Source organism: Kogia breviceps, chromosome 7 (assembly GCF_026419965.1).
Source record: "Kogia breviceps isolate mKogBre1 chromosome 7, mKogBre1 haplotype 1, whole genome shotgun sequence".
In the NCBI taxonomy this organism is placed as follows: Eukaryota; Metazoa; Chordata; class Mammalia; order Artiodactyla; family Physeteridae; genus Kogia; species Kogia breviceps.
The window spans coordinates 10,538,856-10,589,848 of record NC_081316.1 but is presented as its reverse complement, the minus strand read 5'-3'; the positions used below and the strand labels follow the sequence as shown (position 1 = coordinate 10,589,848).

Here is a 50,993-nt window from a genome sequence, read left to right as displayed (position 1 = left end):
AGCTGGTGTAACAGTAGGTCAGATTGTCAGAGAAATCTCGAGTTTAAATATTCTGTCCTGATGTCTTCATACACGACACATATTATCAGTCATTCTGAATGACGATGACGGAGAACTAGACTGGGGTAAGTAGATTTGGATTCTTAGTCTTCAGCTCTGTTGCCAACTGAGACCCTGGGCCACTCGCCTTAGGGCCTCAGCTTTCCGATCTGCAAAAGGAGGTTGGAATAGACGAACCCAAACATGTCTTCCAGGTCTGGCCTCCTCTGATTTTGCAAGATGCACCCTAGGACTATATAACGGGGGCGGGGGGGCTGGCTTCTGCAATCCCAGGCTGATGTGATTTCAGATCAGTTCCGGCTCCATGGTGAATCTGACACCAGCACTTGAACTTGATACTGCCACTGGCCAGCCCTTTCCAGGCGACTCACAACTTGCAATTACTGATGTGAAGTTTTTGTATGCAGTGAACTCAATTCAAAAAGGATCCAATCCCATGTGACAGAGGAGGGCAGTACAGTCACAGAGACACCAACACCCGCATTCTCATAGAAGGCAGTGGGAGGGGTAATTTCTCTCCACAACTCATGAAATATTTTCCTTCTGGTCCCACAGATTCCTTTCTACTCCACGAAACGACTATTGTGCAGGAGAGAGAGGACACACATCATTCCAACACGTACACACGCATCTGTGGAAAGTCTGATAAAATACAACTACACAATTTCTCTTTAAAACCTAGTCATCCCCGGAAGTGTCTGTAATTTGTAAAGAGCCCGACGCGCTCCCACTTTCTAGTCGGATGCCAAGTGGGTGGGACTTCAGCGCACCCCTCTTCCCTCAGGTCCTCCAGCGCCGACGACGCTCTACGTGACCGCCGCTAGGGCGGGCCGGGCTCGCATCTCTCTAGCCAGCTCGTCTACTCTATGGTCTGTGCCGGGCTTCCGGTGGCGGGACGCTGGGCCGCGCACGCGGGAAAAGCCTCCCCAGCGTCCCCCCCCATCCCCCGCGTCCCCACCCCCGCTCCGCGTCCCCCAGCGCGCCCACTGCCCGCACCCGGGCCGTTGCGAGGCGACAGCTTGAGAAGGTGGGTGGGCGCGGGCCCTGCTCCCCCGCGGGATGCGCGGGATGGACCATTCCGCGTTGGAATCCGCGGGCAGCGGGCGAATCCATTTTAGGGGGAGGGGAGAACTGTGGGTCCGGGACCGCGTCGCGGCGGGGGCTCCGGGAGGGAAACCCTGCGCTCTGAGCTGGGTTGGGGCGCGGGCGAGGTGCGGCCTTCCGGGCAGGCCCTGGGGCTCCGCTGCTTGTTGCCATGGCGCCCGGTGGAGTGCCCAGAGCGGGTGTCTGGTTGGGATGTAAGCGCTACTTCAGGCAGGCCTGGTTCTTCAGCCCGGGCTGGGCCTGGCCCCTGGAGTTCGGCAGAGTCGGCCTGTAGGTTCCCAGACAGAGGAGATCTTGAGACATCCCAGGCACAGCAAGGGTTGCCACTTGGCTCCATCCGTGGGCAGAATGAGGTGTCGTCCTTTGTACTTATTTATCTCCCTCTCGAATTCAGATTCCCAATCTGCCGTGTATCTGCACACCTACCCAGGAGTTGGGGCCCAGCTCCCAGTTGAGGCCAGCATGGCAGAAACACTGGAGTTCAACGACGTGTATCAGGAGGTGAAAGGCTCCATGGTAAGAAGGGTTTGGGTTTTTAATACAGGTGGAGGGAGGGAGGCGGAGTAGACGTTTTGTTTACTAACAAACAAGAGCTTGTTTTGATGATGTAGCAATCTCATCAATGTAGCGACTTTGGAAAAGGAGTCAGGGTATGATATGTACACGGTGTCTCCTCAACAAGAAACAATACTGAGAGAGTACAAAAATCGTACAATGTTAGAATTGGAAGGGACCACACTTGCTGCTCAGACCTGAATCGGGGAAACTGAGGACCTGCAAAGGTTCTGGATGCCAGGGCCAGGATTACAATCCACATTTTCTGGCTACTTGTCTCTTACTGGCCCTAACCCCTTTAACTGTTGCTCCTGCATTGCTATCTGGCCAGCCCAGAAGGGGTGCTGAGTGGGACTGACCCTGGTCTGCACTGTGTGCTGTTCCCGTGCATTTGGACCTGTTTTTCCAACAGAATGATGGTCGGCTGAGGTTGAGTCGCCAGGGCATCATCTTCAAGAATAGTAAGACCGGCAAAGTGGACAACATCCAGGCTGGAGAGTTGACAGAAGGTATCTGGCGCCGAGTAGCCCTGGGCCACGGACTTAAACTGCTCACGAAGAACGGACATGTCTACAAGTACGACGGCTTCCGGGAGTCGGTGAGGTGTCCTGTTGCCATAGCCCCCTTTTTACTGTGCCGTCTTCTTGATTTTTAACCTTCTAGAGAGAAGTGGGGCTCCTTCTTCTGATAACCATGTAAATGTTAGTTTGGGCTCCTTAGTGCAGGACCATTGTAGCTATGAAGCAATCAGTGTTCAGCTTTGGGTGTCAGTCTTGGGAGTTCCTTTGTGCCTTGACTCCGGAAGTTTTTCTACTGTTTTGATTTTTTGGTGGTTTCTGCCCGTTGCCTCTATCCAGGTTCAGGGTCTTACCTGATGCTTTAGTTTGGGTTTTGTTTTTTCATTTTGAACTGCTTGAGTTAAAGACTTCACGTCATCCTCATTTCCACTTCGCTAAAGCAATACGTGTACAAAGTCAGAAAACCACGGTGAGGTGCATAGCCGGGAATGTCAGTCCTTTAGTCCTCCCCCAGCCTGAGAGCCGGTGTCCCCAGAAACAACCTTTTTCAAAAGCCTTTTAAACAGCTTTGTAGCTGAGACGTTAAGTCAGTATAGATTTCTGATGAAAGGTATATTGGGGCAGTTTCTCAGATACAGATAATCCCAGAACGTTCAAGTTTGTGTTGAGGCCACTGGGGTTTACTGGGCTTGTTCTCTCCCTTCTACTCACAGGAGTTTGAGAAACTCTCTGATTTCTTCAAAACTCACTATCGCCTGGAGCTCATGGAGAAGGACCTCTGTGTGAAGGGTTGGAACTGGGGAACAGTGAAGTTTGGTGGTGAGTCCTGCGGAAGATTGAGGTCTAGGGGGAGAAGGAAGGATGAAGGGTTTCAGCCTTCAGCTTGTTTTACTCTCTTACTGCCACTGTTTCTGATTTCCTGTCAGTTTGTAGTTTATCACGTACTTAAATCGAGGACCAACGGTGCACTGTGCCTAGTCCCCGGGATGCAGTATTAACAAGATAGCCTCAGTGCCCTGTCCTTAGGGAACCTGTAGTCCGGTGGGAACACAGTTCACGCAGAGCCAAGGGAAGAGCTTGTGGCTCGATGCGCCTTCTCCTCACAGGGCAGCTGCTTTCCTTCGACATTGGCGACCAGCCGGTCTTCGAGATACCTCTCAGCAACGTGTCCCAGTGCACCACAGGCAAGAATGAGGTGACACTGGAATTCCACCAGAATGACGATGCAGAGGTCTCTCTCATGGAGGTGCGCTTCTATGTGCCTCCCACCCAGGAGGATGGCGTGGACCCCGTTGAGGTGAGGCCTTCCCCGGTTGCCTCGGGAGCAGGTGGTGTGGAGCCAGGCCCCAGACAGCCCAGGGGTGGGGTCTGTGCTGCTTGATTCCCAGCGTGTGCCTTTGCAGGCCTTTGCCCAGAATGTGCTGTCGAAGGCGGATGTGATCCAGGCCACCGGAGACGCCATCTGCATCTTCCGGGAGCTGCAGTGCCTGACTCCCCGAGGCCGTTATGACATCCGTATCTACCCCACCTTTCTGCACCTGCACGGCAAGACCTTTGACTACAAGATCCCCTACACCACAGTGCTGCGTCTCTTTCTGCTGCCCCACAAGGACCAGCGCCAGATGTTTTTTGTGGTAAGCAGAAACCGCTGGGGGTGCCTCTCCCTGGGTTTTGCCCGAGTCTTCGGTAGACGTAGCTCACCAGTGCTCAGTTCATCAGCACGTTCTTGTGGAGCGTTGACTGGTGCTGAACTTGGTCGGCTCTTCTTCCCCAGATCAGCCTGGATCCCCCCATCAAGCAGGGCCAAACCCGCTACCACTTCCTGATCCTTCTCTTCTCGAAGGACGAGGACATCTCCTTGACTCTCAACATGAATGAGTGAGTGTGTCCCTGGCCCAGGCAGGAGACGGGTGTGCCAGCAGAAGGCAGCAGCGCCCGTGACCACGTCTTCCTGTTTGCAGGGAAGAGGTGGAGAAGCGCTTTGAGGGGCGGCTCACCAAGAACATGTCGGGATCCCTCTATGAGATGGTCAGCCGGGTCATGAAAGCCCTGGTGAACCGCAAGATCACAGTCCCAGGCAACTTCCAAGGGTGAGACTGCGGGCCTGGGCCCGTGGCCTGCTGGGGGCGGGCTGTGCCGTGTCTCCTCCGTGGTAAACCTGCCCCGGGATGGGAGTGCAGCTCTTTGGAGGCCTGGTCGGGTTGTAGCTGGATCGTGTCAGTTGCCTCCATCATAGCAGCTAAGTGAGGTTTACTCACTTGAGGGCCTGAGCGCACACTGTGCCCCCTGCTGCCGAGGCGGCGCTGACTGGGCTCCCTGCACCTTCCACCAGGCACTCGGGGGCCCAGTGCATCACCTGCTCCTACAAGGCCAGCTCGGGACTGCTGTACCCGCTGGAGCGGGGCTTCATCTACGTCCACAAGCCACCTGTGCACATCCGCTTCGATGAGATCTCCTTCGTCAACTTTGCCCGCGGTACCACCACCACTCGCTCCTTTGACTTTGAAATTGAGACCAAGCAGGGCACTCAGTACACCTTCAGTAGCATTGAGAGGTGAGAGTCTCTGCCGGTCACTTCCTGGGCATCCTGGTCCTGAGCCGGCCTCGACCGGGAAGGCTGGCATGGCCTGGGGTGCTCTCCAGGCTTGGGACTCTTCCCTGGCTCTTGAAGCCTTGAGCAGAATTTTTCTTTTGCTTCCGAGCATTTGGTCCCCCTTCCTTGGAGTGCTCAGGCTTTGGCAGCCTCTCCATTGCTTGCTTTCTGTACTTTGAAAAAAAAAGTCGTTCTCCGTATGACGAGAGCTCTACGTGTTTGGCACTAGCCCTTCTTCTCCTCCGCTCCCTCCGCGATGGAAGCGTTATCTCCCTCTTTCCTGGAGTGAGCTTTGTGCCCGAGAACACGGCAGCTGATGTTTATTGAGTGCCCGCCGTGGGCCAAACGTCTTACACGCATCTTCACACTTAACCCTCATAACAGCCCTGAGAAGTATGAGGTACAGACCAGTAAAAAGATGAACACATCCCCTCCGCCTGCATCCTCCCCTTGCTCTGTGCCTATTGGTAAATAGGCGCACCTCCCTCGCCACCTTTTATTTCCCAGAGCTCTTGAGACCGTGTAGGTTTCCTTCAAGGCTAGTGCCTGACTCCTCCTTCCTGCCCTCTTTCGGGAGTCTCTGAGCCGTTGGGTTGGATAGTGCGGTCAAGAGCCCCAAGCCCCGCAGTCTGTCCTGGCCCGTGGGTGTCAGGACGGCACGGGGTCCACCCCTGCGTTGGCCCTGCCCGTCTGGTAATGCGGTGCATCTCTCCTCACAGGGAGGAGTATGGAAAGCTGTTTGATTTTGTCAATGCAAAAAAACTCAACATCAAAAACCGAGGATTGAAAGAGGTAACTGTGTGTGTGTGGAAAGGATGAGCCTCTCTCCTGTTCTTTCTGCGGGGCAAAGGGGCAAAGGGTTTGTCTGGTTTCTTTTTCACTCTCTTTTCTCTTCTTACTCTTATAGAAAAAAGAGGTACGTGTGACCCTTTCCCCCTCCTGGTGCAGGTTTCCTCAGCATGACCTTAGAGCAGTCTCTGCAGCCCCTCAGGAGCCCCCAGTGGGGCTGGGAGAGGGAGGGGCTTGGACTAACCCCGTCAGCAGGAAGTCTGGGGCAGAGGCCCTGCACGTTGGCTGCGTGTGGACAAGCCAGCCCCAGGGTGTCCTGGGCGCTGCTCTGATCTACTCACAGGCATGGGGAGTGCTTTTCGGAGTCTGCAGGCGCCAGGGTGGGTTGGCCCTCACTCTCACCTCTGCCTGACTAGGGCATGAACCCCAGCTATGACGAATACGCCGACTCCGACGAAGACCAGCACGACGCCTACTTGGAACGGATGAAGGAGGAGGGCAAGATCCGGGAGGAGAATGCCAACGACAGCAGTGATGACTCCGGAGAAGAGACCGGTGGGCTCGCCTTGGCAGTGCTGTGCACGGGGGTGGGTGGGCTCGTACGTGGGGCGGGGGCTGGGCGTCTGGGATTTCCCTGGGGGCAGAGTTGATGCATCCTGTGCTCTTTTTCAGATGAGTCATTCAACCCAGGTGAAGAGGAGGAGGATGTGGCAGAGGAGTGAGTTCTGGGTCCCCCTCGTGGGGGTGAGGTGGCGGCCTGTAAACTGAGGGGACCAGAATATTTCTGGACGCTCCCATGTGTCAGCGTTACCTACTGACCGAGGGTGGAAAAGTGACCTCCCGTGAAGTGATGCATGGAAATGTTTTGGAGGTTGTCAAGATGCTTTGTAAGTGCAAGGCACATTGTGAAGCCAGAAAATGACGGTGGAGAGAGAATGGGAGTAAGCATCAGTGCTTGCCGGCTTCCCAGCTGGGGATCACTGGGTCAGGCGTTGCACCGCGGTGTCCTCACCGGTGAGATGGCAGTGTCCTCCCCGTGTCGTATCCATCAAGACTCTTGATCGCTGATGTCGGAAATACGACTCAGACTGACTTTAGCGTAAGAGGGAATTTTATAAGCTCACGTAACTGGAGAGTCTGGTGATAGCATTGGCTTCAGGCACTTGGACCCAGGTGCTTATAAGCTCTGGGGAATCTTTTTATTTCTTCGGATTTCCTTATTTTTAGATAGGTTTGCCCCATGCGGTGTTAAATGACCCTGAGAAGCTTTGGACAGGCTTAATCCTAACTGGTTTAACCCCCAGAAGTCCAGTTTTCTCAGAGCAGTGGTAAACAGTATGGTTACTGCCCCTTCCTGAGTCTGAGTTACTAGGATGTGCTCTGATGGGCCAGAACTAAGCCATTTACCCGCCCTTAGAGCCTGTGGTTGGGGTGAGCCCCTCCTGAATGGGGCAAGGTGGTTCCCAGCAGGAGATTATAAGTCTCTTAATCCAGAAGAATTGAGAATGAATGTTGGGCGGCAAAAAGAAAAAAAAAAAAAAATGCTAGAGTTCACTAGTTCTTCTTGCCACATACTTATGAGGTCGGTGAGCAAATGCTTGTGAAAATGCCTTGAACACGGCTCAGCACCATTCAGGTGTAAAGCAGCTCCACCTTCTGCGGAGTTCCAAGTGTAACAGGTAGGAGTATTTGTTGTTTGGGTGGGTACTGGGTTGGACTGAAGTTGGTTTTCCCCACTTTTTATATAGTAACTAATTATCTCTTCATCGGAAAAGAGTATAGGGCAGAGTGAAACGATTAGACCAAAGGAAGTGGTGAAATGGACTTGGGGCATGTTCTGGGTAAGACAAGACAGTGCTTTTGTCCCCAGAAATGTGGGGACGGTGTAGGACCTGGGTTAGGTAGGCCATGACCAAGGAGAGCCACTGAAGCGCATTGGTTTATTTGTTTCTCACTGATTGATTCGGCAAGTAACCCGTTGCCGTGGCTGGGTCTGGAGAGGATGTGGTTGAAGCCACCTCAGCACAGGGGAGGAAGCAGGGTTGGGGCCTGGTGGGGTGGGGGGCATGGTCCTCCTCCCTCTCTCCTTTCCGGGCAGGTATCTTTGGGCTCATTTTCCTCCTGTCCTGAGGTTGCAGGGTGCTGTCCTGTCTCCCCGAGTCTAAGCCCCACTCTCCTTGACAGGTTTGACAGCAACGCCTCCGCCAGCTCCTCCAGTAATGAGGGTGACAGTGACCGAGAAGAGAAGAAACGGAAGCAGCTTAAAAAGGCCAAGGTGGCCAAGGATCGCAAGAGTCGCAAGAAGCCGGTGGAGGTAGAGACTCTGCTAAGTGGGAGGGTGCTGGGGAAGCTGTTCTCTTTACCTTCTCCTGTCCTCCACCAGTAGGGTCTGCTGACTGGTCCTCCGGGGCTGATTTTTATAGTCAGTGATGACGGCCTTGAAGGATATCTTGGAAATTTTTCACTCTGGCCCTTGAGATAATCAGCTTCTGGGAGATTTGAATTGGGGGCAGGCTTCTCCTGTGCCAGGAGCCCAAGGAAAGGGGCCCCTAGTGAGCTGGACCCTGGGGTGCAGAGGGGAGGGAGACATGGTCTTTGCCCTTGAGGAGCTCTCAGTCTGGCCTGACGCTGCTTCGTCTCCTCTCCGTTTTATCCCCCTAAGGAACTGTCCAGATAAGTTCTTTGGGAGAACGGGGGGGTTTGGAAATAGACGGCCGAAGGCATTTGGGTTCTTACGTAGGTAAAGAAAGGCAGAGACCCTAACGCTCCCAAAAGGCCCATGTCTGCCTACATGCTGTGGCTCAACGCCAGCCGAGAGAAGATCAAGTCAGACCATCCTGGCATCAGTATCACGGATCTTTCCAAGAAGGCAGGCGAGATCTGGAAGGGGATGTCCAAAGAGAAGAAAGAGGTAAGTAGCAGCAGACATGAGGGGTTGGTGGGACTTTGCTGTATTGGTTTAGCCTATGTCAGGGAAGAGGCCTCATTTTTCCCTCTGTTTTTCGTGTGTGTGTGTGTGTGTGTGTGTGTGTGTGTGTGTGTGTGTGTGTGTGGAGACAGGAGTGGGATCGCAAGGCTGAGGATGCCAGGAGGGAGTATGAAAAAGCCATGAAAGAATATGAAGGGGGCCGGGGTGAGTCTTCTAAAAGGTGAGTATTGGGAACAAAGTGGCCCAGTAACTGCTTTCTTGGCAGATATTTTTGCAATTCCAGGTTGAGGATTGGAGTGTTAAAGATAACAGATGTGCTTCTGACCGTGGTGGGCGGTGCTTCTCAGATCTGGGTAGGCAGTTGCCCAAGGGTGGGTAATGTGCCAGAGAATTTCCGAAGTCACTTGGATAAATATGGCTCATTTTCCTAAGAGGGTCAATTTTATGTGAAGGTATGGGGAAATTAAAAATACTTAACTATTATGGAGCATAATTCACATGGATTGTTAACGGTAAAGTAAGAGGTTTTGAGTAACTTTTGCATATAGGGCTGCCTTAGGCTGTGGCCCCTGACTCCTCCTGTTACTCATTTATGATGTGCTCCCTTGGGGCACCTGGGGCTCGGGTGGCTGGCTGTGCACATTCAGAGTGGGCTGGGCAGTGTGGCTGGACTGGGAAAGGCCCTGGTAAAGCCAGGAGGGATTTGGCCTTGACCGTGGGTGGGAGCTTGAGGGCCCAGCCCCTTTCCCCTCTTGCTAATCTAGGGATAAGTCAAAGAAGAAGAAGAAGGTAAAGGTAAAGATGGAGAAGAAATCAACACCCTCTAGGGGCTCATCTTCCAAGTCTTCGTCAAGGCAGCTGAGTGAGAGCTTCAAGAGCAAAGAGTTTGTGTCTAGCGATGAGAGCTCTTCAGGAGAGAATAAGAGCAAAAAGAAGAGAAGGCGGAGTGAGGTGCAGCAGGGGTCGGGGGGCTGTGGAGCCTGGGAGGGTGGGGGGCATCTGAGTTGGCGGGGCAGGTGTTTCTGGACCAAGGGTTGTGGTGGGCCCTTAAGAGAAATGAGAGGTGGGATTCTGTGGTTCTGAAGGCTAGCGCTGGAGTCTAGGGAGGGGGTTGGGAATTGGGGACTCCTCACTGAAAAGTGGCCGGGGGGCGCACCTGGACTCTACACCTTTCCCGTTAAGAGACCTTTGGTTTTCAGGACTCTGAAGAGGAGGAACTAGCCAGTACTCCCCCCAGCTCCGAAGACTCGGCGTCAGGATCTGATGAGTAGAGAGGAGGAAATTTCTCTCTTCTTGGGCTTACCCTGTCACACCTCCAGTCTCCCCGCCCCGTGTTTTGGTACCAGTTTCTCCTCGTATGAAATGTAGTCCTTGGATGGAGTCTGTGCCATCTGAATAAGCTCTCCTGCTAGTGTGCACTTCCCTGGGGCAGCAGGGGAGGCGTCTTACTCTGCTGCTTCACAAGGATGGCTCTTCATAATTAGGGGAGAGATTGGGTGGGAGGCTGGGCAGTGCAGCCTCCAGATCCTTGTCCTGCTTTCCCTACCTTTGGGATATAGCTGCTGCTTGTCCTGGTCCAGTTGCTGCAAGCAGGGGTCATGTGAGGTCAGGTCTGTAGCTCCTAACCGGGGCCTATTTCTACTTTTATTTTGTATTTCTGGTCTGTGAAAAATCAACATTTAATAAAGGGAACTGACTTTGGAAACCATGTCCTTATGCCTTCTCTCTAGCCCTGTTGTATTGCTGCCACTTTTGTGTTTACTGCACTCTTCTGACCCTTCATCTGGGAAGCAAGTCTCCAGGTACATCCTGTTCTGTTCCCGGCTGGACAAGCACATCGTTTTTCACTATCTTCTGCTGGGATGGGCCACCTGAGGGTCTAGAAATGAGAGCTGATCTGATGAGGAAGTCTGTCTCACAGTTGCAGGGTTTTCCAAGTGTTTAGATAATGGAGGCAGGATTGACCAGCTTCCCTGCAGCAGGGGTAATGGAAACCTGAGCCCGGAGAATTGGGGAGGATGAGTGTGTGTGTGTGTGTGTGTGTGTGTGTGTGTGCGCGCGCGCGCGCCTGAGCCCGGAGAATTGGGGAGGATGAGTGTGTGTGTGTGTGCCTGAGCCCGGAGAATTGGGGAGGGTGTGTGTGTGTGCCTGAGCCCGGAGAATTGGGGAGGATGAGTGTGTGTGTGTGTGTGTGTGTGTGTGTGTGTGTGTGTGTGCCTGAGCCCGGAGAATTGGGGAGGATGAGTGTGTGTGTGTGTGTGTGTGTGTGTGTGTGTGTGTGTGTGTGGCGGTGGGGGGGGGTGTAAATCTGATGGAAATGCAGGAAAGGTGTGGAGTATGTGTGAAGCTTTTCTTATGGGAGGAAATGAGTATGCCACATTTTTAGGTTGGGAGGAATGGGAAGGGAGCATAACAGGAGATAAATGAGGATTAGCGAGGAAAACAGAGCTTCCGGTCATCCCCGCGGTGGCTCTAAACCTGAATTTATACACGTGGAGTGGCCACGTTGCGTAGGCCCTTAGGTGTTTGCACAGGAAGCCTCTCTAGTCGGCCAATGGTTACCTTTTCCCTAGCCGTGACTCTATGGTGCTGCAATCAGTACAGGCGGCTGGCCCTGAGAATTGGGCCGTCCTAGGGCGGTCTCCTCTCTAGGCAGTCGTCTCGGTGGCCATTTTGCCCAAGCGCTCTTTAGCGGCTAAGTTGCGTCAGTTTCGCCGGGGTCTGAGCCTGTGGCAGGCCCCTCATTTGTAAGACTCATTAATAATTGAGTACCTGGGCTGCGCCTGTTTGCGTACGACCCGGCAGATTCTGCACGGTCTATCCACTCCCGGTTTTCACCGGTTCATGGATATTCATGAGGCGCTTTGGGGGCGTGGACCTGGGCGGAGCTAGGGGCGGGGCCCCGCCACAGCTCGTACTGGCTTGGTCCCGCGGTGACGGCGGCGGTAGCGGCGGCGGTAGCGGCGGCGGAGACTGGCATCGGGGTGCCGAGCCCGAGCAGATAGGAGCCGGATCCTGGGGGAGCGCGTGAGTGTGCGGGGGCGGGCGGGCGGGCGGGAGGGCGAAGGAGGGGGCGGGGTCCGGCCTTGGGGGCGGGGGAGAGGCATGGAAGGAGTGGGAGCTTTTCAGTCGGGACCTCGGTTGAGATTGGAGGGTGGTGGGGGTCACCAGGAAAGTTTGCAGGGGCCAGGGGCGCGGGGTAGGCGGGGGACACAGGGGAGCTGCCGCGTGTGCGCGGGGGCGGTGGGTGCACGGTCTGGAGCTCGTGCTGACCGAGCCAGAAGAAAGGGGGGAGGGGGCGAGGGCTTGAGGAGGAGCCGGGGGCGGGCGGAGCTGCTGGAGGGACCCCCGCCTTTCCCTACCCCCGGGCCTGCGCTAGCCCCCTCCCCCGTCTCCCTCGGCACGCCCCCAAGCGCCCCAGTCCGCCCCCACCCGGTCCTTGTCCCCAGTGTCTCGTCTGTTCGCCGGCTGCTCCACATCCCGCGCACAGGTTCTCTGCTTCTGCCGCCGCCGCCCCCTCCTCCGCCTCTTCTACCCTGTTCTCCTCTCAGGCTGCTGCCGTCCCTCTGTGTCCAGAGCTCCCCACTGGGCCCCTCCAGACGGCCCCTCGCCCCGGGCTGTTCCGTCTTCCCGTTGGCCCTCCCTCCTCCAGCAGTTTACAGGCTGTCCCTTACGACCTCTCTGGCCCCAGATCCGGCCGGAGATCCCAGGTCCATAGGGCCGACCCCGCCTGCGGCGATGCTTCTCTTGGGCCTCTGCCCCCGGGGCTGGAGCTGCCTGGCCTCTCCCCTGCCCTTCTGGCGGCCTGTGCTCCCAGGGGTCAGCTAGTCTCCTCCTGACTCTTACGGATTGAGAATGTTCAGAGCCACTGAGATTTTTTACAGCTTTTGGCTCTGGCCTTGGTCACCTGGGTTTCCTGGCTGGGGCCTCTGAACTGCTGTGACCCCCTCCTCTTGGGGAAGGCGAGCTGCAGCTTCTTTGCTGTAGCTCCTCACACTGCTGAGGTGTCCACCAGGCCCCCAGGTGAAGGGTTTTTTGGTTCTGGACCAGTTCCTCTCCATTTCTCACCACCCACAGCACGTCCCTGGTAATAATGTTCAGGGACGAGGAAACAGTCTTGTGTTTTTTTAATTTTATTTTTTTCCCGTCATGTGCCCCTCCTCCATGCACACTTGGACCGGCTGTGCACAGTTACTCACCCACCCACCCCCAGGGAGCATCCTGTGTGTTAGCTGGCTGACCAAGGGATTGCTGATCATGAGTATCTCTCTACCTCCTTCATATCCCCTCCCATCTTTGAAACAAGCTGGGGCAGGGTAAAAGTGAGAGGTGGGTGGGCTTTGCAAAGGTTGGGCACCTGAGGTCCCTTCGGATTTGGTGCTGTCTTGCCAGACCAGCTGGAGTTGGGTGACTTTGAGGAAGGCAGTGCCCTTTGCAGGTTGGAGAAGGTTGGGTCATCCTCACTGACTGGGCAAACTAGGTGATAGGAAATAACCCTCTTCCTTTGGAACAAGAGGGGCAGGGCTCTGTCAGCCTGGGGCGGGGGCTCTTGAGGGTGGGATGGTGCTTCAGGAGCCAGGATGGGAACTGAGGAGCTGGTGAAGTGTCTGAAGAGCAGGTGACATGACTGGGGCCTGCAGGAGAGAAGGGATGGTCTGGAACAACGGAAGCCTGTGGTTTGGGGAAAGGAGGAGGTGGTCACCAATGTATTAGCTCATTGGTGACACTAAATGGAATCGTGCTAATAATGGCCAACATTTACCGGGCGCTTATTAGGTGCTAGGCCTTGTGCTCAGCAGCTGTGTGCATCCTCTCATGTAAGCCTCTCTCCCCCCCCCCCCCCCCCCCCCCCCCCCCCCCGCGCTGCATGGCACGTGGGATCTTAGTTCCCTGACCAGGGATTGAACCTATGCTCCCTGCAGTGTGCAGTGAAAGCGCAGAGTCTTAACCACTGGACTGCCAGGGAAGTCCCTCAAGTAAGCCTCTTAACAGTCTCAGTAACTGTGTTTCTCACATAGGGAAACTGAGGCTTAGAGAAATCAGCAATGTGCCTAAGGTCACAGAGCTAGAAAGTGGTAGATCCACCCAGCATTTGAATCCCGGCGTAGCAAACCTGAAGCTTCTGTTACAAGCTTAGAGGAGGGGCACCCGTTTGGCTTCTACCATAGGGTTGTGTCATTAGGTTTAAAACTTCTACTTCAGCCCCCCTCAAAACCCCTCAGGTCAAGTCTCGGCTGGTGAATGATGCCCACATAGCATTCCTAGGCTGTGGCTGTCCCACTGTGACTGTCCAAGAAAGGGAACCCTAGGGAGTTTTCCCCCAAGCCACCCCGCCCCCCGGATGTTCTCAAGCCCTGTCCCATTCTCCCAGCCCAGGCCTGGGCCGACTCCTCCTTCCTCTTGGCGAGGCTCTGGAAATCCAGTGGGAGGCCATTGCTATGGCAACAGGACTAGGCCCTGACTTTACCTCATCAAATTCCAAGCTGAAGCCAAAGCGATTGAGAAATTAAAGAAAAAAATGTATTCCAGATGTTTACTTTTTATTCCTTATTTTTCCGTGTTTGGATGAGACAGCTCTGAAGGAGGCGGGAGTGGGGCAGGGATGTGGAAGGAGGAGGGGGGAGCGGGGGGGGGGGGGGGGAGAGGGAACCACTCCCAGCTGCAGGAGGGAGGGAGAGAAGGAGGGTGAGCAGGAAGGGGGAGGCAGGCAGGCAGGCCGGCAGGCAGGCAGTGGGGCGGAGCCCCAGGTTGGGGAGGAGCGGGTTTTTCCCGTCTCCCATGAGGTGATTCACCGAGAGACTTCAGACTTTGCGGACCTCTTACTCTGCCCCTGAGTAGATACCTCGAGTGGGGCCGCCGGACCCCGGGGGGGTGCCTTGGGAGAAGTAAGTGGGGTGCCACGGAGAGCTGGCCACAGGGGGGAGCAGTGAGCAGCTCCCTGAAGCTCCAGGACTTTAGGGTTAGGAGACAAGAGTTGGAGAGTGATCTGGGAAGTGTGGAGGGTGTGGCGGCTGGGGACCTCCCGTGACCTCCCCCAGCCCCGCTCCTGAAGTTCTCTCTTCCTGTCCGGCACTCTGCCTCTGCCAGAAGCCGGAGACGTCCCTCACCACCAAGCCTACTGCCAGCGCCCAGCCCTTTTGCTTTCTCTCTTTTCCTGGGTCTTCAGCCACCCCAGCTCACACCCCTCTGCTTCCCACTTCTCACGCAGGTCCGCCGCATGTGATGGAAGTATCTGCTCTCAGGGAAGGCACAGCCATGGCTTCCCTACCGCCCCGGGAGCCAGAGGAGGAGCTGGTGTCTGCTGGCTCTGAGCCAGGTACCTATGGGTGCAGGGTGGAGCAGCGGGGTGGCTGGGAGGAGGGTAGGTGGGGCGGAAGCTTGAACCCCCATTCTGTCTTGGAGCGGTTGGGCGAACGATGACTCTGTGCAGTGAGGGGGAGGGAGGGAGGAGCGCTGAGGACGGGCAGGATGAGTCTGAAGGGTTCTTAGCTCCCATTGAGACCCTTCAGAACTGTTTGAGAGCATAGCTCTCCAGCAGGCGAGGGCAGACTGGTAACCTTCGAGACGGTGTGGATCAAACTACGTGTTTGACAGAGGAGGAAACTGAGGCCTAGGGGGGAAATGGCATGCACCTATGGATGTGAACCCAGGCCTCCTGACTCCCTGTCTAGACGCCTTTCTTGCCCTGAGCCAAATGAGTGGGCGATGAAGGATTCTATTAAAAGGGCCGTGGCCATGAGTAATTCAAGGTTTCTCTTTTGGTATTGAAATGCCTTATGTAGAAGGTAGGTTTCTGGTCTTTTTTTTTTTTTTTTTCCCCCTCCTGTACCAGGTTTACTTCTGTTTGGCTTAGGTCAATAGTAAGTTTGCATTCCTGATCACACACCAGATGACAGTGGGGAGGTGGCCTGGTTGTGCACGGGGGGCGGGGGCACAGGGTGGCAGAGTATGGATGCTGAGCTGGGACAAGTTTCCTGTGGATGGTAGTACAGCAGAGTATCATGTAGGAGGAAAGGACTACACTGGGGAGATGGTGGGCTGACTGCTTGATATGGGTAGGCAGGTACTCATTTATTAGCTCATTTGCTCATTCATTCATTCATTTGTTAAGAACAGGTACTAGGTGCAAAGTGGGTACAGGGAGAAATAGCTGCCAGCTGGACCCTTAAATAGCTTTAGCTTATAAGGGGGATTGACTAGGTGTTTTGGGAATTTGGAGATGGGAGAAGATGTTTCTGGCATGTGTATGGAAAATCAAGGAAGGCTTCATGGAAGAGGTGACATTTGACCTTGTACCTAGAAGGATGTGAACATTCTGAGTTTGTACAGTGGGATATGAAGTTCTGCTTGCTGTTCTGACATTCCCCCAACCAATCCTTTCCTTTCGGTAGGTGACGCTCGGGCCAAACCCCCTGTCAAGCCCAAACCCCGAGCCCTGCCCGCCAAGCCAGCCCTGCCTGCCAAGCCCAGCCTGCTGGTGCCTGTTGGGCCTCGGCCTCCCCGGGGTCCTCTGGCCGAGCTGCCTTCTGCCCGGAAGATGAACATGCTGGCGGGACCCCAGCCCTATGGTGGCAGCAAGCGTCCCCTTCCGTTTGCACCAAGGCCTATGGCTGAGGCCCCTACTGGAGGAGAAGCCACCCGAGAGACTGTGAAAGAGGAGCCTGGGAAGGAAGAGGTAGCCCCCTTGACACCTCCAGCTCGATGTGCCGCCCCGACGGGTGTGCGGAAGGCGCCCGCCCCCTTCCGTCCAGCCTCGGAGCGCTTTGCAGCCACCACAGTGGAAGAGATCCTGGCCAAGATGGAACAGCCGAGGAAGGAGGTCCCGGCCAGCCCTGACCTCCTCTGGGGCTCCCGCCTCACCTTTAACCATGATGGCAGCTCAAGATATGGCCCCAGGACCTATGGTGTGGCCACAGTTCCCAGGGATGAGCATGGTGGGACCCTCTCCAGGGAATGGGCCCAGGAGGGGCCGGCAAAGTCTCCCACAGAGTGCCATGAAGAGCCCAGCAAGACCCCCGAGGAGAGGTGAGGGGGTGGGAGGCTGTACGTTTGGTTGCAGCCTGGAGGACAAAGTGGGTAGTTGCATCTGGGATTGTGATCTTCGCTTTTAGGTTAGGTCTGAGTCACAGAACATTCCCCCAGCAGACAGTACTACTATGTTCTTTTTACAATGATAGTTCTCTATACGGAGTTGAAGTATGTTTATAGTAGAGTTCAAATGTACGGTATGGAAGTTTATTTTCAGGTTTTATTTTTATACTGAGAGCCAACCTCTGCCTTACTTCATCCATAGGCATGCTGTTTAGTGAAGGGAATATTAGACCCATTTTAGAGATGAGGAAACTGAGGCTCAAAAGTGACTTCCCCTGGTCCCTTAGCAAGTGAGAGACAGAGCTGGGGTTTGAATTCGGGTCTGTTTGATTCCAGTGTGCGCTTTTAACTTTAACTGCTAGCTTGCGCTGTGGGTGCAGCCGTGTGCCAGGTGCTTGTGTGTGTGTGTGTGTGTGTGTGTGTGTGAGTCAGTTTGAGGAGGGCAGAGTCTGGCTGTGAGGAGGAGTCTGATGGGAGAGGAAAGACATGAACACACCTTGACGCCAAGCCAGCTAGTGTCAACGCACAGGAAGTACAGCTATAGGTTGGAGACTGTTGCGTATGGTATACTTGCCTAGAGTTGGTGCCAGTATATGAGAGAAGGCTGACCAGGAGGTGCCCCTGGACACTGGAAGAGGCTGACGGCTGTCAGCTGCATGGAGGCCATCCTCAGGGCAGGGGAGAGCTGCTTGAGGCACTTGGCAGCTGGGCCCCTGGCAGCTCTGCTGGGCCCACAGGCCCCTTCCCACTCCCGCTGCTGTGGAGGGCAGGGCCGCTGTGGTCTGAGCTGAGCTGGAAGGTAAGACCCTTGCCCTACCCTGCGCTGCCCTGCCCTCCAGCCTTTCCTGTCTCTCACCTTAAAGTGCCTGGAAGGCAGGGCCTCCCCGTCAACTCTTTTGTCCCAGGCCTGGGCTCCCAGGAGGTCACACCCTGTCCTGGCTGGGTCCCGCCCTTATCTTCCCCTCCTTTGCACCAAGCCAGGCTTAAAAGGAGCAACTTCAACCTTGGAAAATCACTCTTCCTTCTTCCCCCTTTCCCTCCCCCTGCAATTCCTCAAGAAGTATTGGCAGGGCGGCAGCAGCGCCAGCTGCATTCTCCCTGGTGGTAGGAGAACATTAACCCCTTCAGGGAAGGGGGGCGGGTATCTTTTTGGGAGCCGCGGAGGGGTCTGGGCAAGCTGCATCTTCTTCCCAAAGGAGTTGGGGGAACTTAACCCTTGGCGGGCGGGTGGGGAGCAGGCACTGTCCCTGGGGCACTTTGTGGAAACTGCATAGTGTCTCTGTCCCCCAGTAGGAAATGCTTGGGGAGGTGGGGGGCAGTTAACACTGGATGCTGTTGCAGTCACTTCGGCAGACCCGTGATCAGCTCTCCCTTATCTACCCTGCCACAGGCTTTGCCATTCTAGGCCTCCATTTCCCCTCTTTCTCCCTCACAGGAACCCCCTTTCGGACCTGGCCTTCAACGGGGACCTGGCTCGGCCGGCCAGCTCTGAGCCACCTGCTGACGTGAGTTTCCCTCGTTACAAATCGGAACCGTGGTATTTTAGAGCTGGAAGGGTCATCTAAGATCATCTCTTTCACCTCCTTGTAGTTTAGATGGGGAAGCGGAGGCCGGTGGAGGAGGTGACTGGCCCAAGGGCTGACCCTGGGACTCAGCTTTCCCAACGTACAGGCCACCCTGGCTAAGTGTGGCTCAGGCCCTGAGGCTCTTACAGTGTCCAGAACAACTGTCCTTGATTATCTGCTGTGTGCTGGGCACATCCCAGGAATGTTGACTAACTTAATCCTTGTGATATCTCTAGCTAGCAGGCCCCTTTGGTCCCATATGAGAGGTGAGGACACCGGGGCTCGGAAGGTTAAGTAACTTACCCAGGAGCTGAGGCAGGATCTGAAGGGTCTGAGTCCACGGCTCTCCCTGGCTGGATTGCCTTCTCAGGGTTCAGAAGAGAGGAAGAGTCCTTTCTTGGGGGTTTCCTGTTAACATCCCCTCTCCCGACAGTGTGCTCAGAGGGCAGATGGCCCGAAGTTCTGAGTAAGTGATGTAAAGGGTGGTCCTTCTTACTCACAGAGCCCTTGCTAGCCAGAGGCTGTCCTATCTGCCCCATGAGGGAGACCTGACTCCATTCATTTGTCTGTCCAAAAGTATTTATTGAGCAACTACTGTGACCTGGGTACTGGGGAAAGAGCAGAGAACAAAACAAAGACCGCCCCTGCTCTCAGGGAGCTCACCTTCCAATGCGGGGCGGCAGAGGCCAACACAGACATCCCTGCGAACCAGCAGATGTGTAGTGTGTCAGACAGGTGCTGGGGACACCTGGGAGGGTTCTGGGGTTGAGGGTAACAGGGGAAGGCCTTGCTACGAAGAGGGGGATGGGGTGAGCTATGTGGATGTGGGGGAATAGCATTTTTGGCCGAGGAAACTGCAAGTATGAAGGACTTGGTACCTTCCTGGCAAGGAAGCCTGGATGTCTGGATCGCAGTGAGAGAGGAGGAGTTGGGCGATAGGGAGGACCCAGAGGTGATAGCCTTACAGGCCCCTAGGAGGACCTTTGCTTGCGTGGGGGTATTATGCCACTGAGGGGCTGGAGGAGAGGAGTGACCTCTGCTTTTTTAGTTGTAAAGAGTCGCCCCGCCCTCTCGGTTGCAGGGAGCCCGGGGCAGCAGCAGGGACTAGTTAGGGGGCCGTTGGGATAACCCAGGTGAGAAATGATGGCGTCATGGACTCTGGAGGTGTAGCCCGTGGTGGAGATGGCGAGCAGTGGTGGCCGCCGTCTAGGATCTGAAGGTGGCGTGGACGGGATTTGCAGACAGATCGATGGGAGGAGAGAGCAGAGTCAAGGATGACCCCAGGGCTTCTGATGTGAGCGATCAGGTTATACCCCTTAGGGAAAAGGGGGACCTCTTAGGGTGAAGCAGGATCGGGGGAGATCAGAGGAGCTTGCTTCTGCATTTGTTGAGCTGGAGATGCCTTGTAGACACGCAGGTGGAAACGTCGAGGGGCCAGTGGGATGTTTGAGTCTGGAGCTGCAGGGCCTTGTCAGTGTAGAGATGGCAGTAAAGACAGCTGAGATCACCAAGGGAGTGCGTGAGGTGGGGGAGGGAAGAGGACGAGGCCTAGCAGAGGAGCTCGGGAGAGGCGGGAAGGAGCAGTCAGCGTGGAGTGCTCTGGAAGCCAACTGAAGCTAGTAGCTTCCAGGACTGGGGGCGGAGGAGGGGGGGGACAGGAGGAGGGCGGATTAGTGGTCAGACGCTACCCGCGGGGCAAGGAAGATGAGCTCTGAGAAATGGGAGTTAGCTGCAGGGCGTCATGGGTGACCTTGGCCGGAGCGGTGGGATGGCGGGCCAGGAGAGAAGCCCATGTGGAGGGGGTTCAGCAGAGGATGGGCGCGAGGAGCCGCGGTGATAGATACTGAATGTGGAGCCCTGTGTTTAAGAAAAAGGGGTGGTAGCCAGAGAGAGGGGAGGAGTCAACAGCATTGTGTGTTTTCTTTTTTTTAAGCCAGAAGAAACGAGAGCAGTTTGTGTGCTGATGGAAATGATCCAGTAGGGTAGGAAAAATCAGTGGTGCAGGACCGAGAGAGGAGGAGCTGGCCTTAGGCCCGAGCAAGGACAGTTCACGACCACTGCGGGGAGCAGGGTGCTTGGGCTCCCGTGCAGGCGGCGGGGCTGTGGGTGCTGGTGTGCGCGTCCTCCGCCCGTGGCCTCTGCATTCTCAGGGAAGGGGGGGCAAGGCCATCAGCTGAGAGAGCCCGGGAGGAGCTGTGGAGTTTTGAGGAGACCAGATGGGAGAGCGTTGCCTGGGAGGTGTGTGTGTGAGCCACAGGGGGCCCAGCCTTCCCGGCTGCCCGGGTGAGCCTTGAGGTGTGGAGAGCTGTGTATTTAAACAGGTGAAGCAGTAGGGTGCGGGAGCTGTGTAGGAAAGGGACGTCAGTGGTGATAAAGAGAGAAGGCAGGGAGTCGGACGGAGTCGGACGGCGAGAAGGAAGGAGGTTTAGTGGCTGTGCTTCTCAGAGAGGCTGAGGGATAAGTGGGGTGGGGGATGGGGGGTGGCGGATGGGGGGAATGGTTGAGCGGGACACCTGAACATGAGGTTCTGGAGGAGCAGCCGTTATGGGTAAGGACAGGGTCTAGGGTAGGATCCTGGGGACAGGTGGGTCACAAAGTAATCGGGGAAGAGGAGGGCAAGGACCCGAGCCAGGATGCTGGACGGGTTGACCGTGCGACTGTTGGAGTCGCTATGCGTTGTAACAGGGGTGGCGCTGGGGAGGGTGGCAGGGGTCCAGGAGCTCTGCTTTTGAGGGAAGGAGGGGTCTGTGGGGGGGGCTCTAACAGGAGGGGTTCTGGATGGTGTAGCTTAAGAGCATGAGCTTGGAATTAACCAGAGATGTGTAGAGGGGACAGAGGGTGGAGGGAACGGAAGCTGACCTTGAGAAGGAAGCAGGACGCCTCCCCCTGCGCAGGGCCAGAAGGTGATGGTGTGACAGAAACAGCCCGATTGGCGAGAGGGCAGCAGGGGAATCGCAATCTCTGCGGGTGCGCAGAGGTCAGGTAGAGCAAGACTCGCTGTGCCGTCTGGGGACAGGCTGAGTGGAGGGGTAAGGGAGTGCCAGGTGTTCTGTGGCCCCAGTGTCCCACAGCATCCATTCTTTCTCTGAGTCCTATCCTGAAAGGTCATGTGCACAAATCTTACTTAATCCTCACCGAACTGTGAGACGGACATTGTTGCCACCAGCCCCGGGGTACAGGCGGGGAAGCTGAGGCTCAGGGTGACTCCTGTGCAGGAGGGCATACAGCTTACAAGGGCCGGGGCAGGGGCAGCTCTGGGCCAGGTGCTTTCCCGACCCCTGGGCCTTTCACCTGAACGCTGAGGCCGGCCTGCCTGCACGGAGCAGGGTGGAGGGCTCCACGCCACCCCGGGAGGCAGGAGCTAGCTGTTCCTGGGAGCTGGTCTGGAGCTGCGTGGGGCCTGGAGTCCTGCTCTGAGGCCGAACCTCCCCCACCCCCAGACGGCCGGAGTCCCAGTTTTCCTCTTCCCTTTGTAAAGCCAGTGTTCTTGACCCATGAACCGTGGACCCTTTAGAAGATCCTTAGGTGAGCTTGGGGGTGGGTGGGGGTGTAGAGGGAAGGGTTTGAAGCACCTGAAGTGGTGTGAGTGATACTGTGTGAATAAAGCAACGTGCATTCTGTGGGGAGAGGGCCAAAAGGAGGGGTCTGCGGACCCTGAGAAGTTTGTAAGACTCTCGAAGTCATCTGGGAGCCTCTTGAGGCCATCCTGGGTGGCTGCCCCTCTGCGCCCAGGTTTCCTCTGTGGAGTGTGAGGCAGCCGCTGGCCTGAGGTCTCCGTGGGGTTGCCAGGGGGCCCCCCACCCAGCTGATGGTGAGTGGTGGCTCTTGACCTTTCTCTTGCAGGTTTCCAAGCCCCGGCTCCCCTCCAGTCCAGGCTCCACCTTGGAGAACGGAGGCTCCGCCAGCCCAGGCCTCCCCGTTGAAGCCTCGGGCTCAGCCCCTGAGTCTCCCCGTCTTTCCTCACCCGATGAGAGCTCTCCCCGCCACTCACAGCTTCCAGAAGCCCAGAGCCCTGCAGCTTCCGGCGCTTCTCCCCGCCTCCCCAAGACTCCGGCATTCCCAGCTGTGGCCCCTCCTGATGAGGGCTCCTGCCACCCCCCTAGTTCGGGGCTCCCCTCTCTGGGAGCCCCGGAGGCCCCCAGACCCAGCAGCCCTCCCCTCCAGGAGCCCTCGGGGCGCCGCAGCCCGGAGCAGCCCCCGGCCACCTTGCCTCAGCCCCTGACAGAGGGGGGTGAGTTGCTAGACCTCCCTTGGACGTTGCCATCTGGGGAGGTGGCGGCCACAGGAGGCGAGGACCTCTGTCCCGTCAGCCTGGCTCAGCGCCGATTTTCTGAAGGTGTGCTCCAGCTGCCCGGCCAAGACCAGGAGAAGCTGGGGGGCTCGCTGGCTGCCCTGCCCCAAACCCAGGGGAGCCAGTTGGCCCTGGATCATCCCTTTGGGAGTGAGACACAGTCCAGCTGGAGCTTGTCACAGTCCTTTGAATGGACCTTCCCCGCGCGGCCTTCAGGTCTAGGGGTGTGGCGGCTAGACTCCCCGCCCCCCTCCCCCATCACTGAAGCCACTGAGGCCTCGGAGGCTGCAGAAGCTGGAGACTGGGCTGCATCCAGCAGGGAGGAAGGAGTGTCGCAGCAGGCACGAGGGGCCCCGCCAGCTCCAGAGGGCCCAGGAAGGCCTGGTTCCTGGGTGCAGGCGGATGATCCGGGCACCTCCCCAACCCAAAAGGGCGATGGGGAGAGCCATCCTCAGCCCCCAGCTGTCCCCCTCGAGCCCCTGCCAGCAGCAGGGGACCCGCCTGGACCAGTCTTGCTGCAGGCAGAGGAGAGGTACGAGGACCGGGAGCCCCTGCCTGGACAGGGATCCCTCCTTCCTCTGCCTACCAGGGAGGCCGCCCTGCCCATCCTGGAGCCAGTCCTGGGGCAGCAGCAGCCAGCACCCCCTGACCAGCCCTGTGTCCTCTTTGCCGCCATCCGCGACCCCGGGCAGGCACTGCCTGCCAAGGAGGAGGCCGTGACCCTGGCCCAGGCTGAGACCACCCAACCCAGGACAGAGGTTCAAGACCCGTGTAGGGCGTCCCCTGAGCCTGCAGGCCCTGAGAGCAGCTCCCACTGGCTGGATGACCTCCTGGCTTCACCACCACCCAGTGCTGGAGGTGCAGGGCGGGGAGCTGGATCTGAGCTGAAGGACACACAGACCCCAAGTGCCTGCTCTGAGGTGAGGACAGGGCACGGGGCGGGGCTTGGGATGGAAGCCAGGGCTTCGGAGGGCTTTGTTCTTTCAACGTGGATTTTATGTGATCAGAGCTTGGGATCCAGCCATGATCAAGGGCACCTAGGACGTGCCCCTCAGAGCTGTACCGTCTGGCAGAGCAGAGGGTGTGGGACGGTGCTTAGGGTTTAGCGTGAGTTCTCATCAGACTCCAGCATCCACCGGCTGACTGGTCTTGGGAACATACCCTAACCTCTAAGCTTCAGAGTCCTTTCACAATGATAACGTTTGCCTCTTAGGCTTGCATTGTGGGTAAGATAGGCGTGGAAAGCTCTGGGTGCGATGCTTGGCAAACACTGAGTGTTCAGTACATTCTTACGGGTGACATTATGAAGGGCACCAGCGTAGCCAGTTAGAGCTGTGGGCTCTGGACCCAGACTGCCTGGGTTCGTGTCTTGGCCCTGCTCTTTGCCCACGTGTGACCTTGAGCAAGGGACTTTTCTGCCTGTGCCTTGGTTTCTGCATCTGTGAAATGGGGAGAACAGTGATGAGCTCTACCTTGTAGTGTGACGGTTACAGTACCTGTAAAGCACTAAGAATAGCGCCCGGCTCGTCGCGCGTGCTTGGCGAGTGTTACCTTTTATGAACATTATTATTATTAAGCTCAGACTTGCCTCTGTAGACAGGCAGCTGAGGCCCAGAGGAGGCAGAGCCTTGTACAAAGGTTACCCAGCAAGTTGGTGGCTGGGCCAGGGCCAGAGCGCTAGTTCCAGGGCCAGTGCCCTTTCTCCTAGCAGGCTGCCCCAGAATCTCAGGGCTGGGGTCCAGGTGGCTTTTGAAATGTATTTTTCAAGCCCAGCCTGGGCTGGTAGGGGTGGGGCTGGAAGGAGGGAGGAGCCTGGGGGCCTCTGGGGGCAGAGGGGGGGGGAGGAGGAGGAGCAGGAAGGAGTTAAGACCAGGCTGGCTCCTGAAGTAGGTGTGTCTGTCCCAGGATGTGAGTGACTCAACTGGCTTCTGGGCGGGGCTGCCCCCGAGCTGCAGCTGCTCTGGAGGGAGCGAGGCCAGGGCCAGCCAGAGCCAGAGCCAGAGCCAGAGCCAGAGCCGGAGCCATCGGACAGGTCCGGGCGAGGGGAGCGGCCCAGCCCTGTCCTGGCACCCGCCGCGCCCAGCAGCCCGGACACGGGCAGGGGGCAGGAGGCAGGGGCCATGGCCCGACCTGGGGACGGGGAGCCCAGCCTGTCTGTCTTGGAGAGGCTGCTGGCCAACGCAGCGCTGCGGGATGAGGCTGGCTGGCTCCGCAGCCCTGAGCCCAGGGCTCCCCCACCCGCAGGAGTGAGTCAGGGAGTGCGGGGTGGGGTGCCGGAGCCCAGGCTGGGTCTTTTCCCCTGTGCAGGAGGAGGCTGTCCCTTCTGTCTCCCAGGCGGGCAGGCGGGCGAGGAGTGAGAGGTCTTCCCGGGGAGGCCTAGGCGGGAGGGTGCTTTCCTTAGGGAGGAAGGGTCTGGGAACTCACGGGGGCTGGAAGGGTGTTGGGTGGCGTTGGGATTTTGCCTTGGAAAGGAGATCGTGGAGGGGCTCAGAGTTCTTGACCTCTCCTTGCTGAAAGTAGAGCCCCGTACCCACGTGAAGCCCGTTCTGCCAGGCAGCCTCTCTCCTGGCGGTTTGCCACGTGTTGCCCAGGGGCCGCAGACGTGACCATGGGATCATCGGCTGAGTGTCCACGGTGCGCCAGCCACTGTGCTGAGTACTTGGCCTAAATGATTTTGTTTAATCCTCTTGTGCCACCCCACGCAGTAGGAATTACCCCATTTAAGGGCGAGGACCCTGAGGCCCAGAGTGGTTAAGTGGTTTGTCCAAGGTCACACAGCTGGGATCCAAACCCAGGCTTTCTGTAGCCAAAGTGGGGCTCTTGGGCCCCAGCCAGTGCTGACTCTCTCGTTCGGGACTGATTCTCACCTCGATTGACTCTTAAGCATAGTTTCTTTGTTTCTCTCTTCTCTCCTGATTCCCAGGGACTCCTTGGCTGGGCCCAGAAGGATCTGCAGAGTGAATTTGGGATTGTAGCAGACACACATCCCAGCAGTTTTAGTCCTTCCAGCTGGTCCCGAGACACTTCTCAGGACTATGGCCTTGGGAGCGCGAGCCCTAGAGGGGACCCGGGCCTTGGAGAGGACCGCTGGACCAACGCGTGTGGGCACGCAGTGGGGGAGGGGAGCTCCAGGGAGTGGGCCAGCAGGTGTGGCATCGGCCAGGAGGGGACGGAGGTCGGCGGCCAGGAGGGGAGCGGAGCGCCGGCCCCCGCGGCGCTCGCGGCCCAGGACCGGGTGATCGGAAGGCCAGCCCAGCTCGGCGCTCCGCAGAGCCAAGAGGTGGATGCTGAGGACTTGGAGTTCAGAGAGAGGGATCCCCAGGGCACTTACTCCAGCCAGGACGTAGAAACCCGGGACCAGGAATTTGGGAAGAGAGATTCTCTGGGTACTTACAGCAGCCAGGACGCAGACGGGCAGGACCAGGAGTTCGGGAAGAGCGCCTGGATGAGAGACTCCAGCCGCGGTGGCAGCTCCACGGCCCTCGGCTCCCAGGACAGAGGCTTCGGAATGAGAGCCCTGAGCGCCGGGTTCAGCCCCGAGGAGGCCCAGCAACAGGACGACGAGTTTGAGAAGAAGATTCTCAGTGGCAGAGGGAGCCTGGGCGAGGCCGCCAGGGACGTCAGCCGGCCGGAAGAGACTGAGTCTGGGGGCTTGTTCGGCCCCAGCGGCCCCCAGTCCCGGGATGGGGCCCTGGGACAGAGAGAGCAGCGCAGCTGGCAAGGCAGGGGTGCCAGCCAGGAGGTTGGAGGGCTGCAGGGAAGACAGCAGGCAGGGGGCCCGAGCCCCAGTGACGCCGACCGGGAAGACGGGGAGGTGGGGCAGCGAGGCTGGGCCGGTGACTTGGGCCTCGGCGCCGGCCCCCAGCCGGAGGCGGCCTCCCGCCCAGGACGGCGGGGCTGGAGCGGCGACTTCTGCGTGGAGGCTGCCGAGAGGAGCCGTCAGTTTGGCGTCATTGGCTACGACAGAGCGAGAGGCGCTGGCCTGAGCCCTTCTGGCAAGATCGGGGGCGGCCGCTTTGTGCCCCCCGGGGAGACCTCGGCCGGGACCCGCGGACTGGAGGGACCGGCTGGGCCTTAGGAACTTGGAAGTGCCCGGTGGTGCGCGTTCTGGGGGCTCGAGTGAGGCCGGGGAGGGTGCCATGGGCCAGCTGGGCTGGGCAGACGACCTGGGCTTGAGAGACGTGGAGCTGGCCGGCCGTCCGGAGACTGGAGGGTCCGTGGAGCCCGGGGGGATCGGAGTCGGGGAGAAGGACTGGACTTCTGAGGTCGGGTTGAGGGGCGGCGATTTGGTGGCAGCGGGGTTGGTAGGGGACCACAGCCGGGCCAGAGAGAGCGGCGTGGGGCAGAGCGACTGGTCGGGCGTGGAGGCAGGAGAGTTCCTTAAATCGAGGGAGCGCGGAGTGGGCCAGGCAGACTGGACACCCGGCCCAGGGCTGAGAAACAGGGAGCCCGGGGCGCGCCAAGTGGCCTGGGGCGACAGTCTGGGCCTGAGGAGTTTGGAGATGCCCTGCGACCTGCAGTCTGAGAGTTCCCGGGGGCCGCGGGGATGTGGGGTGGGGCAGATGGACTGGAGCCAGGACCCGGGTCTCCGGAACGTGGAGCTCTTGGGGGCCCTGAGTGAAGCCAGGGAGCGTGGGGTAGGGGAGGTCAGCCGGTACCCTGAACCAGACCTGAGGAACCACGGCGTCTTGTCCTCTGGCCTGGAGGCCGGAGACCCCTCGGAGGCCAGGGAGCTGGGAGTTGGCAAGACAAGTGGGCCAGAGACCCAGGGCGGAGACGATCCCCTGCCTTCCGTGGCCATCTGCCCCGAGGACCCTGGATCAGAGACAGGGGAATCCCCCGGCTTTGGAGCCAGGTAAGGGAGCGCCGTCCCAGGGTGGGGAGGGAAGGTGGGATGGCTGTCCGAAAAGTGCACCCTTTCTAAGGGCGATAGAAACTGCCTTCCCCCAAGAACTTCTAGTGTTTGGAGAATTGAGATGGTTTGGACTGTGAGTGTTCACTTTATGTTTTAGACTGAACTCTGACACACATACAGGTGAGTTCCTTTTTTGAACGATGAGTGTGATGGTTGAGGTGTGACTTCTGCAACCCATGCTTTAGGCTTCTTTGGTGATTGTGAGGGTGCTGGAGGGTATGTCCTGTCGTTGGCTGGCTTCTGGTGGCCGTTCCCCGGGCCTCTCGGTCCTGAAGCCGCAGGTGCTGCAGGACCAGGGAACACGGATGCTTTCATAGGCTTGGGGAGGAGGACCCCGCATCGTCTTGGCCTGAGCCCTCCAGGTCAGGGTGGAGCGGATGGTGGCACTCCTTGCTTCTTGCAGCGGGTGGGATCCCTGTGCTTCTTGCCTGCCTTGTCTTAAGGCCCAGAAGAGCATCAGTTTAAGAACCTGAAAAGCGGGAATGCCCTGGCGGTCCAGTGGTTAGGACTCTTTCACTGCAGGGGGCCCGGGTTCAATCCCTGGTCGGGGAACTAAGATCCTACAAGCCTAGTGGCACGGCCATCAAATAAATAAATAAATGAAATTAAAAAAAAAAAAAAAAACACAACAGCAGAGAATAAACCCTGGTTTAAAAACAAACAAACAAACAAAAACAACCTGCAGGACATTGGGACCTGGCTCCTGGCCCCATGAGCTTGGCCTCCATGCACAGTTTCGGAAAAAGAACTTTGAAAAAAAAAAAGTTTTCCGAGCCAACCACAGTCTGTCCCTGAGATTCTTCTGTTCTAAAACCAACTGAGGTGATGTTGCACCTGGTAAGGGTGCTAAAAAGGCATTGCTTCTATTTCCCTAACATTTCCATCCACTGAGGTTGGGTTTAATTCTCTTGACTGAGTAGCAGGTTTGGACCTTTTCCAACCCTGGAGCTTCTCACCTGGCGCGAAGGGAAGAAGGGATGGGGTGTTGGATGGGGTCTGTGTTAGAAGTGGGAGGGGCGCTGATGGTAGTGGGCCGGGCAGGAGGGACCAGGAAGTGTCTAGAGGGAATCGGTGGGGTGTTGGAGGGGTCAGGAGAGGCATTTGGGAGGAGGAACCTGGAGGTTCCTGAGGAGGAGGGAGAGGGGAAGGTGGACAGAGCCTGGGGCCGGGAGGATGGCCCGGGGAGTAGTCTGGGGGCTCAGGCTGCTGAGGAGGAGACGGAGGAGCGTGGGCAGAGGTGCAGCCTGCGGGAAGGGCTTGAGTGCCCGGGACTGGGAGTCCACAGGCTCCCGGGATCGAGCACAGGTTGCTGGACCTCTCTGGGCTGTAACATTCCTGGAGGCAGGAGAGGGTAGGCTCCCCGTGGTTGCCCCGGATTCCTCTTCCCGGGACTCCCAGAACTCGTCAGAGCTCCGCAGTGCCCCGTGCTCAGCTGCACGCTGCATCTCACTGATCTTCTCACCCACCCTGTGAAGCGGGAGAGGGATTCGGGTTGGCAGGTTGGGGAGTGGTGTGACCCGCTTCAGGTCACCGAGTCGGCAGTGGCTCTCTCTGACTTCTGTGTCTTTACTGCGCTCAAGGCTCTAAGGCTGCCACGAGGTGGGACCCGCAGCCCTCCACCTTTCCCCGAAGTTTGGGGGGGGGGCCTTGGGAGGGGGAAAGCGAGAACATCTCCCCTTGTTTGGGATGGAGGGAGAGGCTGGCTGGGGGGGCTGGGTTGGGGAAGGGGAAGGGTGTCGGCGGAGAAGCCGGGAGTCCTCAGCGCTCAGCTCTCTGAGCTCCGGTCTCCATCACACCTTGAAAACGCTTGGGTTTCTCCGGCCACGTTGTGTGTTTGGAAAACGCCACTGTACTGGGTGGGCGTACAGGAGACTTAGGGAGTACGGATATTAGCACTGGAAGCACAGGAGTAAGGAAACGTGTATATCTTTCTGTAATGGGATGTTTTTCAAGCTTCTCTGACTAATATCCAAGGGGCTGGTGTTCTGAGCATGTGACTCAGGGAAATTCTACCCTCTGGAAAGTTGCTCTTTAGAGGAAATTTTGGAGGTTCTCCTGGTAACGAGAAGTCCTTGAGGACCAGCTCAGAGCCGGCTGGCTTTGGGCCTGTGTGACAGGTTTGGGTCCTGATTCCGCCACCACCCCTTCTGACCTTGGGCAAGTCCCGTCTCTGCTCAGGCCTCCTGTGTCTTGACTGTAATTGGGAGTAATCGACACCCACAGCACTTATCTTCATTCACACCTACCCTGCGAAGCGGGAAAGGGATTCTATCATCTCTATCATCTCGGGTTGGCAGGTCGGGGAGTGGTGTGACCCGCTTCAGGTCACCGAGTCGGCAGTGGCTCTCTCCGGAGCTGGGCTAGGAGTTCCTACACAGGAAGTGATAGAAACCTGCCTGGCACGTGGTGTGGTCGTCACTGGCCGAATGCTCACCACCCGTGATTTGTGTCTGTTTTGCAGGTGTGGGTGGGCTTGAGGAACTGTCCCGAAAGTGAGGCCTTGCAGGACTTGTGGGTCATCGTCCTGCGTGGGACAAAGGTCCCCCTGCTGGTGGCCATTGGCTGTACCACTGGCGTTGGGGAGAGCTCAGGCCCCTCCCCTCTGTGTCTAGGTCACCTTGTCCTGGTGGGAGTGGCGCTCCTGGGTCTCCCGAGAGCTGTTGTACCGCCCTCTCCTCTCTCTGGCCTCCTGGCCACCTCCTGCCCCTGCCCCCAGGCCGCAGCGAGGCAGAAGCCTCCCAGCCATCGGGGCGGGAGAGGACCCCCAGAGATACTGAGGCCAGCTCCTTCATTCCGTGGCTGGGGCAGCAGGCCCAGAGAGGCAGTGTCTTTCTCAAGGCCCCACAGCTTGCGAATGTGGGCTCCTTCACGTCCCCTTGGGCCCCAGCCCTGTAGCCGTCTCTCTGGGTGCTCTTCCTGTCTCTCGGGGGTCAAGGTCAGCTGCTGCCCCTGTAGACACATCATTCCAGCTTCAGTCCTCACCTCTCTCATTTTCGGTCTTGGAGCCTTGAACACAAGGAGGCTGATTTTTTTGTGTGGGGTGGGCGTGGACGGAGTCCCGGCCCTCAGGAGACTCTAGGTCCAGGTGGGCGAGGGGTAGAGAGGGTGCGGGGCGAGTCCTCAGGCCGGGAACCTGTGCTGAGCACGAGGACGACGATCCTGAAGATTCATCCGGGGCCTAACTGTGTGCTTGGTGTGTGTTTCTGCCAACAGACCCGGCAAAGTGTAGGTACTTATATCATCCCCATTTTACAGATGAAGAAACCGAGGCTCAGAGTGGATAAGTAACTCTGCCAAGGCCACAGGCAAGGGGTGCAGTCCACGTGTGTGCTGGAGTGGGCCGTGCTCAGACGGGTTCCTGACCTGCTTCCCTGCCAGGGAGCGGCTCAGGTTATAGGTGTTGTAGGTGCCCCCGGAGCAAGGAGAAGGACAGCTTCTCCCGGGACGGGGAGCAGGCTGAGTGGGGTTTAGACAAGTCAGCAGGGGCGAACGCTTCCCTCCCCCACCCCACGGTCACCCCCGGAGCCCACCGAGCTCCTCCACTGCCCTCTGCCCACGTGGCTGTGGGCCAGGTCTCGCTCTGGAGGTGGATCCTTCCATCCCCCCGTCCGCTGTTTCCCCGTCCCCTTAGCTCTCGGGGCCTGCCCTCAGCCTCCTCCCTGCCTCACCCCAGGAGAGGCGCTGGGCGGGGCCTCCTCGGGCCGGGCGGGCTGCTGCCGCTGCCCCCTCCCTCCCTGGCCTCCCTGATTTTAAGCAGCGGGGTAAGCTGGCTTTGGCCCCCCTCCAGGGCTGCTCCTGATTCGGCTGCCTTGCTGCACTTGTGCTGCTACCTCCGCCTCCTCCCTCCCTCCCTCCTGAGACTGCTTTAATTTCCATCTGTCAGCAGCTTGTCGAAGGACAGACTGACACATGCTGTCTCCCGCCCTGTCCCCTTCTGGCCTGGTACTGACTCACCTGCCCCACGCTCTTCCCCTGCAATCTGGGACCCGGTGGCCTGGCTTCCGGGTACTGTCCTGCCCACCTTTCCCATGGCTGTGTGCACGGTGTGTGTGTGTGTTGTGTCGGGTGTGGCTCTGCTGTGCTTGTGGCGTGGTGGCTACGACGTGTGTGTGTGTGTGTGTGTGTGTGTGTGTGTCGGGTGTGGCTCTGCTGTGCTTGTGGCGTGATGGCTACGACGTGTGTGTGTCAGGTGTGGCTCTGCTGTGCTTGTGGCGTGGTGGCTACAACGTGTGTGTGTGTGTGTGTGTGTGTCGGGTGTGGCTCTGCTGTGCTTGTGGCGTGGTGGCTACGACGTGTGTGTGTCGGGTGTGGCTCTGCTGTGCTTGTGGCGTGATGGCTACGACGTGTGTGTGTCAGGTGTGGCTCTGCTGTGCTTGTGGCGTGGTGGCTACAACGTGTGTGTGTGTGTGTGTGTGTCGGGTGTGGCTCTGCTGTGCTTGTGGCGTGGTGGCTACGACGTGTGTGTGTGTGTGTGTGTGTGTGTGTCGGGTGTGGCTCTGCTGTGCTTGTGGCGTGGTGGCTACAACGTGTGTGTGTGTGTGTGTGTGTGTGTGTGTGTAAGCAGTGACCGATGATTAGTGCACGCTCCCCTGTAGGACGTGTGCCGTGAGAGCGTGCAGGTGTATCTGTGTGTTTCAGGGGGGCAGCTGGGCCACACAGGCTCCTCGTGCGGGGAACGTGAGCTAGTGAGAGTGTGGTGTGCTGTGCCTGGTGTGTTCTTGTCATGCTTTGAGGTTAGCGGCAGGCAGAAGACGCAGATGCCGTGTCGGGGGGCCAGGCGACCCAGCCTCTCATTCGCTGGGCAAGTGTTTGCTCAGTCCCGCTCCTGACCAGGCCCGGGGCCGAGGGCTGAGAGCACAAAGGTGGCAGGTAGATGGTCAGTGGGCACAGAGCCACGGCCTCTGAGGCAGGGGCTGGGGCAGGTAGAACCCAGGGCTTGCAGGGCTGGGGAGAGCGCTGGCTGGCGAGGGGAGCCGCCGGCTTCAGAAGAGGAATTGAACTGCGGGGAGAGAAAGCAGAGAGGTAGCGGGGGGAGCCTTCCAGGCGGGAACAGCTTGTCCAGATACACAGTCACACAGTCGATACACAGCCATCTGGGAGGGCCGGGTGTTCAGTGAGACCGGGCCACGGGGAGGGGTGACCCGGAGGGTCGGGGCCAAAGAGGCAGGATGTGCAGATGGACCGGTGCCTGGCTTATCCCAAGGAGAGTGACCACCCAAGCTGGTGCCCGTGGGAGGGATGCACGGACAGCATCAACGACAGCGACGGTCGTGGAGATAGGAACTCATTTATACGGCACCTACCGCGTGCTCTGCCCTGGGCTGGGGGCTTCAGAGTCTCACTCCGGTCCCCCAGGGACTCTGTAGGTAGGAGACCCCGAGGCTTTTACAGGTGAAGGCACTCATCCAAAGTCTCCGTAAGTGGCGGACCTGGGATTTGAACCCGCCGGGCTGGCCCAGGTCCTGCCCTCTGTGCTGTGTTGTTTGAGGCCTCTGTCGGGAGAAGCATGGACGAGAGGGAGAGGTTGGGGAAAGCGCCCTTTGGGGCGGGAGACGTGGTCCCACGTGACCTTGGCCTCTGGTCCTTTGCAGCCCTGGCGGATGCCTGGCCCGCTCCCCGCCCTCCGGCTCCCAGGGCCCCCCGGAGGAGATGCTGGCCGCCAGCTGCTCCACGGCAGCGGCCCGGAGGGAGCCGGCAGCCTCGGGCCTCAGGGAGCTGTCAGAGGAGGAAGGGGCCCCAGCAGGCGCCGACCGAGGGGAGCCCCTGGAGCCTGGCCGGGACCGTCTGCCCTCCTGGAGGCCCCAGCCTGATGGTGAAGCCAGCCAGGCAGAAGAGGTGGACGGCCCCTGGGGCCCTGCGGGGCCCGGGCAGAGCGAGGAGGGCCGGACGCCGACCCCCCCGTGGCCCCCGCAGGGCCCTCCCGCCAGCGCCACCGGTCAGGATTTCTCCTTCATCGAGGTCAGTGGAGGGGAGCCCAGGGCAGTGGCTGGGATGTCGTCGGGGGCGTGGGGGGGGGTGCTCGTCCCTTGGGCCCCCCTCGTCCGTGTGGGCCCTGGGCAGTCTCAGTCCGGGACGCAGAAAGCAGGAAGCCCCGGCCCGAGGCCGTCAGGGGCTCCCCCGGGATGGGGCAGGACCACGAAGACGATGGCAGTGGTGTCGCCCTTGTCCCGAGCAGGACACCGAGATCCTTGACAGTGCCATGTATCGGAGCCGTGCCAAGCTGGGGCGCAAGCGTGGCCACCGGGCCCCGGCCATCCGGCCCGGGGGGACGCTGGGCCTGTCCAAGGCTGCAGAGTCGGACGCGAGGCTGTTCCAGGACTCGACAGGTGGGGCCGGGGTGTCGCGTGGGGACATCCGTGTCCGTGTCTGAGGGTGGTGCAAGGGCGGGGAGGTCCGGGGTTGCCGCCCGTGCTGAGCCCTTCTCTGGGCCCTTGCAGAGCCGCGGGCTTCGCGGGTACCGTCTTCAGACGAGGAGGTGGTGGAGGAGCCTCAGAACCGCCGGACACGGGTGACCAAGGGGCTGAAAGTCAACCTCTTTCCTGGCCTGAGCCCATCAGCCCTGAAGGTAGTAGCATCTGATAGCGGGGCCATCTGACCACCTTGCATCCAGCTGCCTTCTCCCCGCCCGCTCCTTCGCTGCCCCCTCCCTCCTGGTCTCCCCTCACTCTTGTCTCGCTGTGCAGGGGCGCTAAGCGGGACGGAAGGAAGAACAGGCGTGTTTGTGTCCCACGGCTTCCTAGGGTAGCGGGGGACGTGAGCCATGTGCCATCATTAGCCCTGGTGAAGGGAGACGGTTAACTGTCACTGGGGGGGTAGAGGTAGGAGGCGGGCCTGCTCAGAGAGAGGGAGAGACAGTGGGTGCGGGATGGGAGGGTGGGTTGGGGAAGGCCTCATGTGACGATTGTAGCTTCGAGGTGCGCAGAGGAGGTGTCTGTGCGGGGTGTGAGGCGGGGAGACATTCGAGACAGAGGCACAGGGGCGGGAAGTCACCGCTGGCCTTGTCCAGCCCAGTTAGGCTGGATTCATTTCAGCAGTGTCTCTGAGGGCCTGCTGTGAGCCAGGAGTGGCTCAGCTCTCGGGGGAAGCTCATCTCTAGGCGCCTTCGCATCCCCTGGGGTGAAGGGTAAAGGGGGTCTGAGCCTGTCTCTGGGGACGGCGTACTCTGGCGAGAAGGCCTCGCCTTCTGTGGATGCCCTTCCTTGCCCCTCTGACATCTGTCTGCACCTGGCTTGTCTCTCAGGCCAAGCTGCGCTCCCGGAACCGCTCGGCTGATGAGGGGGAACCGACAGAGAGCAGGTCCAGTCAGAAGGAGCCCGTGATCCATCGCTCCAAGTCCTGCAAGGTCCCGGGGCTGGGGAAGCCCCTCGCGTTACCTCCCAAGCCAGAGAAATCCTCGGGGTAGGTGACCCCAGCTCCGGCATTCACTGGCCTCAGTGCGTTGGCCTTCCAAGGAAGACCTTGCCTTACAAGAGAGCAGAGCTGAGGCCTTGAGGTGGCTGGCGTGAGCCCAGACTGCTCTGTTCCGGTGGTCAGTGGTCGGTGCCCGAGTGCTGGTCTCTGACCAAGCCCCCGCCACTCCCTTCTGACCTTCGCCCTCTGCCTTCAAGGTCAGAAGGATCATCGCCCAACTGGCTGCAAGCCCTGAAGTTGAAGAAGAAGAAGGTCTGAGAAGTCACTGAGGTGAGGGCAGGAGCTGGGCTTGGGCCTGTCTGGGGTTGGGAGCGGGTTCAGGGCTGAGGAGGGCCCGCCCTGGAGGACTCGGGAGGCCCCAGACCCTCTTCTAGACCTGAGCTGTCCGTCCCTCTTTCTCTGCGAGCCTGGAAGCAGGCAGCTGAGGCCAAGTTCCAGAGACCTGGCGGGTCCCTTGGCTTGGGGACGTCCATCCCCACCTTCCTTCTGGGGCTCAAGGAGGGTCCGTGCCCTGTAGGTGGCCTGAGCGTGGCCCGCCCGCCCTTCCAACCTGGGACCCAGGGGTGCATTCACTAGGCTCCAGGTGCCCAGCAGGGCCTCCATCGTGCCGGGCTCCGCTGGGGGAGCCAGGCTCTGGTGTGGGGAGGCTGGTGCATGGTGGAGGGGGTGGGGGGAGGGGGGGAGAGACGCTGAAGCGCCTCCTCTACTCCCACGTCTCTGCCTGACCTCTTTCGTCCTGTTGCAGGTCCTTCCCATCTGGCAGTCTCAGGCAGTGCCCGTCCCTGTGGGGTCCCCAGCAAGGAGACTGCTGAGCCCCCCACGTCCAGGCTGCAGCCTCTGCGCCCTCCACCTCCGGGGGCCGTCTGGGGAGGCACAGTTATGCACTTTGTATCACCGTCCCAAGTCCCCTGACACCTCCCTCCCAACTGTTAGCGGTCGAAGGTTTAGGTCCCTCCCTCCTAAGCTGTCTTCCCGCCTCCCTCTCTGCTTCCTCCTCCAGCCTCCCCTGGGTTTTCTTTTGATACCAGTTTATAGCATTTTTTATAAAAGCCTTTGATTTTTGTAACGGGCGGAGCCCAGCCCCACCCCTGGTCTCCCTCCGCCCCGCCAGGTGCCCCACAGAAACTGATACCATTTTGCCACTTGAAACAATAAAGTTTTTTGGGAATTGGTGCTGCCCAGTTTGTGGTGTGTGGTCATGGGGCCGCATCCCCTGTCCGAGGCTGTACCTGGGGAAATGCTGGTTCTAGCCCTGGCCGACCAGGAGCTCGCTCTGACCTGGAACCCGTCACTTCCCTGGCACTCGCCGGGCACCCACCGAGGAGGGTGCATTGGTTACAGTAGGCTGATTGCTGATTCGCACCACCCCCAGATCTCCGTAGCTTAACACACGAAGGTTTATTTTCCATTCATGGCCCCGTCTGGGGCGGATTAGTGGCGGGGACACTCTGCACCTGCCAGTCATTCAGAACCCAGGCTCCTTCCCTGTTGTGGCTCAGCCATCTGCAGGGGCCCTGGAGTCTCTGCAGCATCCAGAGGAGAGAGGGCAGGATCCTATGGGAGACCCGTAGTCCGCTGGCCGAAATTCAACTCATGCCCCCTGCTAACTGCAAGGGAATCCGAGAAATGTAGTTTAGATGTGTGGCCGGAGAGAGAGAGAGAGAGAGGACCAGATATTGGTAAAAATTCACCATTTCTTACAGCAGGGTGGGGGGGCGTTGTGTTGGTTTCTGTGATCCCTAAGGGTTCTTTGAACCCATGCGGTCTAGAATGTCCCCCGAGCTCTGGCCTTTCTCACCTAAACCCCTGACCACTGGCATCCTACTGTCCTCCAGCCTAGTCCTCTGTCATCCTGGGTTCCCCAGACTTGCCAGCCTCTTTCAGGGCTGGCATCATCTTTCCCTGAGGTTTGGGAAAAGGCGTCTCCTGTGGACTCACCTTAATGAGGCCAAACAGAGTCACTTAAATTGTAGCTATAGCTGAATTTAGAAATCATCCTGTTCACCAGAGCTTCTTAGCCTTTTGGTTTTTTTTTTTTTTTTTTTTTTTTTTTAGGGAGTATGGGGGCTATTGACCTAACTTGAGAATTTGACCAAAGCTGTGGACTCTTTAGAAAAATGCACAAATGAGGCTGGAATTCCCATCATTGACTAGAGCAGCGCTTGTTAGCCTTCACCCTGCATCACCATCTCCTGGGGGTGTTTATTAAAAATGCACATTCCTGGGCCCATCCCGGGATTCCAATCTAGACGGGGTGCCTAGGAATCTGCATTTTGGGAGGCCCCCTGAAGTGGAGGGGAAAGACACGGGCCCTCAAGTGGGTGCCTGGCTGTGCCCCTGGCTGGGTCTGTGCCACACAGCCCCTGCGCCGGCCCTCCTGGGAGCCAGCGGAGCCGAGCTGGCGTAAGCTTCGTCCGGTTCCTTCTCTCCCACCGCACCTCCTCCTACCCATAGGAGTAGCATTGGCAGGAGCCCAAGCCAAACACTTAAGACTCATTAGTGAGGAAAATGGAGCCCGGGCACTGCTGGGAGGGGGCAGAGATGGGGCCCTGCTTCCAGAGAAGGCCAGAGCCAGGTCTGGTGGGTGGGGATAGCACACTCTCCCTCTGTCTGAGGACCGGTTTGGGGGCCTTTCTGGCAGTCAGGGAGAGAAGAGGGCAACATACATGAGCTTTGAACTGCCCGTAAAGTGACAACAACTGGAAAGTATGATCTTCTTAGCATGTAGCCATTTCTCAGACTGTGCCTGGGGTTCCCAGGAGTGACCTCAGAAGGGGCAGGTCTTGGTCTTTGGAACGTGGCTTTGGATTTTGGAAATGGCTGAAAGTCACCCGGATGTCTGTATTGGGGAATTCTTTGGGCAGTCAAGCGGGCTGATCAATTTTGGTCAAAGGTGGTTCTGAAGGCGATTTCTGAAGAGTTGAATGAGCTGTAGAATAAGTGTACAGCCCTTGAGGGCACCACGTTAAAGGCAACAAGTCCATGTGTTTATAAACGAATCAACCCCTTTCCTACATGTCAGAAAGCTGAACTGTCCCTTCCCGGGATTTTTGTTGATAACTTTCAAAGAGGATCTGGTCCCAGTCCCGTTATAATTAGAAACGTCTCGACACGGTCTCTCCCTGATTCCTTGCTTCCGAGGCCCTCACCCAGAGCCTGTCCACGTGTGAATTTGATACCAGATAACGGAGGAGGCTTTTGGGAACTGAACAGGAATGGAGTCCGCGGCGCAGTCCCACATTCCCTACAATCCAAGGCTGGAATTGGTGTTTGGGCTGGGGTTAGGCCTGAGCACAAGCTGGCCATTGCCCACGGAAGCCTTTTGCTCTTTGGGTGGTAGTGGTGGGTGTTGTGGGAAGTCTTCTACCCACCGTTGCTGCCATTGTTCTTCCTCCAGCATCCTGTACCCCAAATGTGGTCCAGCCATCTGCCATGGGCACAGCACATCCCCAAGAGGGCTAGACAGGCGGTTCTGGTGGAGGGGGTGAGCAGGTCAGAGTTTATCTGCGGCTTCTGACCCTCAGGGACGCTCTGGGAGCCTCAGCTTTCAAAGAGGTGTTAAATAGAGGATCTCCTCTACAGAACTGTTTGAGGTCTAAATGGTGGCAAATGAACATACCTGGCACAGAGCAAGTGGTCCTGGCTAGTTTTGTCTTCTTTCCTTTGTTTATTTATATGGTGGGAACAGAGGACCTTTTTTGGACCCCTCGACTCCTAGGCTCAGAGGAGGCTGACACTTGGCCTGGAAGCTGGTGGACAGGATTTTCTTGGCAATGATTTGCCTCTGGGGTCTCTCTGAGCCTGAAGTGTAGGTTCACCTGGGACGAGCCTTTGGCCACTGAGCAGCTGCCCTGACTCCCCGCCCCTCGCCTGCCAGAGAGAGCCCATCCCAGACAGGAAACATGCTGACAGGTTTCAGAGGCACACTGCTCTACCCTGGGGACAGTGCCAGGCCCTCGTGGCTGGAGCCTCCTGGGTGCAGGACGATCAAGTAGGTTTTAATCGATGCCCAAGCAGCAGCTCTAATTGTACTTTCATTTATATAGCACTCTGTCTCCAAAGGGCCGAACACCCATTCATTCATTTTTTTATTTTAATTAATTAATTAATTTATTTATTTATTTATTTTTGGTGATACACGGGCCTCTCACTGCTGCGGCCTCTCCCGTTGCGGAGCACAGGCTCTGGACGCGCATGCGCAGCGGCCATGGCTCACGGGCCCAGCCGGTCCGCGGCACGTGGGATCTTCCCGGACCGGAGCACGAACCCGTGTCCCCTGCATCGGCGGGCGGATTCTCAACCACTGCGCCACCAGGGAAGCCCCATTCATTTTTTTTAAAGACAAAACTTGTTGAATTTTTTTCTGATGACAAAAGCAAAACATATTCATTGTAGACCATTTAGAAAATACAGAGAAGTACAATTAAGAGAAGAAATTGCCTGTAACTTCACCACCCAGATATACTATTTTTTAAAAGTTTACTTTCTATTTTAGAATAGATTTAGATTAACAGAAAAAATGCAAAAATAGTACAGAGAGTTCCCCTCAACCCACACCCAGTTTTCCTTAGTGTTAATATCTTACATTGGTATGGTACTTTGGTTACAACAAATGAAGGGGTATTGATACATTTTTATTAAAGCCCAGACTTTATTCACGTTCCTTAGTTTTTACCTAATACCCCTTTTCTATTCCAGGATCCCACATTACATTTAGTTGTCATGTTTCTTTAGGCTCCGTTTGGCTGTGACAGTTTCTGAGACTTTCCTTATTTTGAGGACCCTGACAGTTTTCAGGAGTACTTGTAGAATGTCCTTTAATATGAGTTTGTCGGATGTTTTTCTCCTGATTAGACGGTGGTTATACGTTTTTGGGAGGTGGAAGTAAAGCATCATTCTCATGATACCATATCAATGGTACATGATATCCAAATGAATTATTGCTCTTAATTTTAACCTTGGTCAGCTGGCCAAGGCAGTGTTTGTCAGATTTCTCCACTGTGAAGTTACTCTTTCCCCACTTTCCATACTGTACTCTTTGGAAGGAAGTACTAACTGGCGTTTTTATGTATTTGTTTCCAATCTCAAACTTTTCCCCCTCACTTCCTAAAATGAAAGCAAAATTCCAGTGGGCACTTGTTAATTCCTGACCTGTTGGTCTTAACCAGGAGCTGGGATCTGGGTTCTAGCCTAGACAGTTTTTATTTTCTTATTTTCTGGAGATCTTAGCATGTAAGCACATATTACCATTTAAAATGAGTCTGTGTTTTGGTTTCATCAATTAAAACGTAGTTTTCGAGCATTTACGACGTGCCAGGTGCTGTGCTAAGTGTCTTCCATGCCTTCTTAGTCCACGTACCACCTGGTGGTAGAGATACTTTTGTTCTCTTCATGTTGTGGGTGAGAAAACTGTGATTCGTGGGAGTGAAGTAAGTCGCGCAGAGTCACACAGCGGGCAAGTGACAGAGTTGGAATTCAAACCGTGGCCTGTGACTCCAGAGCTCAGTCCTAAACCATGCTTAACTGGATTGGTAAAGAGCAATCGTAGGGAAGGGAGGTCAGAGTACAGGCTCAGGGGTTTGGATCATAGTTCTTCCATTTACTAGCTGTGTGGCCTTGGGTAAGTCACTTCATGTCTCTAAGCCTCAGTTTTCTTAACTGTTCATTGGGAGAGTAACATTATCTTCCTCAGAGGATTAAATTACTTAAACAGTGCTTGGCTCAGGATAGGAAATCAACAAGGGTTATTATTGTTATTACTATGCTGTTTTCTCATTTTCACATCCATCCATCCATCCAACTATCCATCCTTCATTCATCCATCCATCCATGAAAAGCATTGCTTGCTCTGGGCCTTGGTTTCCCCATCTACAGCGGGCGTTAAACAAGAGTGGGAGTTTTTAACCTTTTTTGTGCCACTAGACACTTTAGGTGGTCTGCTAAAGTTAAAGACATAGGATGACAAAGGAAACTAATTATATCAACAAACAGTTATCAAAATATTGAAAAACGAATTTGTGCCATAGTAATACATACATTTATTTATTAATGCATTAAACAAGATCCAGTGGTAGGTCCTGTCACTACTACAATTTTGAGGTAATCATATGAATAATGTTTTGAGAATTCTGACATGACTGTGATGAGCTATGAAGATTCTTGTCCTTATTCTTAGTGACAAAGTCTTAGGTCCTCCTAATTCTGCTGGGGCTTGATGCCTGTGTTCATAATAGAAAGAAACAATTTCCGTTAGCATTGCTGAACACTTAGCGAACATTTATTCCCTCATTCCAAGTTCACAGATGGCTGAATTCTTAACAGGGACCCCAGGTTAAGAAGGGAGCCGGTGGATGCCCGGGGTCCCTTCCAGCTCTTACAATGTGCTATTCGGGTCTGATCCCGAGGGGTTCCGGGGGTGGAGAGAGAGGAGCCCTGTGTTCCGAGGATATCGACCACAGGACAGACATACCTTGGGGCCTTTCAAGCCTCAACCTGCCTTTCCCGGATTGCTCTGTTCTGGATGTTTCAGAGAAACCGGCTGGCAGCTCCCCGTGGAGACTTTGCCCTCACTGACGAATGGCTGCTGCTGCACATCTATTGACCGGGCCCTTTGTTTTCGAGAAGCAACCTGCCTTTCTCTTGTTAACCCCTGCCGGCCTGGCCCCAAACAGGATGCTTTGTGTGCTCCGGGCTCAGCACCAGGGCAAGACAGACATCAGGAGAAGGTTAACATCTGGGATGAAGGGGACCCACCAAAGGCCAGGAGCTATGCTGGGCCCTCTCATCTAAGTGTTTGGCTCATTTAATCTGCTGGCAGCACAGGAGCTAGACTTCAAACCCCAGGTCTGTCTGAACTTCAAACGCTGTACTCTCTCCGGGGCTCCAGAAACTTCTATCCCTGCTTCACCACACAGGTGAGTTTGGGGTCTTTTCCACCCCATTCCCACCACCACACACACACACACACACACACACACACACACATACACGCACACACACACACACACACACACATACACTTTCTCAGATCCACAGATAGATCGGGGTTGGTTTCACCCAGCATGAGAAGGAGCCATTGACTCAAGCTTTGGGGTGCTGGGAAGATGGGAAAGGCCCTCCCTGCCCCCAAGTCTGCTCGTTTTCAGCCCCTGGAAGCCAGCATTTTCGTCACTAGCAACCCATACCTTTGGGTTAAGTATTGCCCTCCCTGGGGCTTTGGTTTAGAATATACAATCTCTAAGGCAATGCTGAGTCTTCCGACCTTAAAGCCTTCGTTGGTGTTTGTGCAGAGAGCAGGGCAAAGGCACGGAAGGGGAAGCCATGGGGTCTGAGGGCCCGGGGCCCTGCTGGGGCTATGCTGAGACACTCAGCAAACTCCTCCGTGCAATGCAACCCAACAGACATTTTATCTAGCCATGTGTTACTCATGCTGGGGAAGTGGAGATGAGTCAGGTACAGCCACCATCTCAGGGTTAAAGTCTAGCAAGGAAGACAACTACAGGAGATAAACCAAAATATGGTGTCATAGAGATAATAATGGTGACATTTGTACAGTGTGGGACAGTGCAGAGCAATTTGGATGGAAGTTGTCCTAGTCTGCTCTGGCTGCCGTAACAAAATACCACAGGCTGGGCAGCTTAGACGACAGGAATTTATTTTTTCACTGTTCTGGAAGCTGGAAGTCCAAGGTGCTGGCTGGGGTGGTGTCCCGGGAGGTCTCTCTCCTCGGCTTGTAGGCGGCAGCCATCTCCCTGTGTCTTCACACGGGCTTCCCTCTGTGTGTGTCTGTGTCCTCATCTCCTCTTCTTTATAAAGACACCAAGCATATTGGATTAGGGCCCGTCCACAGGACCTCATTTTCACCTAATGACCTCTTTAAAGACCCTATCTCCAAATGCAGTCACAGTCTGAGGTGTTGAAGGTCTTCAGCATGTGACTTTGGGGGCTGGAGGGGGCACAGTTCAGGTTGTGAGAACAGGAGTTGCCCATGGAACACGGGAGAAATGAGGCTGATGGGGGTGGGGGTGGACAGAGCAGGATGCGGAGAGGCCTTGACTGTCAGAGTTGAGCTTCACGTTATAGGACTTAAAGGTGCCGGCACCTGTTCCGTAGTTGGAAAGTGAAAGCATCTCATCTTACTCCCAACGCTCTGGAGATTCTGGGAGGGGTAAGAGCTCTCAGGCCTACAGCCCTCGGGGCTGGTCGTTGGGGCCACGCCCCAAGGAGGGGCCAGCATTGTCCATCTGCCCCCGGCTCTGTGGGAGCCCCGCCCAGCTGGGTGGGTCGCAGGAATCTCCTCAAGGAGGAAGCCTTCCCGCTTTCCAGAAAATCCCATCTGAATGGGCACGGTTGTACAAAGACCTCACTAAGCGGAGTCTGATGGGGAAGCGAGAGTTCAGGTCTTGCTCTCAACAGAGAGGAAGAGGGGTGGAGCTCTGCCTTTAGGGCTTTCGCCATCCTGGGGGCGTGGTCGACGGAGGAGGTATGAGGTCCCATGCTGCCCCATTCAAATCCCTCCATTTCGTTGCTTCCTGCTTCCTCTTCCGTAAAAAAGAGGGCCTGGCCCTTCTGCCACTGACTTTAGGATCCTGAAACTGAGAAGGAAATGGGGGCAGAAGGGCCAGCTGAGGGCATGGAACAGGCCCCTGCCTCTGGGGATAGACTTTCTGGCTCCATCCACCAACCAGGATGAGGCGTAGAAAGCTGGCTGGGGCAGTGATGGAGGAAGGGGTACTTCTGCTGGATAATTTTTAAAAAATCATTTATTGACCTGGTGTGTCCAGTTCATGAATTTTAAGCATAGAGCTTTGATGGATTTTTACATGTGAATACGTGTGTGTTACCACCACTCAGATCAAGACCTAGAACGTACAGAGCCCAGAAAACTCCCTCCTTTGTATCCCTTGCACCTCACCCCCCAGGAACCACTATTCTGACCACAGATTCGTTTTGTCCTTGAATGTCACATAAATGGAATCACACAGGATGCACTCTTTTGCATCTGGCTTCTTTCGACACTTGTTATTATACCCGAGAGAGTCTCCCTCTGAGTTCTGCAGGAAACAGGGCAGACCCTCCTCAGATAGTCTCCTCCACATACGCCCCTGAGCTTGGCCCCCAAATTCCTTGACATTTCTCGTGGCAAGTTGTCCCTGCCTTTGCATCTGGGTGGGGTTGTGACTGCTTTGACCAATAGAGTGTGAAGAATGCTGCTAGACTTCCTAGGCCAAGGCGTCAAAGGTGGTGCAGCTCCTGCCTTATTGGCTGGAGCGCTGGTGGTTGAAGTGCTGGGTAGCCACGTAAGAAGTCTCACTACCTAAGGCCGCCATGTTGTGAGGAAGCCCAGCCTCGTGGGGAGGCCGTGGCAGGTGCTCTGTCTATCTCTGAGTCTGCCCAGCCCAGGAACCCGGCAGGTGAGTGAATAGGCCCCAGAGGGTTGCAGCCCCCAGGTGTCAATCATTCCCTGCCTCAGCTTCCCCCCCTGATTGGCCCATTTACCAAATCCCTGACCCACGGAATACAGGCACATAATAAATTGGCTGTGGTTTTTTTTTTTTTTTTTTTTTTTTTTTTTTTTTTTTTTTTTTGTGGTACGCGGGCCTCTCACTGTTGTGGCCTCTCCCGTTGCGGAGCACAGGCTCCCGACGCGCAGGCTCAGCGGCCATGGCTCACGGGCCCAGCCGCTCCGCGGCATGTGGGATCTTCCCGGACCCGGGCACGAACCTGTGTCTCCTGCATCGGCAGGCGGATTCTCAACCACTGCGCCACCAGGGAAGCCCAAATTGGCTGTTTTAAAAGCAGCCAAGTTTTGGTAATTTATTACCCCACTAATAACTGGAACACAGGGGGAGAAGTAGATTCAGGAAGGCTGAGTTTAGCATTCTCGTTGGGCGGGAAATGGCAAGAAACTCTGCTTGCCTAAGCCTCTACCGGCTCCCTCACAACCCTGCCTTGGTCTCACCGTCTGGTGCATTCTTCAGACCTGCTCATCTCGATTTTAGGCCGGTTGTCAATTAGTTCTCTGCCTCCCAGACCCCAGAAGCCAAAGGCTTCTCCTGGTAAGGGTGTGATTCCTCCCATACATCTTTGCTCCCCTATCAGACTCTCCCAGAGAGGGGAGTGCATGGAATATTTGCGGCTATAGACAATCTCTGGCCGCTGCAAGGAAATCGCATGCCGAGTCCCGGGCCCATAGCGCTCAAGAGATGTGTGTGTCCAAAGCATCATCATTCCTCTTCTACGGCCAGGGGTCCTCTCTGTGGCCTCTGGATGGAGACACTGCCTGGGGAGCAGGACTTTTTGGCAGCCTGGCTCTTGGAACCCTTTGCTGAGGGTGCAGCTCTGGGTCAAGCTTTTTACCTACATTATGAAATGTCATCCTGGCTGTGGGGATGGACTAGAGTATGGCACTTAAAGTGATAGATTTGGCAGTTGCTCTGCTACTTACTAGCTGTGTGACAGTGGAGACGTTGACCTCTCTGAGCTGCAGCCCCCGGTTTTGTAAAAAGGGCCGAATAACAAATAGTCCTTCACTGCAGCCCCAAAGTCCAAGGCTTTGTCCGGGGCTGCAGTGAAGACTGAAAGAAATAATAGTACATGGACAGTTTTTGCTTGGTACATAGTAAGCCTTCCAGAAGTGTTAGACACACAAAACAAACAAACAAAATGGAATGGGGGGAGGGGAGCTGAGGTGATAGGCATTATTATTGAATTTTTTCAGGGGAAGAAAAGCCCTGAGGTCATGAAGCTAATAGGTGGAAGAGACAGGGTGCCAGGTCGGGTCTGGCTGCGACCAAAGCTCAGGCTTCTTTCACTCTGTCTCTTTGTCTTCAGAGCAAGTGCCTGTAGGTCTGGAGCCCACGCATGACCTTGCAGAGTTTCACGCCCCACCCAGGCTCACGGGTGCATCCAAGGTTGGTAGAACTGGGCTGCTCTCCTGAGGCATGGTGGCAGACCACTGCAGTGCCCCCTCCAGCCCCGGTGAGCCTGGCCATGCCAGGCTGCAGCCCCTGAAGTGTTCACTGAAGGGTCCAGAAGGTTGCACTGTAGTACCGCTGCCCCGCCTCCCAGAAGACGCTGTTTTTTTTTGTTTTTCCTGTGATCTAGACTGAATGCAGGTGCTTGGAAACTGCCCTTACCTCACGCAGGTGTACAAGGAAGAGTATGATTTATATATTTTTTAGCAACTTTATTGAGATATAATTCACGTATCATACAAATCACCCATTTAAAATGTACAATTCAGCGACATTTACGATATTCACAGAGTTGTGCGACCATTTAGCAATTTTAGAACATTTTTGTCACCCTATAAAGACACATTGCACCCCTTAGCCATAACCTTCTACCCTCCCCTGGCCCCCAGCCCTAGGCAACCACTAATCTACTTTCTGCCTCTATAGATGTGCCTGTCCTAGACATTGCATATAAACGGAATCATACCACATGTGGTCTTTTGTGTCTGGTTTCTTTTCCTTCACATGTTTTCAAGGTTCATCCATACTGTAGCAGGTACCTTTCTTTTTTATTGCCAAATATTCCTTGTATGACTATACTCCATTTTATTTGATAGGCTTGGGTTGTTTTCCCTTTTTAATTGTTGTTCTGAATAATGATTTTGTAGACATTTGTGTACGTGTTGCTGTGTGAACATATGTTTTCATTTCTGTTGGGTACATACCGAGGAGTGAAATGGCTGACTATGTGGTAGCTCTAGGGTTAACCTTTTGGGAAACTGCCAGACTGCTTTCCAAGCAGTTGCACCATTTTACATTCGACCAGCAGTGTAAGAAGGGTCTGATTTCTCCACCAACATCTCACCAACATCTGTCTTTTTTTAAAAAAAATTTTATTTATTTATTTATGGCTGTGTTGGGTCTTTGTTGCGGTGCGCGGGCTTCTCACTGCAGTGGCTTCTCTTGTCGTGGAGCACGGGCTCTAGGCATGCAGGCTTCAGTAGCTGCAGCACTTGGGCTCAGTAGTTGTGGCGCACGGGCTTAGTTGCTCTGCAGCATGTGAGATCTTCCCGGACCAGGGCTCGAACCCGTGTCTCCTGCATTGGCAGGAGGATTCTTAACCCCTGCGCTACCAGGGAAGCCCAATATCTGACTTTTTGATTCTAGCCATCCTCATGGGTGTGAAGTGGTGTATCTTTGTGGTTTGGCTTTGCATTTCCTTGATGGCTAATGATGCTGATCACCTTTTCATTCGCATGTTGGTCTTTTGTATATTTTCTTTGGAGAAATATCTATTCGGACCCTTTTCTGATTTGCCTTTTTTTATTGAGTTGTAGGAGTTCTCTATACACTCTCCACACAAGTCGCTTATACTGGTTGATTTTTAAGACTCTTTAGGAAAGGCCATTTCATAACTTCCCCCATCGAATGTTTACTGGCTGGAGAATTGCGTCAGAAACAAAACATTGCCTCATTCTGGAGGCAGAGCTGACACTTCTTGGAATCAACATACTTTCCTGGTGCTGGTGAAAACAGACAGGGTCCTCCTGGTTCTCCTTTCCCCTCATTTCTCTTTTCCTGAGCTCCACCTAAATCAGTGGGTCTCAAGTGGAGTAGAGTAGAGGTACGTGTCAGAAGTACCTGTGAGACTCTTTCAACCCTCACAATCCTCACCTTCCCCCCTGAGTCAGATGTGCTTTCGTCTTTCCTCCATTCCTCACCTTCTTTTTGAGAATCACTGTCCTAAAAGGAATGCTTTGAGAGTAACCCTGGCATGGCATGATATGGCCCCTGGGTGGCAGCAAAACTGAGATGAAGACCCAGGGATTGGTGGCAATGGCCACTGCTGATCCTGAGACAAACTGTATGAAGCTTCCTCCAAAAATTAAAAACAGAACTACTCTATGATTCAAGCAATCCCACTTCTGGGTATATGGCCAAAGGAATTGAAATCAGGATCTTGAAGAGATATCTGCATTCCCTCGTTCACAGCAGCCTTGTTCACAATGGCCAAGACACGGAAGCAACTGAAATGTCCATCGATGGGTGAATGGATAAAGAAAATGTGGTATACACATACAGTGGAGTATTATTCAGCTGTGAAAAAGAAGGAAGTCCTGCCATTTACAACAACATAGATGAACCTGGGGGACAGAATGCTCAGGGAAACAAGCCAGTCACAGAAGGGCGATACTACATGGGATCACTTAATATAAAGAATCTAAAACAGTCAAACTCATAGTAGCAGAGAGTAGGATGGTGGTAAACAGGAGCTTTTGGGGATGGAGAAAGGAGGAGGTATTAATCAAGAGGTAGAAAGTCTAGCTCATACAAGATTAATAAATACTAAGGACTACTGTATGGCATTGTGCCTATAGGTAATAATGCTGTATTGCGTACTTAAACATTTGCTAAGAGGGTAGGTCTTGTATTAAATGTGCCCATCTCACACACACACACAATAATGAGGACAGGAGGAAAATTTGGAGGTGATGGATATATATTGATGGCATAGCACTGATTATGGTGATGGCCTCATGGGTATATACTTACCTCCAAACTCATATTCACACACTAAATATGTGCAATATCTTGTGCACCAATTATACCTCAGAAAAGTGTTGTAAACAAAAACAAAATAATAAAAAAAAGAAGAACATTCTCTTCTTGCAGACTGCTGCCTATAAGGCTGGTTAGGTGTCAGATTGTTCTGTAGCTGAAGCCAAGAGAGTAATGTAGTGAGACACCTTCACGCTCTAGGGAGGCAGGAAGGGATAAGGGCATCATTTTGTTTCTAAGAAGGATCTCAGCAGCATCATCGAGTATTTATTAAGCGCTCACGGTGAGCCAGGCGTTGAGCTAAGCATTTTATATTCGTTGTCTCATTAAGTCTCCATCATAACCTTATGGGCTAGGCACAGTTCATTCTTGTTTTCCAAATGAGGGAAGTGAGCCCAGATAGATGAACTCGCCAACCCTCACCCAGATCACAGGTGGCGGAGCGGAGATTCAAACCCAGGCTGCCTGCATTCAACACCTGCACGTTTCGATTCCTCCTTCTCAAATACCCAGAGTGCCCGGTTTCTTGAAATCAAATCCTGCCGACGTTCATTTTCACGTTGTCAATTTCTGCAGAAATTTGCACGGGAGGCATCCAAGCTGTAGAAGGATCTCTGAGCATGGGTTCAGAAAGCTGACACTGAGAACTACTCTAGTATACTCAGGTTTTGTGTGATTTTGGTCCATTATATCACCTTTCTCTAAACTTCCTTACCATACAATGGAGATAACATGCCTACGTCATGGGGTTATTGGGAGGGTCAAATGAGATTATGGCTGTGAGAATGATTTGTAAACTCTAAAGTTTGAAAAGTCAGGAATTGTTATTCTTATTACATTGTTCCCTTAACTCAGGTCAGATCCTGTAATTAGCAGCCCCAGACCTAGATAACAAGAGTTCCAAGCCTTAGCCAAGAAGTTCAGCGTTGGCTCACTTCTTTGGAGCAATATTCGAGACAATAGAAGCAGGGCCCCGCCCCAGCATTGGAGTGTGGAGCTTGTGGTACTCGGTGAATCCCTGAATCCTCCCCATCACTCCCCACTTCCCAACCACCAGCCAGAATCTTGGTCTTTTTGCCTTCACCCCCCTACTCCCATCTGCACTGGTAAGCTGAGCTGGCTGAGTCTTTATCTTTTTTTTTTTTTTTCGCTTGCCCCTTGGCAGGAGCTGTGTGGTTCTTTGTGGCAGAGACAGGATGTGTTCAACAAATGTCCACATATTCCTTGGTTGGGGCCAATGAAATGTAAGCAGAAATGACACGTGTTCTTTCCAGGCTGAGGCAGTTAAGAGCCCAGGTTCCCCTTCCATCTCTTTTCCCCCTGTTGGAAGCCATCTATAAGAAATAAATCTTTGTCATGATAAACTACTGAGACTGGGACTCATTTGTTCAGCGATGTAGCCTAGCGTGGCCCCAACAAATATATTTCCTGCTATCAGTGTACATAGAGGGGAGGAGAGAAGACCCTACTCCAGGCAATAAGATATACCATGTTAAAGGGAGGATGAAACAACTGGTGTGGATGGAGCTGAGTTTCCTTGCACACAGGGCCCTACAGCATAGCTAAAGTCACATGTGTTGAGTCTTGGCTCTGCCATTGACTGGCTGTGTGCCTTGGACAAATTACTACTAAGTCTTGGTTTCCTTCACCATAAAGTTCTGACAGTAACAGCACCTAGACCAGCCCGTGGTGAAGATTGAAAGAGTGCTTAACTCAGTGCCTGATAAAAATCAGCCATGGTAAATCTCAATCATGTTTATGACAAGGGAGGAATGTGAACTGATTTCAGGACAAAGAAAAGTGTGTTCTATGCTTCCAGGAATCTGGAGCCTAAGATGGTAAATAGGACAAGACATGGAGATAGGGTGTTCTGAAGGCACCTAAAACGGATTCATCCAGCCTGCATTCCATCCATCCATCCATCATCCATCCTTGCAACGATCTAAACAACCCCCCCCCCCCAAAATCATTCTCTGCATCTTGCAAGGATGTCTCTAAGCAATAGAGAGATAAAGCCTGAAATACTGGGGTTACTGGAAAAAAACTTTTTACAGTTCTGCTGCCTCCTTAACAGGAGCTAGAAAAAAATAGAAATGTCAGGAAGGGAGCCAAGGCCAATGACGTCTTGGTAGGAAGGGCGGCAACAGGAAGCCAGCATCAACATTAAGTGCCTCTCCTTGGGGCGAGTCCTCCCCCGGCCGAAGAGCTTGGGGGGAGGGCTGGGGGGGGGACTCTGCATCCCAGGGCGGCACGGTCCAGGGGTCTCTGGCTTGCAGCCCACCAGGTTTCTGGGCTGGTGTGAGGAGAGCAGGATGGTGGGCAGCCGGGTGGTGCTTCCCTGAAGTTACATCTCAGCACCAAGGAGGGTGGGAAGGACCAGCGTTTGCAGCAGCGTTGCTGGCAGCCTCATAGGAGTGTTAGGAGCACGGGGGGACTGAGTGTAAACACCGGTCAGAGTGAACATGGTGGGTCTTTTTCGCCCAGCAGCTATTGCCCTGTCTCCCGGTACTCGGTCAGCTCGACACCCATAGGTTCAGCAACGCTGATTCTAACTCCAGCTGCAGAGCTGGGCGAGTGACCTGGGCCTGCCCACTCACAGCATCCGTTCTTCCAGGCCACTGTGCTTCGTTCAGGGGTAGATATGTGACCCAACTGGCCA

General features: G+C 55.6%; 2 protein-coding genes across 2 annotated transcripts; both read left to right on the top strand.

Annotated features, from left to right (window-relative positions):
• The first annotated feature begins 865 nt into the window (after nt 1-865).
• SSRP1 (structure specific recognition protein 1) lies at nt 866-10,253 on the top strand. Its single transcript, XM_059067993.2, has 17 exons — nt 866-1,087; nt 1,559-1,680; nt 2,132-2,317; nt 2,951-3,056; nt 3,344-3,534; nt 3,641-3,871; nt 4,012-4,115; nt 4,199-4,327; nt 4,570-4,791; nt 5,550-5,622; nt 6,036-6,174; nt 6,292-6,337; nt 7,804-7,933; nt 8,360-8,530; nt 8,680-8,768; nt 9,313-9,499; nt 9,748-10,253. The coding sequence occupies exons 2-17, from the start codon at nt 1,627-1,629 to the stop codon at nt 9,817-9,819; spliced, it is 2,130 nt and encodes a 709-aa protein (XP_058923976.1). The 5' UTR covers nt 866-1,087; nt 1,559-1,626; the 3' UTR covers nt 9,820-10,253.
• A 4,099-nt stretch (nt 10,254-14,352) lies between these two features.
• TNKS1BP1 (tankyrase 1 binding protein 1) lies at nt 14,353-35,988 on the top strand. Its single transcript, XM_067037243.1, is given in 13 exon segments — nt 14,353-14,433; nt 14,757-14,864; nt 15,940-16,573; nt 18,075-18,144; nt 22,048-23,415; nt 25,419-26,543; nt 26,545-27,350; nt 33,002-33,368; nt 33,586-33,736; nt 33,848-33,975; nt 34,651-34,808; nt 35,018-35,090; nt 35,566-35,988. Coding segments are annotated over 11 exon segments (4,962 nt in total). The 5' UTR covers nt 14,353-14,433; nt 14,757-14,770; the 3' UTR covers nt 35,079-35,090; nt 35,566-35,988.
• Nucleotides 35,989-50,993: the final 15,005 nt, after the last annotated feature.

What these genes read in the sequence shown, in the direction of transcription:
- SSRP1 (XM_059067993.2), top strand. Translation starts at nt 1,627, where the DNA reads ATGGCAGAAACACTGGAGTTCAACGACGTGTATCAGGAGGTGAAAGGC. An exon ending in AGCGCCAGATGTTTTTTGTG is followed by an intron (nt 3,872 to 4,011) that starts GTAAGCAGAAAC and finishes CTTCTTCCCCAG; the next exon opens with ATCAGCCTGGATCCCCCCAT. An exon ending in AGAAGAGAAGGCGGAGTGAG is followed by an intron (nt 9,500 to 9,747) that starts GTGCAGCAGGGG and finishes TTTGGTTTTCAG; the next exon opens with GACTCTGAAGAGGAGGAACT.